This window comes from Triturus cristatus, chromosome 3_1 (assembly GCF_964204655.1).
Source record: "Triturus cristatus chromosome 3_1, aTriCri1.1, whole genome shotgun sequence".
Lineage (NCBI taxonomy): Eukaryota > Metazoa > Chordata > Amphibia > Caudata > Salamandridae > Triturus > Triturus cristatus.
In genome coordinates this window covers 1,136,737,601-1,136,809,689 of record NC_140583.1, presented here as the reverse complement: position 1 = coordinate 1,136,809,689, position 72,089 = coordinate 1,136,737,601, and positions in this window count along the sequence as shown.

Sequence of the window (72,089 nt, the reverse complement as noted above, 5' to 3'; positions counted from 1 at the left end):
CGAGGCGGCCATTCCAGATTCCCAAAGTTCTGGGAGGTTTGGTGCATCCTTTGAGTGCCTTGAGTTTGTCTCCTTGAAATTGGCTGTTTCTTTGCTGTTGATAATCAACAGTTCATGGTTAACAGTTTAACCATAATTATGGCACATATGCATTTTTTTGTATTAGGAATGACAGAATAAGAAGATTTTTGAGTGCTTGTGAGTACATTGTTTATAGTTGCATTGAGACGTTCAAATCATGAGTCTATTGTGGAGATGTGCTGGACTAATGTTTGAAGTAGAGAAATTTGGATGTCAAACTTATTAGACTGATATTCCATTACTTTAGCTGTGGTATATAACGTGTTGATTAGTTGCTGCAAAGTCCTAATATTTGGCACAGGGTCAGGTATGAAGTCTTGCATAGATGTCGTTACTATGGAGTCACCGATGGATATGTGCTCGTTTGTATCTGAAGCGTTGATAGTGATTATGACAGGCAAGGGGGTCGGCTGGATGCCCTGGTCCTGTTAATTTTCCACCATGATCTCTGTGCCACTGCCAATGCAGGGCAGGGCTAAATTAGTTCTTATGAGCTCCAAATCAGGGTGTTTGTCTTGTGGCAGTGGACTGATGTCACCGCTGCGTGCTTCAATGGGTGCTTCGTTAGGCGTGTTATGAAAAGTGAGATTAGTTAAGGATATAGACAAGTTCGACAATTGATCCTCTTCTGGTTTCATTGCCAGCACGTCCTCTAGGTGATACCGTTCAGGAGATGGAAATGGGATTGGATATAGCTCCATTTGCTCCATATGCTGATCAGAGGGTGAGGTTGCAGATATATCAGTAGAATTAAGTCTGAGAAGCTCAATGAGCAAGTTGCCCTTCTATTCTCCCAGTGCACCCACATGTCCTTCCCCCAGTGTGGCAGGAATAGGCATCTGGGGGGGCTGAAGTGATGGATATACTCTGTTTACCCCCTCCATGGTAGCTTTGAGAACTGCCCCTTCATCTTTCATGAATGCAAACCTTGACATATTTTTCCAGAGCCTCTGCCATGTGGAGAACATATTGTTCTGAGGAGTGGTTGGTGGTAAAGCTAATGGACCTGATGTGCCAGCTGTAGCCTGTAGGTGCTTTTGCATGACTCTGAGTGTTTTGAAACTCGGCTTCAAGCTCATGTTTATGTGCAGGTTCTGTGCTGGTTGTCTTTGAGCCCATTTTTCTGCGCTGTGCCACTGCAGGGATGCCCCTGGATTTTCCTGATCTTGTTATGCCAGCAGAAGTACTTCAATGCTTTCTGGTGCATGATAAAGCCCTCAGATGGTTCCTGGTGCTTATGGTGGAAGTACTGGTGATTGGTACTGGTTAGTGTGGGTTGGTGCTACTGCTAATTGAGTCAAAGGCTTGAGCTGGCCATAGTCTGCAGGTGTTTTGTCTCAAGTAAGTCTAAATTTGAGGAAAGTGGCAGCACTCTTTTTTGTATGCTAGGTGCCCTTTTTAGTGCCCTACTTGATGCACTATTCGCTCTCTTCCATCCTCCTGGAGCCTCCAGACCCCTCAACAAGTCCCACCTGTCCCCACTCCCCGTTCCTGTTCTCACTCCTCTCCTCTCTAACCACATGCCGTGGGGCACAGGGGCACAAAAGGGGGGTCCAGAAAGGCAAAAAATGGCTGGAGTGGGGTGCACTGGCCAGAACAGATCAGGGCAGAGGCCCTAGGCACAGCTGGAGTGTGGAAATAGTGCCAGCCTGTGACCCATGCATGAACCTAATGAGATTCACTCAGACCAGCCAGATCCGGTTCCAGTCACTTCTCAAACAAGCTGCACTGCTCCGCTTGCCTGCACTTTTGGTCATGTCAATTAATGGAAGGTGCTTCGGTGTGTGGGGTGGCATAGAAGTGATCAACAGTGGCAGCTTGTGGGTCTGTCAGGCCTGTTGGGGAACAGTGATGGAGGTTGGGTGAGGTTGCTGGGTTGTACAGCAAGGGGGATATTCTCAAGAACGTGCGATAATCATTGCCAAAATAGATTAACGCAATTTCACATATCGCCGTCTATCGTGGGAAAATAACTCAGTGTTAATATCGTAATCTCGACACAGAGGTAATATGCGATAGTATCCCGATAACGGGTCAAATGTCCACGATAAAAGTCCCGGGACGGGGATAAAAATCAAAACCCGAATGCAAAAAAAGTGGCGGTGGGCCCAACCGCGATGACAAAATCAGCGATAAGCTGTGCCAGGCTTGCAATTCACACAGGTCAGGTGGGAAAAATCACTATAAAAGCAGAAAAAAAACCACAAACAAAAACAAAACAACTGCGAAGCACAATGGAGGTAGCCGCAGGAACAGAGGACGACCAGAACCCCACAAGCCCCCCTGAGGACCAGGCCGGGACCTCAGGGTCAGGGAAGGGCAAGGACAAGAAGAAGAGGAAGTCACGGTTCAGTCTGCAGGTAAACAGGATCCTGATAACGGAAGTGATAAAATACCATCAACAACTGCTTGTCACCTCCAATGTGTCATTGGCGACAAAAAATGGAATATGGCTGTCCATCGTGGACAAGGTGAATGCAATCGGAGTGCTGAGGAGGATAATGGAAGAGGTCAAGAGGCGCTGGAATGATGTTAATCGCAAAAATCAGAAACTCGGCAACAACCAGAAGGCAGCAATGCAGACTCGTGGTGGAAGTCCAGGGCCACAGGAGGAGCATGACGAGATGGAGGAAATGGTGTCCACAGGCATCAGTGTGGAGACGGTGGCAGGAGTTGGTAGACCGGACACTGCTCCACAGGAGCCGACACAACAGCAACAGGATGAGTAACGACCAGGGACTGGAGGGACGGGGGGAGATGGACACAATGGCACACATGCACAATTAAGCATAGGACAGTGCACACCCACAATGACTCTGGAGCATGTCCCTGATCCCCTTGTCATACTACAGCACACCTTGAAACTGCAAGTAGGCCCCCGTCGACTATGTGCCCAGAGGGGGCCCATCCCACACATCACTAATCTCACAACCAACCCATGCGCCAAACCCAGAAAATCGGCGTGTCTGTGAGCCACACTGACAATGCAAGTGACACTGCATGATGAATAGCGTGGCTGCAGTCAACATATCATGACATCTTGCAAGCCACGTCACTGAGGTAGCTGAGTGTGGACCACATCCGTAAAGGAGCAGGTCACACTCTGACACATCAACGTGCACAAACAACCCCTGACGCCAACAACCCATCTGTGAGAAAAACGATGCCCCAGAGTCCCAACTCCCACAAAGAGCCCAATTTACCCAAATATGCAACATCTCAGCACTGTATAAGCACATCAGTAAATGGCACACCGCCTGAAAGGGATAAGGGGCAGCAAAATCAGAGCTGCAGGGGTGACTCTCCCAAAATGAAACACACACACATAACATTCAGAGCACATCAACATTGACAACAATGTGGTACAAACTGCAACACGTTCACAACAGAACAGAGGACACAACTGCTGCCGCTTCTATGGAGAACCTGGGCAACCACAGGTGGCATAGCAGGGAAATGTGAGATGGCAATTATCAAGTACAAATACACATCCGTGATGTTGTCGAAATGCCCACTGTCCCGCATCAAATAGGCAGCTCCTCCCAATCAGTTACAATGTACAGTGTCATGCAGTCTGTATGTAAACTTGTACAATGCGTCAACATACATGTGAACACAATGTTGAACTGCATCTCCCCTTCACATTGCAGAGGTAGAATCAATACCTCCTGCAGAGCAGACGAACATCTCTTCACTGATGACAAAGAGGACCTCCACACCATTGACCCCGACGCCCTACAAGAGTTCATGGACATCCTCGGCACCTCACCTCCAGGAGCAGGGCAGCCCAGCTGCATCAAGGAGACCTCACCCCCTGCATAGACCACACAGCAGGAGGCACCCACCACCACAGCTGTCTCCCAGGACCCCAACAAACAACACATGGCCTTCCAACGCCGTCTGTTAGGGTGCCAGGAGAAGATGACTGATCAGGTGCGGGTGGGGTTCGACCTCATGTGAGCTAAACTAGATGCCCTATGTGGGTGTCTAAATCCCATCAGGGACCACTTACAGTCCCTAAAGGACATCCACAGTCTGCTCCATGCTCTCAAACGATCCATGGATGACATCGCTGGAGTCCTGACTCTGAGACAAGGACAACTGTCTAGTCAGAGTGGCTCCAGTATGTCATCCGGGAGTTGGGACACATGCGGAGGACCATGGAGAACATGGAGCGGGTGCAGGCGGAAAGGATGGCTGTCACGGCTGCACACCAGCGTGATGTAGCTGGGATCTACCATGCCCTTCAGATCCTCATCATGGCATTGCTGCCAAAAGGCCTGGCGCAGATGAATGCTGCTGCTGCTTCAACACCCACATCTCCGTCCCTGATGTGTCATTCCCACCCAGTGCTGGTGACAGGACACCACCATCCACATGTGAGGCACGAAGATGCAGATGATTCTGCCTTAGTGGTAAGAAGGAAGCAGTAGCATTCATCTCCGCCATATGGCCTGTTTCTGCTTGGTTCTGCCCTTTGGATCATCACCTTCCACTGTCCCCCGATGCACTCTGCGACACTCACCTTGGACCTCAACATGGACTGCCATATTCTGTTTGGTCACCAATGACACAGCTATCAGACTGCGGACTGAACTCTTCCTCTTCCGATGTACTTGTCATTCCCTGAAGGACTCTGGCTGGCCCTCCACGGGCCAACAATGTAAAGCGGGGTTTGCATTGCCCTGTACTGCTCCAGCTACAACACTCCACTGAATGTGCATTAAACATTCAAATTCTCACAGATGTGTCATGTCTCTGATCATTCAAGTATGAAAGTATGGATGACTGTAGGGTCAGTGATTCCCCCTCACATCCATGTTGCTCATGTTGTCAGACTTGAATCACAGGGTACAACATTTTTGATTGCGGTCCGGATGGCGCCGACAATACAACAGAGACACACGCATTAGTCACTTCCTTGTCCAGCCCAGAACGGAACCCCAGCCAGAGCCCTGTGGTCATTGTTCACACCCCTATGCTGGACTGGCATGTGCCAGGCCAGCCCACTCTGCTTACGCTTACGGGGGGGGGACGACAACGCTACATGTCCCAGGTCTTCCCTGTAGTGATCTGCTGATCACAGGTCTAGTTCTCAGCACGCCACAGCCACTCCCTGAGGGCTGGTTTACACCCACACCACACCCATCCAGCACAGGCGTCACAGGACAAGTGATCCTGCCAATAAAATGGGCCAGGTGCATGTGCTCAAGGCCATTTCCACTATCTATCTGAATGTGTCTGTGTGGTCATTATTTATGCATGAGGACCTAGGGCCCTACCACATCACATTCCCCACTGCCGGAGGTGACATGATGGCATCCGCACCACAAGACTCAATTATAAAGGGCCCATGACTTGCGGTGCACAGAGTTGGTGGGCCTACCTCCACGAGACATTGACTTGTGATGCACAGAGTTGGTGGCAGCTGAGGCACTATGGCCGGCACAGGCCTACCGCTACGAGACGGTAACTTGCAGTGCACAGAGTTGGTGGCAGCCGAGGTACTTTGGCCGGCACAGGCCTATCGCCACGTGGCGAGGACTTGCAGTGCACTGAGTTAGTGACACCAGAGCTGAGCGGGTGTGCAGCCTGCGATGATACGTAGGCCTTGATACACCATCCTGCCAATCAAGATTCGATTTGAATTATGGGCCCTGCTGCACCGCATTGTACGCCAAAGGCAGCAGGCTGCACAGACATGACTCCGTGGCGCGGTGCAGCAGGGTGCGCTGAGGGCCTGCGGCGTGGAATCCAACGATTGGCTGAGGGGGTTGCACCGGCATGTGGTGGGCCCTCTCGGAGACACGCAGGTGGCAGCAGGTGAGCATTGAGGCCTGAGAGCACAGGGGCGGGCAGTCATCGCTGGGCGTCAGACCGGTATGGGGACCAGGGCTGGAATGCAGCAGGTGCACAGGATCGCGTAGGCACCACGGGTCACAGCGGCGTCCTCATGGTTGGGAGGGGGGAGTGAGGGTGCATGGGTATCAAGCTGATACAAACCATGATGCTTTCAGGTATGAGAACTCCTGCATCATGAGACCGTAACAGAAGTTTGTGTGACCGTAACCTTCATTTTCTTTCCTACGAAGGTTTCGACCACACGTACTTTTGTTACGGTCTTTTTGTGCAGGATTTGTCTTTCCTGTAAGCATTCCGGTTTGTCCAAGTGCTATACACTGTACCACATTAGATTTGTGACTATACGGACGCTTGACCCTTGTCACCATTTGTCCAACAGGTTCCTGGATACTGACTTCCGGAGTATGGATTTGTATTGGGGAGTTACCGCACCATATGCAGTTACTTAAATCCACACGTTGCCCTGATGAAGTTCTCCGTTGGGCGTTGGCTGTGCTTTTCATATTGTTTATTTGTGTGTTTGTAATAAAGAACTGTTTTTGCACTGCTGTTGACTACTGTACTTCATGACCGTGTGCACCCCCATTTCAGTTACTACAATCTTGGATCTGGGGCACAGAGGTGTCTGACAACGGTTGGCATTGGGATTGGTTGCGCAGGAACACTACGAATTGGAACTGTTGTGTGATGCGGATACAGGGGCCCGCTGTTGCTATTGTTGACATGCATCCAAGACATGTGTGAGGAAGTTTGATACGGCTAGCCCTGAGACTCCTCCGTCTCTGGCAGTTGTTGGCTGGGAGGTATCAGGGGCCAACAGGTACAGCACAGCCAGCAGCTTTGTCTGCAGAGGGATGTTGGTTGTCCGGTGTGTTGGTACGGTCAGCCTGTGGGCAATGTGGGTTGGGATGCGCAGGATGGTTGTCCTTTTGTGCCTGTAGTGGGCAATGACTTCCTCTGGCGTTGAGTCTCTGAGGCAGGTACATGTTAGGAACGTCCGCTGTCCTGTTCTGAGCTGCCTCGGTAGTTGTCTGGGGGTGTGGTCCGGGGGGGGGCATGGGGGTGGTGGCAGTGGGTGTTGTGGACCTCTTGGGTATCCGAGCTGCATGATCAGTGTCTCCATGACATGTGTTGGTCTTCAGATGTGGCTCTGGGCTGGGCTCCCTCTCATACTGCAGGTAGTCGTCCTGCTTTCCACCAGTGAAAGGCAGGTCTTAAATCCCTGCTGCTAACGTGTCTTATCGCCTGGTTTTGGATTACATCACAGGTCTGGCTGGTCGTTGAGAATATTGCGAAGTGGTGTTTTCATGTGTTTTTGCATGGGAAGGCCTACTATGCATATCATTAGAGTTAGTTTTCGCTCTCATCCATAGTGAAGTTTTTTGCGGAAGCCATTGCTGGAAAACTTGCGATATCGGCAGTTTGCACCAGCTTGAGAATGGGGTGATAATTCTTTTGTCACTTTTGCTGCTCTAAAGTGCCGATAACTCGTCGATAAGTCCTTGAGAATATGCCCCCAAGTGTGGTGATACAAGCGGGACTCGCCAGAAGGCTCTCAAGCCCCACCCGTCTGTAGCCGGGATGCTTCCACAGGTACCCTGAGGCATGCACTCAGTGGCGGCTGAGTAAAGCAGCCACACTCATGCAGACCGGAGCTCGCTGCTCAGTGCTTGGCAGATTTGGCGGATTCAAGCAGCTGTGGCTCGGATCCAGCTACCCTCTGCGCTGCACTTGACGGCATCACCGAAAATAGGAAAAGCTGGTAGTGGATGGCGGTAGCAGAAAGAATCGTAATGCCCTATGGCCACCTGCTTCAGGGTAAGCAAGTGAGGATGTGGAGCAGTGGGCCTTTAAAGAGACTATCCACCATTGGAGAAATATCTTTTCCCAGTCTGCACCTCTAACAATAAGTCACAATATGCGTTTCAGAATGTTGCTTTGTTTGATGATGTCTGCCTTGGTTTTGAGAGCTATAGTAACGCCATTCATTATATGGTCCTTAAAAATAATTTGAAACTGGGGACTTTTCGGTCTGAGGCAGATGTTTAAAAGATGCTTCATAACAGTATGGCGCAGCATGAAGTGATGTAAAAGTAGCACCTTTATAAAAAGACATGGTTAGCTGCATGGTATAGATTACACTTGAAACGTGTACATTGTTTCTACACTAACCTCATAATTGCTTTCATTTGTAAAATAAAGGAGAGCGTTCGTTTCTAAAACGCAAGCAAAGTGTTAGGATTTGTCGCGCTGCTGGAGCCTTCTGTTCGTTATAAATAACTTGCATTTTTTCTGCCTAGTCCATTCCCTTTCCGGCTTTCATTCCTATAGCCTGCTCCAGGTCACGGAAAATCACAGAGCAATTTTACTGAACTTGAATATTGGCGGTGTGCGGTTTTATTACAAAGAACCTTGCCTTCGTTTCAATCTCATTAGTCGTGCCTCCTCCGGATCGTCCAAGTGCGCCTTCGGCAAGTCAGTTCTGAAGACAATGGCCTCCTTGCAACCTGCATAGGTAATGCAATTATGTGTCGTGATTGCTGTCACATAGTATACCAGCAGGCCGAACCTGCTGATATTATCTGGGCAAAAATACTACTGCTGGTGATTCAAGAAGAAGCGTTTCACAAATAGGCCTGAGGAAGTATCTATTACATTCTGTGATCAATATTTGCAACATTATTGAAACGCACTCTGCTACTGATGTTTTAATAGCTTTCTAACCAGGTTGAGAGCACATTAGATCAAGTTTGTAAGTATGACCGCCTTTTGTTAGTGTAAGTTGTTTTTAGAATAGTGTAGTGACCTTCAGAGAATAAGAAAACAATGTATTTGTTTCACAGTTAACCAGTTTTACTGTGCCTCTATGCAGACCGAGGGGCATATTATCAAGCACGGCGTTAAAATTATCACCGCTTTAGCGGCAGAAAACTGCCGCTAAAGCGGCGATAATGGGCTTGATAATATGCCGCAGAGAATTCACATAGAAGCCCATGTTCTGGTGTTGGGCGATAATTTTAACGCCGTTTCTTGATAATATGCCCCTAAGTTGTTTAGGAATTGAAATAGTTTGGGGCTATGCTATTCACTAGCCAACCTGTTTGTTGCCATCTCGTGGCACGCTGGCCCAACACTTTCGGACTGTAATAAGTAGTCTATCACAATATCTGATCTGGTCATTAGTAGATTTTCTGATCATACATCGGCAACCGTTTCATAGTTTTTGTGTGGTCTTTTATCTCATTGGTTATATGGGCTGTTCGGCAGTCCAATTAACTGCTTAGATAACAGTCCACATGACTTGTAACATTAACTTACTACACACCTGTGGCGGAGTAATTTGCGGAACTAACACCATTTATGCCTGTCAAGAATCATTTGGTGGATTCCTGGCTGAAGCTGTTTCAGCTGCAAATATACTGCTATAACCGCAAAATGGCTTTTTAGGCCAGCCATAATGGACGCCACACTGGGGCTTCAGAGCAATCTTATTTAGAGATGTCTTAAAATAAGGAAGCATCATAGATATAATGATCTTGCCTACTAGCCTGGGGTGTAACAAGCAAATCACTGGTGGAAGGCTCTGAGCTTTCTGCAGTTTCTGATTAGCATATTGAAAGACTAATATTGCCTGTAATGTGAATTCCTTTTTGTTTATTAATTGCTATTTTAATTATATTTTGGATGCATTTTTCTTTTAAAATACTCCTCTGTGTAGAACTATTGACTAAGCCTATTTTATAGTTGGCGGAACCCTTTCAATGGTTCATGAGTGGATTGCCAGAATTTGCTACACAATATGTTCTTAATCAGGGCTTTTAGTGTCAGAAATCTCCTGCGCAGCAGGAAGTGGGCAAAGGCAGAGGCCCAAAATCTAAAGTTAAACATAGCGAAATGATCTAGGGATACCCTGGGACAGAGATAATTTTTCAAATGAAATCACAGCTATTTTTTTTTCACCCCATGATAATGTATTGTCAACAAAATACTGCACACCGCTTTTCTTGTGTTGTAGATCCAGGCTATATATGTTCCTGTCGTTTAAAAAAAGTGACAAAGACGAGCACATTTTCTGAAAAATTGTGTGTGCATTGCTTTCTGTGACATAATCTCTTGCCACACTCTGCCATTGTGGGTTTTGCTCGACCTCATGTATATTATTTGGTTAGATATCTACCGAAAATTAAAAAAAAGATCTTTAATGTTACAAAAGATTACGCTGAAAAGTTGCAGTTAGGAAGAGATTTTCCCTAAACATTAGTTACTGTACTCTTATTAGCGAATCTCTATCTCACAGTGTCTAGTTCAAAACCTGATAGTCTGTACTTAGTTTTCAAATTTCTGTGGCGTGTTATTTCTTTGCATATTTCTGGGCAACATAATAGACTGTATCATGAACAAGCTCACTTTCTCAGCGTAGAGGTGAGCAGGGCCTAAAGGTCTGACATATAGCCATACAATTCAGAGTTAATGAATTTAAGATAGCATAAATCCGAAACAAAGCGAGGCAGCATGTGCTCAATGTTTCCAGCTAGTGCTGTCTGCATTTCATGCTTTATCTCAGAGAAATTGTGAAATATACTATGAACCTTAGACTTCTCAGTTTCATAAAAAAAAAAAGGCGCTCAGCTTTGCAGTGAGGCAGCGAACACTTCATGATATGTCCCCAAGTACTGGTCATGTGGAAAATATTCCAATAATATTATGGCCCAGATTTACTATAGGCTTGCGTTGCCCTTGCGGTATTCACGGTGACCCAAGGGCAGCGCTAGCCCTTAAGTGAGATTTACTATGCCACGCAGAGCCACCTTGTATGGCTGTGCTTGGCATAGTGAATCAGATGTAACACAAGGCAGTGCAAGTTGTTATCTTGCATGACCTGCCCTGGGAGGGTGTTCCATGGGTGGAGCAAGGGTGTTCCCACATATTCACGCATGGTATTTGGTGCATTCCCAGATTAACTAACAATAGTAAACCTGTGAATCAAAATGCTACGCATTCCCAGGGGAGATGTAATGAGGAGAAATATATTTATTTATCCTCGTTTTTTACTCTTTCTACGTGTGCTGCAGCACACATGGAAAGATGACGAAGCCTCGGTGGATTGTTTTTGTTCAGGAAGCTGTCCCTTTGCAGAGAGAGAGCAGGAATATGCCATATTTAAGTAGCTATGCAGCATTCTTTTCCTCTCTATTTAACACAGCACAGCAAGGTGTCTTGCTATATTGAACTGCATCAAATGTTAGGCAATCTGTCCCTATGTGTTATGAAGAGATGCAATTAATTGACTTCGGTTTGTAAAAGGGTATATGTATGTCATATAACTGAAGAGTGAGCAGACTTTAATACCAAGTTCATGAACATAGATCATTTTGTGAACAAAATTAAGTTAGCCAAAAAGCACTAATATAAACCCCTACCTATGAGCAAATAGGCTAAATTCTACATATAATGAGTGTAAACATTATTTGCAGCAGCCCATCTGCAGAAGCTACATTGCTACTGCACAACGTCTTTATGGTAACCAGCTTGTGCTATATCACCTTTTATTTATTGTAACAGTCTTCCATAATGATCTAGCTTTTTTAATTGTTAACTACACTGCACTTATGCTGGTCACAGAAATCTATACTAAATTTACCACAGACATCTCTTAGTGGTAGGAGTGATTCAAGCAACACCTTCACCCCAAGCATATCCTACCATGATACAGGATATGACATATCAAGCTGACATCACATCTACAGTCTAAGACTCAGACTACACTAAAACATTTCCACTTAGGGAACAGCCCTTAAAAAGACCTGCAGCAGAACACCAGAATGCCACCAACTGAACACAGACAGCGACCATAAATACATAAAGCTGGGTACATGGAGGATTGGTTAAAGTTCAAGAATGGGCATTATAATAAAGTTTAGTACAGTAATGGCATCAAGGGTCTTCTATTTCAATGGATCTGCATAAAGGAGGGCCATGCAAGAAAGTAAGGGGTGAAGAGAAAAGGGGCCAGGGAGTACCCAACTGGAAGGAAATTAAAGATAAAATCAACAAAACAAATAGGAAAAATAGGAGAAATAGAAGCACAGAAAAAAGAAATGGCAGCAAACTTACAGGGATCCAAATACAAATATTTAAGTTGAAAAAGAACTAATAATTGAGAAGCATTACCATTCCCGCAAACAATTATGACCTTCATGCTCTTACTGCAAAGCGACAGTCACAATTATTAAATATATCAAGCATTTGGCAGCCACCCCCTACATATTGTTGGCACTCTGGTTGACAGAATGCCATGATACCCATATGGGAAACACACTATTAGTAAACTGTAAGTAAATACTATGATGAGACATTTTCAAGAATAGGCCAGAGCTAGGGTCAAAACATGAATATTAGGAAAGTCTATAATTTCCAACTATTACTCCAAGACAAGTGCATATGCCTCTAATGAATTGTTCAATAAAAAAAGTTGTTTTCATAGAGCTCTGTTTCCTTAAATATGATAGCGCTGTTCCACAAAGATTCAGGGTAATTTAAGCGCTATGCTTTGTGTACACTATGAAATAGTGCCAATGTAACACATAGGGACTAATTCACAAACTGCACTTTGTAGTATGCTTTGCAGTTCTACAAAACGTCCTACAAAATGTACAACAAAGTTTTAGCACGAAACATGTAGACCTAACCTCACTATCACCTGCACTTACACTCACGGATAAGAGAGCAGCAAGATAATACTCACTCCTCTACAATATTTTTTGAAAGAGGGCCTCCATATCCCTTGCTTTTAATCTTACTACCGGACCCCTGAATAAAGTTCAATTTCTGGGTACCGAGGGGGTAATTTTAACTCACTCACACAGCTTTTAGACCCACACACCCATTTACACAACTGCGGCATCACTCATGAAAAGATCTCCGACAAAGAGCACTCTTGCAGGGCCTGTGGGGGAAAGCAGTGCCACCCCAACGAGGAGCACACGCCCGATGATGAAGCATGACACCCGCATGGGTGTGTGAGGGCACTTTTTCCAAAAGGAGGAATTCCCCCACTTTCATCGGTATCCAACCTTCACTGTGAGTTACATCCACTCAGAAATCCTTTTTCAGCAACCAGACTACGCTGCTCACCTAAAATTTTACACACCCAAAACCATAGAAATTGTTCAGTTATACTTATCTCAAGAAACTATTGCTTGTGCCCTAAAGTAACTATAACTCACACCTTCACCATGCACACGTTTCTCATCAATTTTGTGTTGCAAATGCTGAGTGATATTATCAATGATGTCGTAGAAGATGTTGTGACTTTTGTAATATGTGGAGTAATTACCAGTGGTCGCTTGTGAAAGCTTCTGAAGATGATGTTGAGCCAGGGGACTCCGTTCTAGTCCCATCACCCTCCATGCCACTGAGTCCATTGATGGCCATCTGCTCCTGAAGATGCTGAAAAGAGATATACAGTAGTTTTTTGGTGTGTGCGTGAATATAACTCATCATGAAGTTATTTCTTAATTTGTTTTTCAAAATTTCATATTTCACCTGCTTCAAGGATTCCAAACTTTACATTTTATCTTTTTATCATGCTTGTAGGGAACATCTTCAGAAACCATTAGGTCACAGTTTTGTAATTTCGCATTATTGGTCCTATCTAGCCGCGGTCCGTGCAGGTAACAGCGGTGGGGCTGTGGGGCAAAGTAAAAGGGGGAATTTCGAGGGACGATGCTGAGGGGACATTAATTATCATTTAATTTTCCCTCTGCATAATCCCTTGAAATCCCCCCTTACCTGGCCCCACTGCCCCATCACTGTTATCTGCACGGACCGCAGCTGGTCCTATCTTATTTTTGATCATTTCTCTTAACCATTTCCAAGTTTCTCCAGGAAATGTTTAACATCTCTGAACGGTTCTGATTGATTGTTTTGAATAGTGAATTAATGTCACAAAGATCAAAATAAAGCGAAAACACTTTGTACATTGTGTGGACAAGGCAAAAAAAGCAAATTTATTTTTATTTTGATGAATGATAATGTGAATCAATGTGTGTTCATATTTACTGAAAAATGTGTTTAAACTGAAAGCCTGCTTCTTTTGTTCACATGTTTCACTAGGGTAATACTTACGTCAAGTAACATGTATTTTTCAAATGTTAAATAAAATTTTATAGATTCAGTACTTAAATTGCTTATTAAAGTATCACACCCTCTGTAGTTACTTATGTTGTTGAAGAATAGGAAAAATCATTTTATTGGTATTTTCAAATAACTTCTACAGCACTCCATAGGGCTTGATATATTTCTAATCCACTTTATTACAGAGCAAAAATAATTTTACATTTGACTCCTAAATATCTTGAGATATTTTCAGTTTGGTTTACCATTATGGATTTTTTTTTAAATATGCTCTCTTTCACCTAAGGCAAAACTTGTAACAACATCACATGAAATAATTAATACACTGATTCATATACAATATTTAAAATTAAAATTAAAATGCAAATCACAATATGCAACAGACTTAACCATGGGGCATTTCTAAAATTTCCTAAGTCATGAGTTGTGCCTGATTGCGCGTTTCCCCGAGGAGACACTCAAACAAATATGTGATGGAACATTCCATCTGCAACACTCCCTTTAAGTATACTAATGTTCTTCATTATTGATTTATCATCTGAACGTAATAAAGGACATTTTAAAAAAAATGGAATATGTGTTTCTCTGTCTCCTATGTGTTCACATTCCTGTCTGCTTTTTCAAAAAATTTTTGTCTATCAAAATCTTTTTTTTTTAAAGTTGTGGCTTAGATACACATTTGTGTCGGTGTAAGACACCATTCTAATTTGCTGCATTTATCATAAATTGATTGCAAATATGTTTTTACAAAAAAATGCAAATGTATTCTAATGCTTCAAATCAATTTGGCTCACATGCTCACTATTGTTAGTTTATAGATCCAACTCACCAACGTGAAGTTTGAAAAATCTAATCTATCATAAGTGCATTTTATGCTATGTCACCTGTAACAGGGCTAATGTAACATCCTTCACAATTATGAAGTAGCATCACACCTGACACAATTATAAATTGTTGCCTGTTTGGTACAACTCTCCCTTATAACATCAACCAACCTCATGTGTATTTGTTTTTTAGGCAAGCATGTGTCCCAAAAAATTCTTTTGGTAGTGATCAGAAATATAGTGGTATAATTTTCCAAAAATTAAAATACAAAACACTTCACCATGCACTGTGCAAAACTTAAACATTATACAACTCTTCTTGTGTCCTGGATGTGTGTCAACTTTTATGTAGATGCCATAATTTGTTTCTATAACCAAAAATGGTTATGTAACATGAAAAACTCAAACATTAACTTACCCTCTTGAGGCTGCTGTTGGGCTCTCAACTGCCTATCAAGCTGGTGATAGACCACAGCAAGTATGTGGACCATCGGGGGGGGGGGTCAGGTTGTGGTGCATACACTTCCGATGTTGGGAGGACTAGCCGAGCTGGACTTCAGCTGACTTTTGAGTACAGCATCATAGGTCCTCCCACCTCTCTCAGCAATAAATGCTGAGTCGCTTGAGGACCCCTATGGTCAGCATCTTTTTCTCTATAACCTTCCAGATGGACTTTTTTTCGATGGGTTTTTACCTGCATGGATATAAAAAAAGAAGAAAAAAATGTTTTGGACGCTTTGTTTGTTTGTATTGATGTAATATAATTTTGAGAAAACAAGCACATTTGTAAAATGTTACAACAGCTTATTTTTTTTATATTTTATTATTATAGAAACCCGTTGAGTACCCATATCCCATTTCATGTCCCTATTTTACTAATCCAGGCTAGTTACACCATCTACACTAGGAGTCTCCAACATTTTCTGGATTGATAGCTGCTTCGGATAAGTGAACATCATTGTGAACTATTCAAGGCTAAACAACCTGCAGATTGTTACCAGACACCTCCATGTCCAGCTGAATTGACTTTAAGCATAATGTTCTTAGAGCCAGGTACTATTGTTTGAACAAAATATTACGATTAAGGGCACTATGAAAGGGCTACCTGTGTGTCAGTGAGAGTGCAGTCTTTGGGGATGTATGAACATGTCTGCATATGAATGGGATGTATTTGTAAGGGTGACTGAGAGTCTGTGTCATATGTACTTGCAGCACAGAACATACCTTTCACCATATGTAGCACCTTTACATGAATAACACAAACACACAAGTTAATTTTTTTAAATGGAAGAAATTTAAATTGCAGAAAAATATTCTGCAACAATAGCCACATAATGGAATATGTTATTTTTCTGCACTTGAAATTTAACTCAGGTAAAAAAAAGGCTGTATTTTTCTGTTATAATGATGGCACAATGTTCAGTGGCCACAGGGATTAAGTGGCCTGCTGTTTATAAATGTTAAAGTAACATTCCATTTTAATTTTCGTCCATTTTAAAGTAAACAGAAACATCATTTTGTTAACAGCTCCAATACTGACTTCACAAGGACTTTAATTTAAGAGTTAAATACCTCAGTGCTTTAATCGAGGCATACATCTTATGGATCACTGCTCATCATCAGGCCCTGCTATCTGCAGCCTGGTAATAATGTAAAATGAACACAGCCTTCCCTCAACTTTGAAAGGAAAATATAATTTTGTACTTATTTAAAACTGGCAAAGGCTATGAGCTACTCTAAAGATGTCTGGGAGCTACTGGTAACTCATGATCAACTGGTTGAAGACACCTGATTTGTGTGATAATGCATATAGCAAAAAAAAGTTTTACTTTGTATGAAACAAATATATATATATGTTAATTTATATTGAAAATATTATGTATTTTCTACATTAAAATAACGTTAACTTTGTAGATTTCACATGAAGTTATTGATGCATCAAATAAAATATAGGGTATCGAATACACAACACATACTAATGTTTTGATGTTCTCTAATTATAAAGGTGCCGATTATGATCCTGGAAAAAAATTCCCCGTACGACTCGTATCCGGTCTTTTTACCGTACGAATCGTACAAGTGCCGTACAAACTGCCAACTACGATTCGCATAGGAAAAAGTCCATACGAATCGCATTGGGAATAATTCCCCACACGTCCTCGGGTCGGAAAATGTGTCTGACACGTCCCCGGACGATTTACCGTACAAATGTGAAAAGTGAAGTCCGACCGCGCAAGTACGATCCATCCTGTGCGTCCGATGTTACAACCGGATGGAAAAAACACAGTCCGCACCAAACTCCTATAGCAACCATGGAGACATGTGCCCGCATACGCGCCCAACACCCCCCCAGCCCCGTATGTACGCGCCCAACCACCCCCCCAGCCCTCGTATGTACGAGTCGAACCCCCACCCGTGTATGTACACCCGTGTACGTACGAGTCGAACCCCCACCCGTGTATGTACACCCGTGTATGTACGAGTCGAACCCCCACCCGTGTATGTACACCCGTGTACGTACGAGTCGAACCCCCACCCGTGTATGCACACCCGTGTATGTACGAGTCAAACCCCTACCCGTGTATGCACACCCATGTACGTACGAGTCGAACCCCCACCCGTGTATGCACACCCGTGTACGTACGAGTCGAACCCCCACCCGTGTATGTACACCCGTGTACGTACGAGTCGAACCCCCACCCGTGTATGCACACCCGTGTACGCACGAGTCAAACCCCCACCCCTGTATGTACACCCGTGTATGAATGGACCGCACCCACACCTGCGTATGTCTGGAGCGTACCCCCACCCCAACAGTGTATGTACGGACCGTACCCCCACCCATGTATGAATGGACCGTACCCACACCCGCGTATGTATGGAGCGTACCCCCACCCCAACAGTGTATGACCGGACCGTACCCCCACCCATGTATGAATGGACCGTACCCACACCCGCGTATGTATGGAGTGTACGCCCACCCCAACAGTGTATGTACGGCCCGTACCTTCACCCGCGTATGTATGGAGCGTACCCCCACCCCAACAGTGTATGTACGGACCGTACCCCAGGCCCCAACACCAGCACCCTCACCCAACATCGCGCATGTACGAGTCGTACAAAGCCAGAGACAAGGACAGCACTGTACAACAAAATGGCCGATGTACACACCGTACAGACGCTAAAAACACTCGTACACAACCAGGACAAAGTAAAACAACACAAGAAGACTCCATTTGAATCGCACAAACCCACAAAACATGTCCAACAAGCACAAATACAACCTATTCACTGACCTGCAACTGCCAAACTCCCAAACAGAGGCCCAAAACACAACCACTCCTTATAACACACCCACCCAAAGTTCAAACACAGCCACACCCACCAATGGACCAATAAAAAGGCCCAACACACACAAACCATGATCCTTTGCAACAGACCCACTGCTGCCAGACCACACCGAGAAACAACTGCACCATACTACAACCTCCACTACACCTTACACCTGCACACCTTCACAAAACACCTTCACAAACACCCCCTCATCACATTCACACACACACCTGCACAACCACACCCACACACCCACAACCATCCACACCCACACCCCCCACAACCATCCACACCCACACCCCCCACAACTATCCACACCCACACCCCTCACCATGCCCACTAACAAGAATCCAAAGTTCACTAGCCAAGAGTTGGAGGTCCTTGTCGACGAAATCCTCAGAGTCGAGCCACACCTCTTTGGAACATTGGTCAGACAGACCAGCATTTCCGAAAAAACAGCCATGTGGCAGACGATTGGCGATGCTGTGATTGCTGTTGCATCCACCAGAAGGACCAGGCATGAATGCCAAGCCAGGTGGTACGATCTGCAGAGGACGGTCCGCTGCAAAATGACCTACGACCAAAACCAGGCCAACATCACTGGAGGAGGGCCGCCCCGCAGACGCGTACAATACCATCCCTGGGAGGAGAAGGTGCTGGCCATACTGCCGGTGGTGGCAGTGGACAGAGTAGAAGGAGTCCGAGAGCGTGGTGAGTACACAAACAACTCACCTCACATGGGGGGAACGTCATCCACAACCAAACTCACAATCATGCACGCAACCACCCCAAGCTATCGCATGACTCAACAACACTCCATAAACACGCACATGCCACTAGCGCCACCATGCCCCATGCACCCAGCTGGACAATGCCAAGTCACAGGCCACAGAAAACACCAACACAAGACACGGTAACCCGGATGGCGGGAGTGTGGGCCTCAAAAATCACATAGTGCAACTCAGAAGCAGACAACAATGCCCTCTGCCCATATGGCATAGATCACAGCCAGACAAACAGTGTGTCCCCACACAGGAAAGACTTGCCTTCAAATGGCGGACGCCTTGCATGAAGACATGGGGGTGAAGGCACCTTTTTGCACATGACAGCAGCCAATGAACAGCCAACACTGTGAAAGAGTGGCAGCACACACCACCACAGCAGCAGCGCAGACACAGACACTACACCCAATGGGTGTCTGGAGATCAGAAACAAACTCACATGAACAAGACAAGGGCCATTCAAAGATCTGCAAAAAGTGTGTGCCTAGGAAGCTGGGCTGAGGTGACAGAGGGTGACACACAGAGGGAGGGAGAGGGGGAGAGAGAGGGAGGGAGACACAGGGAGACGGACAGAGGGAGGAGGCTGACACAGGGAGGGAGGGAGAGGGGGACAGAGAGGGAGTGAGAAAGGGATACACAGGGAGACCAATTCAGCCTTGGGTGGTGTGGGAATGTCTGCTCGTCAGCAGGTGGACTGCGTGCATGTAGACAAGGGTGGCCAGTGCCTGAATCCCCCTCTCTTCTCCATGGCAAAACACTGGGCCATGTCTCAACCTGTGCACGAGCACAACGACAGCTACCTGCATTATATAAGTGTGTGGAACAACTCCATGTGCCCACGTACAGTGCAACATGGAAGGCGCCAATGCATGGCTCGCCACACCTGCTCACTCCACTGCTGACTGCAGTCACAATTGACGCAGCAAGTAAGACTGTGTCACACATAGGTAAAGTCTCAAAAGCTGTGGCCAAGGGACATACCCATGCACAAGTGCACTGTGAGTGGAATGCAAGACATATCCAAATACCCAGAGGAAATGTGCCAACTTTGAAACTAATGAAACATGGATGTTGCATGGAACAAAAATAACATTGTCTCTCACACACACAGGTCAACGTTGTGGATCACCCCCCAACACTGGGGGGAAGACTCACAGGTCCCGGCTCTGCGGGATGACGATCCCACCGGCAGCGACAACTCTCACCACTCTGTGGACGACCCCGACCAACCTGGCCCCTCTGGTGTCCAACCACCTGCAGCACCTGCGTCAGGTACAACTGGGCCAACCACCACCCCCACTCCTGCCACATCCCAGGAGACACCCAGGATCCCTGCCCCACCACCACAACGCAGCCAGGCTGACCAGGAGGAACACGGTGTACCGGGCACCCAGGAGGAGACAGGCGACAACGCAAATGCCACCCCTCAGGGGTCCCGGAGACCCGATGTGCCGACAAGGGCAGGCCAGGTGCAAGTGGGCAGGGGTGGTGGGAGTGGAGGACGGTGGAGGCGCGAGCCTGACCAGTTGGCTGCGGAACCGGTATATTCCCATGTAAGAAACATCCTGGACACATACCGGCAGGACACCATGGGCATGAGCCAGGTTGTGTCCACCCTCAACGAGATGAATGGGACCCTCGAGGAGATCAAGACCCAGCAGGCCCAGCAACATGCGGAGCAACATGCCTGTCAACTGCGACACCAAGGGCGGATGGAGGATAGACAGGCTGAGCTCGTGACGGTGCTCACGGGAATTAACCGTTCACTCCGTCGGATAGCCGACAACATGGGCAACCCTCCCTGTGCCACCAGGCGAAGAACATCACCACCCACAGGGAGGGATCAGGAGGAGGAGGATACATCCAACGGAGCATCCCAAACATCGTCACGGCCTGCTTCTGAGGGTTCCCGCAGGAGGGCGGGTCGTCCACGGAAAAGACCGTGAGGGTCGGTGCAACAGCACCATCTCCCAGGACACCTGGCCTGGCACCTGGCCCACTGGACCAACAGCAGCACATCAGCAAATGACATTCTCTGCCACATGGACTTGCTGGTCACTGTCTGACCAATGTTGACAAAGACTGTGGCATGGACTCTGAGGATTTCCAATGGCAAGGACACCAACTCCCCCAGTGAACTTTGGATTCCACACACCCGGAAAGCCCCTCTTGTCATACCCCCCCCCCCAACACGTACCCCAACACAAATAAAAACTTACACGATAAAGAGATGATGCCTACATTTTGCATTATTACCTTACATGTGTCTTGTAAAGTCTAACCATGCCTGAGTTCTCATATGACTTCAACCATCCATACCCTGGGGCCTGAGTCGGGCACAGGACACACAGGGGTCACAATGTATTAGGCAAGACAGACATGGAGCGCCATACACACCCGTGATGGGCCCAACCAGCTGAGGGGGTGGCCGCACAATTGTGCCGACAGACATATTGAGTACAGCAACAGTCATGCGCAGAGGTCAGGGATCATGTGGAGTGTCCTGAGGGGCACCCAGGTAAGTGTAGACAGGTGGCAGAACCATGTCTTGCAAGCTTGAGTCAGGTGGATGCAGAGAATGTTGGCCTGGCCAACGTTGGATGCATGGGGATGGCACATGTCACAATACCCACACAGTCATGGACATCATGCACAATGCAGAGTCTAATCCCACACAAACAGTTTGCATCTTGCTACTCTATACATAGTCACATAGCCACTATCACTGAAAACCATGCCAGACATGCCGTATGCACCGTGGCAACACACCAGCATTGACTGAGAAGAGGCACCTTGGAGGCATAGGGACACCTTTATTAGTCATGTATTCCGGAATGCAGAGGCAACTCGGAGTACACATACACAGGTCATGTGGATTAACATGTGGGTCCAACACTGGCACCCCCCTTCTGCACCACAAATGCGTGATATCCATGGAACTGGCACACAAGTGTCGGGTAACAGCTAAGCACCCCCTGCTGCTCACAGAGAGGCTGCCATACACCATTGATCCTCTGATGTGGAAGTCCCACACCATGTCAAGCCAATGCAAACCGTATGTGTCCGAGGGCAGTGTTACACACATTAATGCCATCATCACAATCCACTATCCCATAACAGATGACTGTCAACAAGTCTGACCATCTATTCAGGTGTATCCAGCTACATGTAATGTGTCCCATGGTGATGCGACATGTCTGCAGAGGAACCAAACATCGACAGGGGCAGTGTGCACACATCGTAAACAACTGCCACACCCAATACACCCCTGATGCATCCCTTACCCTAAGGAGACTTCCAAACTTGTCCGTGCGTGTAACGCTGAGTCAGCACACGATGACGTGTCCATGAGGAATAGCAGTGCCACAACAATGCAACCAGCAGACGCCATGCGCAAGTACCTGGGGATGAGAGACACACAAGAAGTCAGCCACAAAAAGCACAGCCACTTGCATGTGCATGTACTCGAAACATGTAAGGATGACAACATGCAAGGTCACAATTATGACTGGGGAAATACACTCATCACTGGCACCATCACTCGAATGACACATCCACACACACCTCTGACTCACGTGGCATACATGTAGATGGACACACACATCGCAACACATGCCACACGGGGACCAATTGTTGCACACTCAGACACTGGTACTCACCACTAAGCAAAGAAGTCGCGTATGAGCCGACTCCGGATGTCCTCTTGCGGAACCACATCCTCCACATCACTAGCCCCATTGCCAAGCCCTTCGTCCTCCACGGGTGGATGGTCCTGATTATCTTGATCCAGGATGAGTGGCACAGCTTTCTCAACTGCCATGTTGTGCAGCATGCAGCAGACCATGAAGATTTTGCAGACCTTCAACGGGGCATATGGGAGGGCGCCGCCGGTCTTGTGTAGGCACCTGAATCGGCTCTTCAAGAGGCCAAATGTCCTCTCTATCACTCGCCTTGTCCGGCCATGGGCGGTGTTGTAGCGGAGCTGGGCCGGCGTGGCTGGGCTTGCGGAGAGGTGTGATCAGCCATGGCATGTTGGGATAGCCAGCGTCCCCTACATGGAAACCACATGGACATAAGTAGGACAGGAGAAGCGGTCGGGCTGGAAGTCTACGCAAAATACAGGACAGACAGAGTGTACCCACCAACAACACATGCTCGTTCGTTGCGCAGCTGCGTCATCATTTCAGGCACCCTGCTACGCCTCATGATGTAGGCATCGTGTGCTGATCCTGGAAAACGAGCACAGACATGTGAAATCACCATGTTGGACAGACACACCACAAGGGCATTGATGGAGTGGTAGTGCTTGCGATTCTTGTACGCTACCTCCTGTGCCTGTGGTGGTACCAAAGCCACATGTGTTCCATCTATGGACCCAATGACATGGGGCATCCCTCCCAGGGCATAGAATCCACGCTTGACAACAGTCAACTGTTCAGGAGTTGGGAAATGGATGAACTCATCCAGGTGAAGCAACATGGCCTCTAAAAAATCATGCAGAACACGGCTGAACATGCTCTGGGACATGCCACCAACATGAGCTATGGTATATTGAAAGGTACCCGTGGCAAGAAAATGGAGGGCTGCCATTACCTTCAGCTTGGGTGTCAGTGCCGTAGGATACCTGTGCAGCAGTTGCAGGTGTGGTGCCAGCCTTGCCGTCAACTCCTCAATCAACGGTTGGGGGAAGCAGTAGCAGCGTATACAGTCATTCTCCCGCATTTCAGCCAAGTCCGGAATTGGTCGGGGAAAATTGGTCGGGGAAGAGGCGGCGCTCTGCAGTAATTTGGAAGTGACAAGGAAGAGTGAGTGCACTACAACAACAATTTATATGTACTGAGCACATGTTAATCTGTCAATACACATATGCTACATAGGGAGTCAGGTATGTGCTACATGCCCTGGACACGTATGGCTGCGAGGTGACACTCCTACCAAGACCCAGCTACACACGGAGATTGTGAACCTCCACATCCCATGGCATGGGACTAGCTGTGTCCCAGTGTAAGTAAACAGCCAGACGCAATACAGGAGTGACATACATCAACATATCAGCAGAAGTAGGATGTTGATTGCAGAGACAGGTAGCGGAACACTAGAGCCACAGGTCACATGACATTACACTAGGACAGCCCACACACCTTGCCATGAAGGTGTACATGTCATGACTGACCACACATACATTGAGAGGATGCAGACAGGTCCTTGTTACGCTACTCCGTGTCCCATGCATTCATACACACCTTACATCCGATACCACATGTGGCCTGGTGTGCGTAACAGTGTGCCATGTCCATCTACACACAGACACATGTTGGTTGCAGCAACAGCAGATGCTTTTGAGGGAACACCAACATCAAGCTAATGTGAACACACCACACATACATGACATAGTCACATCGTGCACCGTGGGTAGTCACATGTCTGGTGTGGTAACCCCTGTAGCGGGCATCAGGGGACACTTGCGTGTGTTGTTGACTGTGCGATGCCAGTGACGCTCATCTCAAGTGTGCTGTACGACATGCACACATGTCAAAGGAGTGAAGGGCATGTCTGGCACATATAGCACCGTCACACATAACATCTGTACACATCTCATTATACATCTATTGCCTTCACAACTCAGGAGTAATGTGCCAGCTCACAGCCTTTCACACCTGTGCCCTACACATGTAGTACTGGCCAGACAATGCCTTGATGTCCATCCATGGACAAGTATGTCAGCTCTATTCCTTTCTGTGTGCTGCCTGTCACCACTGTTATGTGTGTAAGGCACCGTACATTCGCTCTGAGGGCGTGTGTACGTTCCCTATCACTATGGGAGTGCTGCCGTAGGCCTACCCATAGTGATAGTGAGCGTACGCACGTGTGTACGGTCCGTATCACTATGGGTACGCATACGCGAGCACACCCATAGTGATAGTGAGCGTACGCGCGTGTGTACGGTCCGTATCACTATGGGTACGCATACGTGAGCAAACCCATAGTGATAGTGAGCGTACACGCGTGTGTACGGGCCGTATCACTATGGGTACGCATACGCGAGCAAACCCATAGTGATACGGACCGTACACACGCCTGTACGCTCACTATCACTATGGGTGTGCTCGCGTATGCGTACCCATAGTGATACGGACCGTACACACGCCTGTACCCTCACTATCACTATGGGTACGCCTACGGCAGCACTCCCATAGTGATACAGACCGTACACACGCGTGTACGGGCCGTTGCCATGCATTTGGGGTGCCCTAGGGCCCCGGGACGCACCGTACCTGTGTGTGAATCTCCAAATTACATAGGGGACACATGAGGGACAAGTATAAAGCCCTGCATGCATGCTGGTTGTCATGGAGACCAAGTTTAAAGTTTGAATTTTTTTCAGCAGGTGCCCAGCAAAAGTCGGTTTGAATGAATCTACTTTGTTGCAATGTGGTTGTGGAGTTTACATCATGCTCAAGAAAAAAAATGAAATGAGCAAAGCCACTGACTGTGCTAGGTTTAAATGGATTGGAGGAAACATAGGATGCAAATGTGAGTGACCAATCACTCTGTACACCTGTGCATGAAACAGGCCAGCAAGGCAGATATAAGGCAGCCAGGTCCCATGAGAGAGCACTTGCCTGCACATCTTTTGATTCTACAAGACTGCTGCTGATCGTGATTCCCTGGCACCATGTCAAGGTCTGTGGAGAGGGCCCAGCCATTCACCCTGGAGGAGAATCTGGCATTGCTGGATGTGATCCTCCCACAGTACCCCATGCTGTATGGGCGACCAGGGTTTCAGTTGTGTGCAGAGTCCACTAGCACAGACTGTGTCCCTTTTTTGTGACTGGGACTTCTGGCATTGTGTCCAGGTGTGACACACATGCATTGTACTGTGGAGTGGGTCCCGGGGGGGGGGAATGCCTGATGTCTCCCAGACAGAGCATGCTGTGGTGCATGTCTGCCGTCCTCACTTGCATTGTGTTTACTGTGACAATCACTGCATGGTGCATGCCACATTATGCCTGTCTAAGCCTCCTGGGAATGTTGCTTCTACAGTCCTCATGTGATTATGTGGTCAGCCCAGTGTGACAGGTGACTGTACCCACAGATGTGTGTTAGTTCAGTGTACCAGTGCTGAGAGTGTCCACATGATGTGTTCGTACCCTGGACATCGGTGTGTGTGTGAGTCCCCTGTCATGTGGGTGGGTGCATATGTGGAGTGTAGCGCCCAAGCTGCATGAGGGATGGATATACCCTGGCCATCTGATGCGAGCAGGGAGCAGTGCTGTGTATCTGACGTGCAGAGCCAGCCCCACACCTGTGAGCCCCCCAGTCTAGTGGCACATGTGCAGAGTGAGGTTTGTAGCTGCATTTGGCAATGGCAGGTGAATGTCCTGTGCCTGTGTGTGTCTGTGTACTCTGCTGAGGTAGCGTCAGTGGCCTGTGGCATGTGACTGCTTTGAGGTGCTGCACATAATCATGGTGTACCTCGTGATGCACAGTGTGAGTCTGGATCCTGCAACCACAACACCTCCCCTTGCCCCTCCTGTCCCTGCGGTGCCTGGTCCTTCCCCCCAACATGATGCCCCCCCCTGTGGAAGACAAAGGAGTCTGACTGTGCAGGCAAGCTAGGGGACACACGTACCACTGTGTCCCCCATCCGGATTGGAGTCATGGACTGCCCTATGGGCCTTGTATATATTGACATTTATGTTGCTTTTTACTTACATCATGCTGAATAAAGCAATTTGTTTTTTCCTTTGAACACTACTGTTATCTGGTGTTGCTGTTGGTGGACCAGCTCCATGATTTTGGGTGGTGATAATGTGTTGGGTGTGTGGGAAATGTAGTCTTGTGCTGGTCATAGGGTGGACCCTGGTATCTGTGTGCCATCACAAGCTGTTGGCTAAATTACTTTGTTCATGTAAGCAGTTACTGCATGGTGACATCGTCCCAAGGTGTGTTCCTTCCTCTGTGTAACCTGACATCTTCCCTGCAGGGTGTTTCCACTATGTGGTGCTGAGCTGTGTCTACATCAGCTGGGGGTGTGACGGACTCCTTCAACTTTGCACATGCATGCTATGCGATGTTTCCACCTGCATCATTTGTGGCATCCTTGGTGGTCACTGTACTTGTGTGTGTAGACTGTTGATAAGACTTCATGTGGACATGTTCTCTTTTAGGCGCTATGCATGTGTGTACTCCCAGCCTCGCACACATGTGGTACATGTACTGCAGGGTCTTTGTGCACCTGACTGACATTTGTGGGCATTGTTTCTGGCGGTACTCCACCCTTTGCGTTCCATGGCCACTGCTGGGAGGACTCTACACCCACCCCTCCTGTGTCTGGGCACTGCTGGGAGGACTCTGCACACACCCCTCTTGTGTCTGGGCACTGCTGGTAGTGATAGGCACCCACCCCGCCTGTGTCTGGGCACTGCTGGGGGGACTCTACACCCACCCCTCCTGTGTCTGGGCACTGCTGGGAGGACTCTGCACACACCCCTCCTGTGTCTGGGCACTGCTGGTAGTGATAGGCACCCACCCCTCCTGTGTCTGGGCACTGCTGGGGGGACTCTACACCCACCCCTCCTGTGTCTGGGCACTGCTGGGAGGACTCTGCACACACCCCTCCTGCATCTGGGCACTGCTGGGAGGTCTCTGAACACACCCCTCCTGTGTCTGGGAACTGCTGGTAGTGATAGGCACCCACCCCTCCTGTGTCTGGGCACTGCTGGGGGGACTCTACACCCACCCCTCCTGCGTCTGGGCACTGCTGGGGGGACTCTGCACACACCCCTCCTGTGTCTGGGCACTGCTGGGGGTACTCTGCACACACCCCTCCTGTGTCTGGGCACTGCTGGTAGTGATAGGCACCCACCCCTCCTGTGTCTGGGCACTGCTGGGGGGACTCTGCACCCACCCCTCCTGCGTCTGGGCACTGCTGGGGGGACTCTGCTCACACCCCTCCTGCGTCTGGGCACTGCTGGGAGGACTCTGCACCCACCCCTCCTGCGTCTGGGCACTGCTGGGAGGAATCTGCACCCACCCCTCCTGCGTGTGGCCATGTGCGCTCCATACATACACTGTTGGGGTGGGGGTACGCTCCATACATACGCCGGTGTGGGTACGGTCCATTCATACACGGGTGTGGGTACGGTCCATTCATACAAGGGTGGGGGTACGGTCCGTACATACACTGTTGGGGTGGGGGTACGCTCCATACATACGCGGGTGTGGGTACGGTCCATTCATACACGAGTGTGGGTACGGTCCATTCATACACGGGTGGGGGTACGGTCCGTACATACACTGTTGGGGTGGGGGTACGCTCCATACATACGCGGGTGTGGGTACGGTCCATTCATACACGGGTGTGGGTACGGTCCATTCATACACGGGTGTGGGTACGGTCCATTCATACAAGGGTGGGGGTACGGTCCGTACATACACTGTTGGGGTGGGGGTACGCTCCATACATACGCGGGTGTGGGTACAGTCCATTCATACACGGGTGTGGGTACGGTCCATTCATACACGGGTGGGGGTACGGTCCGTACATACACTGTTGGGGTGGGGGTACGCTCCATACATACGCGGGTGTGGGTACGGTCCATTCATACACGGGTGGGGGTACGGTCCGTACATACACTGTTGGGGTGGGGTTACACTCCATACATACGCGGGTGTGGGTACAGTCCATTCATACACGGGTGTGGTTACGGTCCATTCATACACGGGTGGGGGTACGGTCCGTACATACACTGTTGGGATGGGGGTATGCTCCATACATACGCGGGTGTGGGTACGGTCCATTCATACACGGGTGTGGGTACGGTCCATTCATACACGGGTGGGGGTACGCTCCGTACATACGTGGGTGTGGGTACGGTCCATTCATACACGGGTGTGGGTACGGTCCATTCATACACGGGTGGGGGTACTGTCCGTACATACACTGTTGGGGTGGGGGTACGCTCCATATATACGCGGGTGAGGGTACGGGCCGTAAATACACTGTTGGGGTGGGGGTACGCTCCATACATACGCGGGTGTGGGTACGGTCCATTCATACACGGGTGGGGGTACGGTCCATTCATACACGGGTGGGGGTACGGTCCGTACATACACTGTTGGGGTGGGGGTACGCTCCATACATACGCGGGTGGGGGTACGGTCCGTACATACACGGGTGGGGGTACGGTCCGTACATACACTGTTGGGGTGGGGGTACACTCCATACATACGCGAGTGTGGGTACGGTCCATTCATACACGGGTGTGGGTACGGTCCATTCATACACGGGTGGGGGTATGCTCCATACATATGCGGGTGAGGGTACGGGCCGTACATACACTGTTGGGGTGGGGGTACGCTCCATACATACGCGGGTGTGGGTACGGTCCGTACATACACTGTTGGGTGGGGGTACGCTCCATACATACGCGGGTGAGGGTATGGGCCGTACATACACTGTTGGGGTGGGGGTACGCTCCATACATACGCGGGTGTGGGTACGGTCCGTACATACACGGGTGGGGGTACGGTCCGTACATACACTGTTGGGGTGGGGGTACGCTCCATACATACGCGGGTGTGGGTACGGTCCATTCATACACGGGTGTGGGTACGGTCCATTCATACATGGGTGGGGGTACGCTCCATACATATGCGGGTGAGGGTACGGGCCATACATACACTGTTAGGGTGGGGGTACGCTCCATACATACGCGGGTGTGGGTACGGTCCATTCATACACGGGTGGGGGTTCGCTCCATACATACGCGGGTGTGGGTACGGTCCATACATACACGGGTGGGGATACAGTCCGTACATACACTGTTGGGGTGGGGGTTCGCTCCATACATACGCGGGTGGGGGTACGGTCCGTACGTACCCGTGCCCACGCTGTGGAGTGCTTGTGCGGCCCGTACCCAGGCCTTTGGCACATGGGTATGGGCCGTACCGCCATTGTTGGGGTGACGTGGGTGTGGGCGTGGTACGACTCGTACCCACGCTCTTAAGGCGTGGGTACGGTACGTACCTGTATTGTTGTGTTGCCGGTTCGTGTCGTCGCCCACTTCCGTTGTGGCGGACGCTGGCGTTGCTGGACACGCCCCCACCCCCTCGAAGTGACCAGGGCCTGGAGGTCAGGTATGTCCAGGGCATGTGTGCTGTGTGACTTGGGTGGGGGTTTTGTGTCCTGCCCCTGCCCCCCCCCCCTTTGCCCCTGGGTGTTGTTCTGACCTTCTGCGGCGTCTGCGTCGGTACCTGTAGAGGAGGTCGACTGCTATGAGGGCCGGGATGACACATAGGTTCGGGTCCATGTCTGTCCGTCGCGTACAGGTGCTCCTTCTGCGCGTCGTCCTGATTTCCCGGCAGTTTTTGGCTGCCGAAAAATATTCTCCGCGCGGGATGACGTCGGTGCGAATCGTACTTCCTGGTTCGTGACACGCAGGCTGCATGCGTCCCGACGTCACGTCGGCGCTTTTCCTGATGTCATTTGTGTGTATATTTACCTCGGTTGGTGTTTTGTACGATTCGTTGGAAATAGTGTTTCCGTGCGAATCGTACTTTCATGTTTGTAAAGTTTTGCAGCCGGGTACGAGTCGGACGGAGAATATGCTCCGACCGACGGTTCGTACCCGGTTTCTCCAGGATCGTAATCGGCACCAAAGTGTTTAAAAATGCACACCACAATCGTTCTATATGATTTAAAAAGAACTGAAACTACTACAGTTCTCTCAGGAAATAAAAGGGGACCCTTTAGCCTGTGTTTTAAAAAATAAATAAAGGCAAAATAACATTTTTTATTTAAGATATGTACCTGTTCCTCTGGTGAGCCACACAGCTGGCTGTACAGGGTCAGGACCTCTATAACCATCAACTCCAGCTTCTCTGGGGAGAAGACTGGGGTCCTGTCACTTATTCTTCCAGGCATCGTGGCTTCAAGAGGCTGGAAACAGCAGCAACGTTTGAGGTGTTCCTGCCTGCAGTGTTAGGAGGCAAGTGAACTATTTCTGAAGCACCATGTACATGTACATGCCATATGCGATTGTCAATGGAGATGGACGCATCCAATGGGTTTCACACATTGCTTTCACACACATTATATGGATGTGTCTGTCATGGAGTTTTACACCCACTACCAAGTCAACTTCCGCTGGCGGCCGTCTGATTGTAAATGTCCTAACTTTGAGGCTAGGCAGCCACCAATTTACATGTTGAAATACTGTGTTTTTAAATGTTATTGCAGTCAAAATGGTGGCTAATTGTTTGTAAATACAAATTTCTAATGTGACACATTTTTTAAACAAAAGCTGTATTATGTAGTGCATTAATATGGTTAAATTAGATATGTGTGTGGTTTTGTTAATACTTGAGCTGACGGAAGTTTTGATGATAAAATAAATTTAAAAAAAAGTGTAAATGATACATTCAAAATGTATTATTTACACATTTCTTTAAAAAAATTACTGGACGTGTCACACTTTTTATTTTTAAATAAAAAATAACAATAATACATGTTCTGTAAAATTATGTTAAGAAATCAAATGTATTTTTACAAATACATGACTTTTGGGTTATATATCATAAAAACGTTTGTAAATGTTATGAAAAAAAATATTTTTGAATACAGACACATGAACCCAGGGAGTGTGAGGATACAACAGCCTCAAGTTTTTGATCATTTGCAGACCTTGCCACCATGGAAGAACAGGATATAATCAAAAAATTCTGATTGAATAGGAAAACAATTATTTTTTTATGTCATCAGTTGGAGCCGGATCTTCTGCCTCAGATTCTGAATCACACAGCAATAACCCAAATACTCATGGCAATACCTCATTTTGTGGCCACAAGACCATTCAAATACTGTGGCAGAATCTGGTGGAATGTCACAACCAACTTTCAGCAGTGTGTTACTGTAAGTTCTTTCTTTAATGATGAAACACATCAAAAACTTCATCCAGTTTCCAAAATTCAGGATTTTGCCAATGTGAAGGGATATTATTATGCTTTACGACACCAACCACATTTGGTTGGAGCAACTGATGGTACACATATTGCCTAAGTACCACCATAACCCAGAGAACAAGTCTACTGTAATCAAAAGAAGTTCCATTCAATCAATGAGCAAGTTGCTGCTTACCAGATTCATACATCACAAGCATGTGTGCACGTTTTTGAGAATCCACCCAAGATTCCTTTGTTCTACATAACAGCACTATACACCTGCAAATGTCACAACCTGAACCTGAGAGGGCCTGTCTTGTTCAGTCATTATATTGTTTGGTTAATTTCATGTTGAATGATCTAAAATAGTGTTACATATTATGGCTCATTTACTTTTTTTCAATATAGGGGAGTCAGCTTATCCTACCCAACCATGGCTGGCACATTGAATCCAACAATGCCAGGGGAAGTTTGCTTCAAAGGATGAACATGGAGGAGAGTGGAGCGGGCTGTTGGGCTCTTGAAAACCAGATTTTGATGTATGGATACGACTGATGGAGCCTTCCTCTACTCACCCGATAAAGTGTGCAAAATCATCATAGCATGCTGCATGTTACACTACATAGCCCTGCAATGGAACATCCTGTACATTGCAGAGGAATAGGACCATGATAAGGCATTGAGTGAGTATGTTGAAATACCAAATGAAGATGACAGTGGTGAAGCAGAAGGAATTGACAACTTATCCACAAGTGTTAGTGTATATACACATATTATTACAATACATTTTAAATCAACTTTTAATCTAATGAGAATAAAACTAAATCCTGTCCTAAACATTTTTTAGAAAGGGCAAGTTAAGGTAAATCCAGGGCAAAGATGTTTGTTGATCTAAGTTTTGACTCATGGACTAGTGTGTTTATTTACTTTGTTTATCTTCGATTGGTTTTAGAATATGTGTCCTCAAAATGTGTCAATTGTAATGTGTCTATTTTGTAATGTCATACAAAACATATTTTTTTTGTTTTAATCTTTTTTTAAAATAATATGTTTATTACATTTGTTAAAAACATAATCAAAGTAAACACAAATAAACAGAGGAGTACGTCGACATCTGGCAGGAAAAATGTCAATGAGTTACATATTTGCGGTGCGGTGCACCAAGGGACATATCCTTACTCCTATTCAAAGACAAACTCATAAATTACAACATCAGGGGAGCATGTCAAAACAGTTTTATAGTGCAGAGGATGGTGTATCAGCAGGGTAATATCAACATATACATTCACAGTAAGTCAATAGGGGTTATCACAAGGCCAATAGCAGATACATGTCCAGCATCTGGTCATTACATTAGTCAGCACAGGCAAACAAGAATACTTCACTCCAGCCCATGCCTGGTTCTGTCCCTCATTTCATCAATAGGATAAAGTAGCAAGAAATCTTTGAGCGGTTGCCAAATATCACAAGGACGGGAGGTGACAGGTAGTAACGTTGCATAAGTGTCACTAGTTGTATTACAATAGATTAAGTCATGGACCCAGTCTTTTATAGCAGGCATTTGTGTTCTGCCCCAATGCAAGGAAATTTGTTGTTTTGCCAGGAGAAGGGCAAGTGCCGAGAACCTCCTGATACTTCTCTTAAGGGGCTTAGCATATCCCAGCAATGCCATGAGTGGTGAGGGCTACAGTTTATGGTCGACCATGAGGGACAGCTGGTGAAAAATGTCCTCCCAGTATGTCCTAACGGGTGGGCAACTCAAAGCAAGACACATGAAATCTGCATCCAGTGTTGCGCATCTGGAGCAGACACTAGATCCAGCTCCCACACTCCCCTGGCCCAGAACCCCACAGAGGGGCGCCTGGACTGGGAGAGACAATATAGTCGGGAGACAAGGAGCGTACTATCTGTGGAGGTGATCAACAACATGAGAGGTGGGAAGTCTTCCAATTCTGAGGCCACTGTAGGCAGAATGTCCAATAGGGCACTGGGCACTCTATGTAAGAGGAACCTGTCCATATAAGAAGCAGAGCCGCATGCCGCCATTTCAGTAACCGTGCCAGGCCGGGAGGCTGGAAATAGGTCTCCCACCGTGCAGAGTCTTAGTTTGCCCAGTGTCCTTTTGGTGAGTGTTTCAGTAGCGGGGGTATCCACAGATTGTCAGGCAAAGGTATATGGGCAGAGTAAAGGGTTTCATGTTGCAGGTTGCGTCGTCATTTAGTCCATGCCCAACAAGTTGTAGCTAATGTCTGTATTTCAGTGTGACAGCGTGGGAGCCCCTGCAATAGAAGTGACAATAGTGGGTATGAATGCACCTGGGATCTTTCAAGTTTAAGATATTGAATATGGGCATCCTGATGGTACCAGTAGTACGTGAAATGTACCTGAGCAACCAGGTAATAGAGGTAGAGGTCTGGAACTCCAAACCCACCCCACTCGTACGGCATGAAAAGCGTATTCCAGCTAATTCGGGGTTGCATGCCCGCCCATATCAGTCACGTCAATATAGATCATGAGGTAGCGAAGAAAGCTGAGGTCAATGCATTTGGGATATTTAAAAATAATATAGCAGCCGAGGCAAAAAGAAATCTTAATGATGGTGATTCGGCCCGCTATAGAAAGAGGGAGTATAACCCAGGTATCGACTTGGGATTTGAGGCGATCCATTACTGGCCCGTAGTTAAGTCGGATGGCCTCTGCAGCGTCGCAATGTAGGTAAATACCAAGGTGTTTAGGGGGGAGCGATACTCCAGCTTAAAGGAAACTCCACATCCACCTGGGTAGTGGCAGGGGTAATTGGAAAAATCTCAGATTTTGCCCAGTTTACGACCGGCCCCGAGTGCACTCCGAAGTGAAAAATTTCCCTCAACAATGGGGGGAGGTTCGCTTTTACTACTACTCAGGATTATGATCAGATAGCAAAAGATCTGGCTGTTCAATAAATTAGGGTCTATCAAAACTTCGTTACCAAGTTAGCAGCCCAAGTTGCGGTTCACCGTTCAGACTTATATGAGGTGTGAGAAAATTTGGGTCGCCTACTTGCTAAAACACTAAGGCAGAAGGAGGTTGCTAGGAGGGTGGATTCAATTCGGGATGAACTCGGGCAAATCCATTCAGAACCCTCTAAAGTCTTGGAGATCTTTAATAATTTTTATACTCAGCTGTACCTAAATGAAGATGTTACTGATATAGAAGGCAAATTTGTAGGGTTCTGGGAAGATAATGAGATCCTAAAACTAACTCCAGAACAAAAAGAAGAGCTAGAGGCCGATATTTCTATTGAGAAAATGGAGGCAGCAATGTTATCCCTTGCGGTAGGTAAGGCGGTGGGCCCAGATGGGATCCCCCTGGAATTCTTTAGAACCATCTTCTCGGCTCTAAAAGACGAATTGCTGGCAACGTTTTTAAGTACTCAAAAGGAATTACCCCCTCCGTCTTGGCAGAAATCAATAATTACAGTTTTTCTTAAAAAAGACAAACCTCCTGTGTTACCTTCCTCGTACAGACCTATTTCATTAATCAATGCTGACAGCAAAATGTACTCCAAAGTTCTAGCTGTTCGTCTGTCGAGTATTATTTCCACCCTCGTTTCACCACTTCAGCATGGGTTCATCCCTGGCCGCGACACAACCGATCACGTTCGTTGTGTGATAGCATTGATGGTCTGGGCAGAAGTTACAAAGACCCCTATCGGAATCATCCTGTTGGATGCCGAGAAGGCATTCAACAGGGTGTCGTTGTCAGGACCAGCTCTTCTCTTTTCGCTGGCGATTGACACAGGAGTAGAACGACGTAAGCTCCCAATTCCTCCTCAGAACTCCCCAGCCACGTACAATCTTAAATGCGTAGCCAGAAGAGCCTCAATGGGGAAAGGGGAATTGGACAGAGAAGAGAATGCACACACGTGTTGTCTTCCTTTCTTCTTCTTGCTATGTTGTCTATTTTTCTTCTGCTCTACTGTTCTAGTATGATGAAAAATAAAATTACATGTAAATCACTCTCTGACTCCTCTTCTCTTTCTAACCTTGTTCTCCTAAATTCGCTCTAAACCTACCCAGGAGCTGTGTGCCTTTGCTTCTCTTCTTATGCTACTTGTTCTTCTGTTCTTAGTATCATTCAATGTAATGTAATGGACTTGTGTTATTTGTTATTCTTTCTCTTATTTCTAACTTCTAATTTCTCTCCAAAGGTGCTCACTTACTGGACAGAGAACTGCAGCCTTGGTAAGTTTCCTTTTCTTCTTCACCTATATATATATATATCTTATTATCTAACTACAGTTGCTTTACTGTTGTTATTTTTCGTCACTGAGGTTAGACGCTATTTCTATTCTCTTAACCTTTTCTGTGTCATATGGATTCTGACCTTATGCGTGTTTTCACTCTCTAATTTGTATGAGAGACTATTAGGAAACGGCATTCACTTCAAACGAAAATGCCGCCACCCTCAGAACTCTCGTCGAGTACCTTGAACTATTTAATATTCACGACTTGTGCTGACTCTAGACTCGTACAAGATGACTTATTTAGAAATACTGCGCACTCGCTCTAAGGAAACGGAGCTTCTGGCGAGCATACGCAGTTACAAGGTTTACGGACCCTTTCTCAAGCAAAATTGGAACTGTCTTACTTAGAATAGCTGGCTGTACACGAACTCAAATATTTCCTCAAGATTCTCGCGACGCGTAGCTTCTTTTCCCTAAACTAACGCGACGCGTTGAAGACACCTCCTACTCCTCCTACTGTTCAGATGAAGTGCGCAGCTCTCTGCGCGCCTCACCTGTAACACTCCAATCTGGGAATCTTCTGTGAAATTCTGCTATTAGTCGTGGAGCATTTACTTCAGACTCTGGCTCCCAAGATCTCTCCTCAGGACCATAACCTTTCCAGTCTAGTAAGTAATATAACTTTCCTTTTTGCAGTTTAGAGTCTAGGATCTGTTGAACTACAAACTCCTCTCCTTTCTCAGTTTGAATTGGCTTTGGGGTCTTACTTAATCTAACTTATGGTACTGCCTTTTTTAGTAAAGAAACATGAAAGACTGGGTGTATACGTAATCTCTTGGGTAATTTTAACTGATAATTTAATGTGCTTAGCTTTTTTTTATTGGATAAGGTCCAATAAATCGTGGTTGAAACTTTCTAACCCCTTTTAGTCTGAGATTTTTTGTATTTAACCAAACCTTGTCTCCCACTACCAACTCAGGTTCTTTTCTTCTCTTTCTGTCTGCGTAGTGTTTGTAATTTGCCTTTGCTACAGTTAAATTTTGGATAGCTCTACTATGAACTTGTGTCAGTTGTTCTACCAAATCAGATACTGCGGGAACATCAACTTCTTGGAAGTTTAGGGAATGTTGTGGATGTCTACCAGTATTCAAAAAGAACGGAGTGTAACCAGTAGCAGCATTTGTAGTGTTATTATGTGCAAATTCTGCTGCCCATAGATAATCTGGCCAGTCTCCTTCCTGTTCTAGTAGACACATTCTTAGATACTGTTCCAGTTCCTGATTGGTGCGTTCTGTTTGTCCATCAGACTCTGGGTGGAAACTAGTGGAGTATCTGTTCTCTATGTTCAAACGCCTTGTGAATGCCTTCCAGAAATGAGACAGAAACTGAGAGCCCCTATCTGACACTAAAACCTTAGGTATGCGATGTGCGCGAACTACATGCTGGCTGAAAGCATCCGCTAAAACCTTGGCAGATGGCACCCCCTTTAAAGGCACAAAATGCACCATCTTTGTAAAGGCATCCACACAAACTAAAATGGTATCATAACCATGGCTGGAGGGTAAATCTACTACGAGATCTAAGGTTACAGTGTGCCAAGGAAAAGGAGGGGTGGGTAAAGGCTGTAACCGACCTTGTGGACGTCTTCTTTCTGATTTTCCTTTTGCGCAAGTCTCACAAGTTGCCACATACTGTATGTCCTTGATCATGTTTGGCCACCAGAACCGTCTGCGCACCAATTCCTTAGTCTTGTTGATGCCCTTGTGCCCTGCTAAGATACTATCATGACATTCTTTTAAAGCCTTTAATTGCATCTCTGCAGTGGGCAAGTATAATGCTCCATTGTGATAGGGTAGACCTTCTCGAATTTCTCTCCTGGAATCTTCCTTTAACCAACTCCTCATTTCTTCACAACTCAAGGTATTAGATTTCTCTCGATTCTCAACTGCTTCTTGTAATACGGCACTGATTACCTTTTCCGCTGGAATAATTGCCTGATCTAGAACCTTTTCCATAACTCCTTCCGTCTCTAATCTGGATAGGGCATCCGCCTTTCCATTCTGGGTTCCGGGTCGATAAGTAATGACAAAATCATATTCAGAGAAATACAAGGACCAGCGTAGCTGTCTGGGAGTCAAAGTTCTGGCTGATTTTAAAAATTTCAAATTTCGGTGATCAGTATTGTCAAGACCCCATTGTTCTGTTTTAACTTAAATTCCAAAAGAGCTGACTCCCTCTCTGATAGACTGTGCTTGACCAAATATCCCCGTTGGTTAAGATTGGCTCCGACCTGGAGAACGTCTCTCAAGTCCATCCTCAATGGCCTGAGAGAATCTGTTTTCCGCGGTTTGTAACGAGTTTTCACTTTTTAAGAAGGTCTGCGGTCTAGTCGTTCTGATCGCGAGACACTTCTTTGTTTTCAACGCGCCTGCGCGATATTCGCGCGGCGCACTTCAACTGAAAGAATCCCAGCAACGGTCGTGTTTGTGCTCCTGTGTGCCCGTGTTTCCTGAGGAGAAAACACACGTTGAAATAATTCAGCGCTCGACTTCCAATGTTCAGGGAAGTTATTCAGTACACATTTCAAATGGGTTTTTGAGTGTTCTTACGTTACCCTTTTGAAATTCACAGAGTTTTCTCAGCAAGAGTTAGAAGGCGGTGTGAGCAGTGGAGTATTTGAATCCTGGAGAAGCGTTTCAGTCAAGAGAAACCTTCTCTCCACAGAAGTAAGAGTATTTAATACTTTTTCAATTGTCAAGTGAAGGCTGAAAAGAAAAAGCATTGGAGGAACCCTGACAAATGTATGAGCAGAACTTTCATATTAACGCTTGCAACTAAAACTCAAGCAGCAAGTATTTCAACTGCAATTTGTACTTGTTATAGACTTCTTGAGGTAGATTACAAGTTCTAAAAAGAAAAGAGACACTAATGGTCAGAAGTTCCCAAAGGAGTCTACAATTTATTTTTGAAAAGATAAAAGACTGAACTGTCGCACAAGACTGTACAATCTATACCTTTGGTTGGAGAAGTATCTCCATTTGCCAAGAACTGCAAAATAGAGAATACAGAATTTCTGAAGACTGATCAATAAAACAATAGGCAAAACTAATTAGATAGAGAGTGGCTAGTTCTCTGGTATTAAAAGGTAATTGTAAAAGTCAATAGATCAATAATCTAGAGTAGAGTAGGTAGGGAAGATATTAAACAAGTGTGTTTGTCATTTCAGGTATCTTCATAGGAAGCTCAGTGAAGAACCGTATCCAGAGGCAGTCTCTCTCTTGTTTTGTCATCCACTTCCCCTTTCCCCCTTGGCTGAATGCAGAGGCAATAGTTAATCTCTTGTCACTGGGTTTGGCAGGAGGGATTTGAGGACTAGTCATCTGTTCCTGAGGAGATCGCGACTCTAGATCTGACAAGTATACACTGTTACTACATGCCGAGCTCCCATCAGATAATGCCTCCATTCCTTGAAAGCATCTTTAATGGCCAGTAATTCTTTTTCTGTGATAGTATAATTGATTTCTGGGGGTGTTAATTTTCGAGAGCGGAAGGCCACTGGATGGAGTTGGCCCGTAGTTTTGTGTCTCTGTGATAACACTCCTCCCAAGGCCAGATTCGATGCATCCGTTTCAACAAAGAATGGTTCCACAGGATCTGGATGCAACAAAATAGGCGCTGTGGTGAAATCCTTTTTTAACCGCACAAATGCTGCCTCAGCTTCCGCATTCAACTGGAAAGGAACTCCCTTCTTCAATAAACGTGTGATTGGAATTAACTTTTTTGAGAAGTCCTGGATAAACCTCCTATAAAAGTTGGCAAATCCTATGAAACTTTGGATTTCCTTAACTGATGTAGGGGATTTCCACTCAATCACAGCCTTTATCTTGTGTTCATCCATGGTGATTCCTCCAGGAGCAAGTACAAATCCCAAAAACTCGACTGAGGTTACATCAAAGGCGCATTTGTCCAGTTTGACAAATAACCCATTCTCACAAAGTCTTTGTAGCACTTTTTTGACATGTTCTTCATGTGTCTCTACTTCTGTCGAGTAAATCAGTATATCATCGATATATACAATCACTATCTGATCTATGCAATCCTTCAAAACATCATTTAAAAAATGTTGAAATGCTGCTGGTGCATTGCATAGCCCATACGGCATCACCTGGTATTCAAATAAACCTTGCTTAGTTCTAAATGCCGTCTTCCACTCATTTCCTTCTCTGTATCGGACCAGGTGGTAAGCTCCTCGCAAATCAAGTTTTGTATAGATTTTAGCTTCTTTCACCTGGTCCAGAAGAGTGGAAATCAGAGGTAAAGGGTAGCGGTTCTTGATTGTTATCCGGTTTATTGCCCTGTAGTCTATGCACGAGCGTAATTATCCACTTTTTTTTGGAATAAAAAACAAGGGGGAAGAAACTGGAGACTGCGAAGGCCGAATGAAACCATTCTCTAGATATTCTGCCAGATAATTCTTTAAGTGTTTATCTTCTTGTTCGGTCAAAGCATAGATTCTACTGCAGGGTAAATTCACTCCAGGTTCCAAATCTATCTTACAATCATACTCCCTGTGAGGAGGTAATTTCTTTGCTTCGACTTCATTAAAGACATCCTGGTATTCTTGATACTTTTCAGGTAAGGTCACCGTGTCTATCAGACAGACCGAATTTTCATTTTCACTTAAATGATAAGCAGGAGATTTATCTGTTCTGAGTTCATAGTCTTTGAGACAATTTTCCTTGCAGTAATTTGAGTTCAAGGCTATCGTTCTTGCTGCCCAATCTATGGTGGGGTTATGCTCGGTGAGCCAAGGTAACCCTAAGATCAATTGAAATTGGGGGCATCAATTAAATTGAATTGTAAAATTTTGCGATGTCCTTCTGTAGTTTCTAGTTGCACTGGTTCTGTGTGGCTCACGATAGCGCCTGATGACAGATTGGTACCGTCTAAGGCTCTGACTGGTTCACTCTTCTCTTTCCGGATTGCTTGTAATCCAATTCTCTCTGCAAACTGTAAATCTCAAAAATTACCCGTTGCTCCAGAGTCTATCATCACAGCAATCTGTTCCCATCTATTTTCTCGATAGCTCAGAGTTACAGATATCACCAAATGAGGAGCGGCTGATTGCAATGTACTTGCCAAAGCATGATTCTTTGGAGCTGAATTTGTTTCTGCAACCACCAGTCCAACTCCATCTACTGGTGGCGCGTGGCGTTTTCCGCGGACTGTGTCTTGGGCTTTTTGGGGCAATCCCGAACAAAATGCCCGCTTCCTCCACAATAGAGACACAATTTATTGTTCCGCCTCTTTTCCTTCTCCTCCTTTGTAAGAGGTCCACGGATAGTTCCTATCTGCATGGGCTCAATTCCGCCATTTGAATCATGTTCCTTGTGAGGTTCGTATCTGGCCCTATCAAAACGCGGTACACTGGGTCGATAATCTCGTTTCTTCTCGCCCCTTCTCTCGCTCTGGCGAAAATCAATCTCCAATACTAGGTCCACCAAAGCGGAGATGTCAGTAGGACGATTGGGAACTTGCGCTAAAGCATCCTTTAATTCATCCTTTAGCCCCCGATAAAATACTGCTGCTCGTTTGTTCTCTGGCCATTCCGTCTCTAACACCAACTTGTTGAATTGTGCCAAGTATGCCACTAATTCTCTGTTTCCTTGTCGGATCTCCAAAAGTTCATCATCTGTAGCTTGAGACACCTTTCAACGATCAAAAATTCGCATGAACTCTTTCTTGAAGTCATCTAAATTAAATAGCACAGGGTCGTTTCTGGTGACCAAGGGCATTGACCAAGCTGCGGCATCCCCACTTAAGTAAGATAGGATAAATGCCACACGAGACTGCGCATCAGGAAACAGTGCAGGTCTGCACATAAAGTGCAAGGAACATTGTGTTAAGAAGACTTGAGCCTTCTGGGGGTCTCCACTAAAGTGTTCAGGGGGTGCTAGGGGAATCACCGGAGATAAGGAATGTATTACTTGTGTGTTTACCTTTGACTGGGATGAAGCGGATTCCCCAAATGAACCCAAAACTAGGGAAGATATCTTAAACCCATCTCCTGAAACTAAACTCCCTATTCTTTGTGCCAATTCTGTGGTATCCTTTTTGAGTTCTCTATTTTCTTCTCTAACTGTAATCAATTCTCTTTGTATCTCATCCAAAATGTCCCCCAGCTTCTTTAAATCTTAACCTTACGCCATTCTGCTCAGGTGCCTATACCTCGTGGGCACTTCACTCTGTCAGGACCAGCTCTTCTCTTTTCACTGGCGAGTGACACAGGAGCAGAATGACGTAAGCTCCCAATTCCTCCTCAGAACTCCCCAGCCACGTACAATCTTAAATGCGTAGCCAGAAGAGCCCCAATGGGGAAAGGGGAATTGGACAGAGAAGAGAATGCACACACGTGTTGTCTTCCTTTCTTCTTCTTCTTATGTTGTCTATTTTTCTTCTGCTCTACTGTTCTAGTATGCTGAAAAATAAAATTACATGTAAATCACTCTCTGACTCCTCTTCTCTTTCTAACCTTGTTCTCCTAAATTCGCTATAAACCTACCCAGGAGCTGTGTGCCTTTGCTTCTCTTCTTATGCTACTTGTTCTTCTGTTCTTAGTATCGTTCACTGTAATGTAATGGACTTGTGTTATTTGTTATTCTTTCTCTTATTTCCAACTTCTAATTTCTCTCCAAAGGTGCTCACTTACTGGACAGAGAACTGCAGCCTTGGTAAGTTTCCTTTTCTTCTTCACCTATATATATATATATCTTATTATCTAACTACAGTTGCTTTACTGTTGTTATTTTTCGTCACTGAGGTTAGACGCTATTTCTATTCTCTTAACCTTTTCTGTGTCATATGGATTCTGACCTCATGCGCGTTTTCACTCTCTAATTTGTATGAGAGACTATTAGGAAATGGCATTCACTTCAAACGAAAATGCCGCCACCTCTCAGAACTCTCGTCGAGTACCTTGTACTATTTAATATTCAAGACTTGTGCTGACTCTAGACTCGTACAAGATGACTTATTCAGAAATACTGCGCACTCGCTCTAAGGAAACGGAGCTTCTGGCGAGCATACGCAGTTACAAGGTTTACGGACCCTTTCTCAAGCAAAATTGGAACTGTCTTACTTAGAATAGCTGGCTGCACATGAACTCAAATATTTCCTCAGGATTCTCGCAACGTGTAGCTTCTTTTCCCTAAACTAACGCGACGCAGTTGAAGACACCTCCTACTCCTCCTACTGTTCAGGTGAAGTGTGCAGCTCTCTGCGCACCTCACCTGTAACACTCCAATCTGCCAATCTGACTAGAGCGCTGACCCGTTTCCTATTAAGGAACAAACTGCCGCCATGTTGCAATCGACCTTGCACCCAATGCTGTTTACACAATTTAGACAACACGGCAACCATCATTCCTTTCTTCTTATACTGGATACCTTTCTTGATATGGGACCCTTTAGTTGGGGACCTGACAGTCGTGGCCTTTTCTTTGGGAGGTACTGCGTTTGAAGGGATTTGGTCCGGGTATACTTCAAGCTATCAAGTCACTTTATCAATTACCCACGGCGTGTATACGCTTGTCGGGTAGAGAGTAAGAATCTTTCATAATTAGCCGCGGAACGAGGCAAGGCTGTCCCAGCTCTCCTTTATTATTTGCGTTATATATTGATTTCTTTTTGTCTTAATGAAATCAGTCCAACGACATTAAACCTGTGGAAGTGGGTGACTTTAAGCATAGAGCGTTGGCATATGCAGACGATATTGTTATTCTCACTACTGATATTCCTTCTGCACTATCAACAACTGAACACCTTGCCTTGCAGTATGGGTTAATGTCTGGCTATAAACTAAACCTAACTAAAACTCAGATTTTATGTGTGGGGGGTAACCCTCCGGATGGCATTTTCACCCTCTCGGAAGCTACCTACTTGAGGATCAAGTTGTGTTCACCCGTCAATAAAATTCCTGAAATTAACTTGAACAGAGTATTAGATAGAGTTAAGGCTACGTTAGAGAGAATAAACAATCTTCATCTGTCACTGCATGGGAGGTCAAATGTTTTAAAGATGCTGGTGCTGCCCAAACTTTTATACCTGTTCCACTTGAATTTCCAGCTATATACTTTAAAAGGCTTGAGAACATTAGATCTAGTTTTTTTTGGGCATAGAAGGGCATACAAAAAGATGGTGCTCCCTAGAACTGTGTGGAGGCTGGGGGATTCCGTATTTTTTGTTTTATTACTGGGCGGCAGCGTTGAAATTTATGTCTCCTCTGGTTGTTGGAGAAAGGGCTAAGCTGCTGCCCTGCCACGCTCCATCAATCTACGAATTTGGATTGGGTGAAAAGGCATTTGCTGCTTGGTAAAATTTGCTGAGCCCAGCTATTATAAAAAAAACAAGTTTAAAATTTATCAGGCTGCCTTTGCTTTCTGGAGGCGAGTTAAGGGGCATCTAGGTCTTCCGAAAATAAATGCCTATATCCCTTTTGAGGCTGTAGGTGTACTTCCTCCAATCTTTCGAGACTATACTATTACTAGGTGGACGCAGAAGGGGATCTCCCGGTTAGGAGATCTCTGTCCAGATGGCCAATTTTTATCTTTTACAGAGCTAAAACTACAATATGGCTTATCAAAATATGATTTCTTTAAATACTTGCAAATTCGTAGCTTTTTTAATACATTAGCTCCAGGTGGTATGCACCAATTTAGAAAAATTCCCTTAATAGAACAGTTGGGGAAAAGTATGCCTATTGGCTTCTTCTATTCTAGTTTGATAAAGTTATTGCCAGACGACTTACAGTATTGTCAGGAAAGGTGGGAAAGGAAGTTAAATAGAGAGAGAATTGCATTAAATACTTCTATTGCCTTGGCAAATGAAATATTAATGACTGGTAGGATGCGTGCACAACTTTATATGGCTATTTATGATTTATATTATACACCGGGTAAGATCGCTAAATGGGGTACAGGAGCTGGAACTAAATGCAATAGGTGTGTTACTCCAGCTGCAGATGCTGTCCACATGTTCTACTGTAGTGATCAAGTCCACTCAGTTGAGATGTTTCAAAGAGATTTATTTCAAGTTGGTAAAAGATCACAGGTAGATTATAAGTAGATCAAATTAAGACCAAGTCTAGATCAGATAAAGACCCCACCAGGAGCAGCCTCAGCCCCAGTCAACTGACATTACTCACTGGAGATTCCCAACATTCTGACTGCATCATCACATGAACATTCCACTGGTGGTAGACTGGCATTGCATCAACATTAGCAGGATATAACATCTACTCATGCTCAAAATTGGTGGCTCTCCTATCTGCAATTCAATCCTTTTTGGCAGTAGTAGTGGGATCAACAGTTTGCATTACTGGGGAGATGGTATTGATAGGAATTAAAACAGAAGCTGAAGTGGAAATAAGATCGAAGTCTATAACTTCCTTTCTGTTTATCTGTATGGCGATCCTGCGCGCTTGTATTACGAAAGACTGGATCTCCTCTGACCCTCCGTCATTTTTTGTTTGGAGGGCCAGACTTCTGGCGACCTTTAATATGGAATCTGCAATCTATAAGGCAAAGAGATTTAGAAAGAGAGGAAAGGGGATAAAAATGTGGGCGCCAATTGCCGAATGGATTGAAGAGTCTGTAAGATAGGGTATATTGTGTGTCATAATCCTCTTTGATTAATACTCATTACTGGGGTCTGCTCTATTGTTATCTCTATTTGGGTTCCTAGAGCCTGCGGCTCCTGTTCTTCCTTTTTTGTTTTTCTGTTTTTGTAGAACGCTGCCCTGTCAATTCACCTTATCGGATTTATGTGCTGGTTCTGGTCGCCACGTATACAATGTTGTGGATTTTGAAATGTGATTTTTCCTTGCAGATGGCGCTCCTGCAGGTGGCTGATAAGGGGGTCCATAGCAATAATGAACAAGAGGGGGCCTGTAAACAGGGGGAGCTGTGTTGTCATTATCCCATTCACTTTCAGTTGGGCGACCGGACTGAAGTATAAAAGGTGAATCAGATTTTAAAAAACGATTGGTATTCCTAACTTTTGCATTACGGCATATATGAAGGTCCATTCCAATGAATCAAATGCCTTCTCGGCATCCAGCAATACGGCCGCGGCTAGGTGGGATGGCTCCATTCGATTCATTACTGAGAATATTGTACGTAAATTTATCTTCGTGTTTTGGCCAGGTATAAAACCTGCTTGATAAGGGCATAACACGGTGTCAACTAATAGCTATAGGCGGGTGGCAAGAAGTTTGTTGAGGATTTTATAGTCAGGATTCAGGAGCGACAATGGCCTGTACGACTGGCACTGGGTGGGTGCCTTACCAGGCTTCAGTAATAGGGTCACTATGGCTTCGCGCATAGTCAGGGCGAGGGAGCCATTTTCAAGGACTTCGGCATAGACTCCAACAAGACGTGGCGCAAGAATATCCTGATAACCTTTGTACAAGTCTGCCGTGAGGCCATCAGATCCTGGGGCATGTCTACTAGCTAAGTCTTTGATTGCTTGCTTGACTTCATCAACATCGATTTGGGATGCCGACAATTTGCGCTGTCCGTCCTCGAGCCAGACCATGGCAATTTCCTGCAAGTAGTCACGCAGGGCCTACTCTCCGGTGGGATTGCACATCTCGTACAGCCTTGTGTAGTAGGTCAACAGGGCCTCAGAGATATCAGTAGTGGTTATTAAAGGCTCCTCACTATCCGAGTCTAATTGCGGAGCAGACAAGCCAATGTTCTACCCGGCCGCTCCCCCTCTCCATAGACTCTGGCCGCAGCATATTTGCCCAGGTATTTGATTTCCTGGTGGCTGCATTGTTAAACTCCATCATCAATGCGGACCAGGCTGGCGAGGGGTCAGTGAGAGAAACCATGTCAGTCGCTCTCAGTTTCTGTTTGAGTTTGCTAAGTTCCCCACGAATAGCACGGAGCACTCCTGCATGCTTGGAAATACAGATCATGTGCATCACCGCTTTAAAGGTGTCCCATAGTATCAATTGGGACTCTACAGTACCATCATTAAGGTCAAAATATTCCTGAATGGCTTCTCCCATTTCACTATGGAACACAGGGTCGAGTAAGGCAGATGAAGGGAACCTCCACAATGGTTGTTGCCTAGGGAGCAGTGAGAGCTCCAAAACAAGGCAGACTGGGGAATGATCCGATATAGTGCGAGGTAGATAGTCAATTTTGCGCACGTCTAATAGTAGCTGTGGTGTGAGATGCCAATGGTCTACGAAGGACCAGGTCCCGTGGGGAGCAGAGTAAAAGGAGTATGTACGGGTCGTCGGGTGGTGAGTGCGCCAGGGATCAGAAAGCAGTGAGGTTGCAACGGCGTCGACAGCCCAAGAGCAGAGTGGGGTTTCGTAATTCATCCCAGGCCACTGGAGTCCATCACAGGGTCAAGCGTAAGATTAAAGTTGCCTCCCATCAGGATGGTATCGGTCCCCAGTCTGTCAATACTTGCTGAGAGAGTGGAAAAGAAGTCAGTGGAATCAATATTCGGTGCATACACATCAACGAGTAAAATAACTTCCCCCCAGCATCCCTTTCACCAGGAAATATCGGCCCTCGGGGTCGGCAACCACCGCAACGGTCCTGAAGGGAAGAGAGTGATGTACCAATATGCATACCCCTCTTGAATATGAGCTGTAACAGGCAAAGAAACGGGACTCCCCCAAATTGAAGGCAAAACAGTGTGTAGGTTGGGCGCATAATGGGTCCCCTGGAGGAAAGCTATTTGGATAGAGTGCCTGGCCAGATAGGTCAACACTTGTCTGCCTTGTTTTGGGATTGGCCAAACCACAAACATTCCAAGATAAACATTGGAGGTGTAGATCAGAGCTGGTGCCACCATTAGCATTCAGTGGGTCACCCGCAATAATGGTTGTATAACCCAAATGCCAGCATAGCAGGCATCCTGTACTGCAAATAAGGACACCACTCCACAAGAATCCGCAAACAAACTAAACAACATCATAAACCTATACAATTGAATAGAGGGTAGAGGCTATAGAGGTCCTCACCTGACAAGTGAAAAGTGTCTCTATGTATTGTGGTAGTGTAAAGAACCAAGAGCACTCCCCTCTATGCTCCTTAACTAGGAATGAAATCCTATACCAACATTACATAGAAAAGGGTTCAGTACTATTCAACAATTGTAACAACCAATATCGGTATTAAAGAGGCAGTAAGCACATAATGAGAACGCCAATTGCAATTTTCCTCCTTGTTTGATTCTTGTAAATGTGACAATTTTTAGACATTACATTAATCACGTCTCACGTTTTTGTCTATTGATAGATATGAGCAACTTAAAATGTTACCTATATTTGTATGCATGCAGATTCAATGGACAGAAACAGCCATGGTTTTACAATATATATATTACCTACTGGCGGTCGCCAGTAGGTAGTTATAGTTAGGACCACGTTTCCATAGGAAAACCTCAACATTCTATTTTGAATAACTTTGGCGCCGGTCGACGAATCCTCGCGAATTTCTCAAAATAGGTGGGGCGCTACGCTCCGCTCCTACCCTGAAAGTCTCGGGGGGATTCGTCAAGCGGGGGCTGAGTTAAAGGGGGGGTCCCAAAACGCGTTTTTCCCATGCATTTTTCCATAGGACCTTTAGAACGAGCTACAGCCCGAACGGCTGAACAGAATTACTAGAAATTTGGCAGAGAGGTAGTCCCTAGGTCAAGGAAGTGCCTTTTGTAGGTTTGGTGTAAATCTGTTCAGTAGATTCTGAGAAAATAGCCTTTAAATCAATATATATATCTGAGCCAGCTTACGGTACGCTTACGGTACGCTTACCGTAAGCGTACGGTGGCGTGCGCGAGCGCGATTCTGATTGGCTGTTAGATCTTAGTAAACATTCGAATCGGCCGAAACCAGGAAGCGGCGGCCGCCATTTTGTGTATTTCACTCTGAAAAAAAAGAGTGAAAACAAGGAAAGGGGGCAAGGAGGAGAGTTACAGACCCCCTAACAATTGTAAGGGGGTCAAAGAAGGACAGAAAAGTACAATAAAAACATTTATTGATTTTAAAAAAAATCACGGGGTACGCGTACGGTAAGCTCAACGTACGCGTACGGTAGAAAAAAAAGAAAAAAAAAGAAATGAAATGCAGATTTAAGAGTTTAGATATTAGGGGGCTCTAAAAAGAGCCGTTGTGTTTATGAAGTGATTTGATTTTTTAGTGGTACCTACAAGTAAGTACCGATGCAGAGTCTAAGGTTCAAGAGGAAGACTCTGTTCCCTTCATCATTGAAGTGCACACCATCTCCTCTATAAATGTCTTGCATGTCATAACGCAAGTTGTTGTGGTAAATGGCACCCATACCATAGTCACGGAGGAAAGCAGAAACAGATTTGTTGACGTGCTTTCTTGCTTTGTCAATCTGTGGACAGAAATGATTGGACCAGTTCCATTTTTGCCTTTGGCATATGTTGGAAAACACAAAGGCAGTTTTAGGGAAAAGTGTAAACAGTTGTGCAAAGGTGTCCTTCATAAGCATTTCCAGACCTACCCCAGTCAAAGTGCCTAGGTCATTGCCACCACAGTGCACTATTATGAGGTCAGGGTGTTGGATTTGAATGAAGGATTTTACCAATGGCATCAATTGGTGCCACTTTAACCCTCTCTGACCAATCCATTTAATGTCTACATTTGGCAAAGCAAGGTCTCTCACCATATCTGTTTTCTCTGCAAACTTTTCACTCCAGAAGACATAGCTGTGCCCTACAATCCACACTGTGAACATCTTCAAAGGAGAACTGGATGCACTCAGGAGGTGTCTTTCAGTAGAATGGCAATAAGAAAAGAAAGACAGTTTGGAAATGGAGGCATACATATTTTTTACAAAACAAAAAGAACTGATTGGCTGTTTCATACCATTCCAGAATAAAAACTAGGCTGTATGTGAAAATTAATAGAAGCATGTTTTGTATTGGTACAAAAAAATGTGTAACCAAAGAACAGTACTATGGATTTGCTGTTAGGTTTGAAAAGTCAAGCACTCTTGCTCTGTGGAATTGAAACATTGTGTGTCGAACTTCTGACCTAACTGCACACAGCAGTGTTCCATGAGCTGTTGCTATGGTAGCAGGCAGAAGTCAAGTTGGGGGAAGGGTACTAGGCAGAAGTCAAGTTGGGGGAAGGGTACTTTTGGAAAAGGGTTGGTTTTCAACCAATAGAAATGTGTGATTACATTTGAAAAAAAGGGGGAAGCACTGAGATTTGAAACTTACATGTATATGTGTGGAAAAATAGAGGGAAAGTTTGCCATTATCTGGTTCTGCTGAGAGGAGACAGGTGAACACAACAGAGATCCTGGCTCTGATAATCTGCTGTTTGAGTGTCACATTTCTTTCAGAACTAACTAATTTTAAAGGTGAGTTTACAGTTTGAGAGGGTATGTATGTGGTAACTTAAGAAATGAATAATAGAAATGGGAATTGTTTTTGTTGTAGTTACACATGGTGGTTTCATAATGTGTCAGTGTGTAAAAGTGATTTACACTTGCCCCTGAAAAAATAAAAGAGCAGTAAGTGTGCTTTGAAATTGGCAAAGAAATTTCGTTTTGGCACTAATGTGAAAACATGACTCTGTGTGCATAGAAGAATTATAGACAGAGATTTATTGCGTCTTGCTCTGGTGATTTCACAGTTGCATTAGATGGAAAGGGGGAGCGAATTTTTTGGGGAAGAAGCAGAGGCTTAGCACACACCCATGTCCTTGCCGTGTATAGTCATGCACAGTATGTACAAGCCAGTGGGGTTTTCAGGTTTAAGTCTGTAATGCAAATACATTCAGCATCACTAAGGCTGGTTGCCCTTGCTGGAGTGTAGGCAGTCACAGAGAATGCACATGGTGGTGGTCTGAAAAAAAAACAGGTTGGACACGTGCAATTAAATAAAGCAAAAATAGTGGTTTCATAATGTGTCAGTCTGTAAAAGTGATTTCAAATTGTAAAAAGAGATTTACACTTGCCCCTGAATAAATAAAAGAGCGGTAAGTGTGCTTTGAAATTGGCAAAGAAATTTCGTTTTGGCACTAATGTGAAAACATGACTCTGTGTGCATAGAAGAATTATAGACAGAGATTTATTGCGTCTTGCTCTGGTGATTTCACAGTTGCATTAGATGGAAAGGGGGAGCGAATTTTTGGGGGAAGAAGCAGAGGCTTAGCACACACCCATGTCCTTGCCGTGTATAGTCATGCACAGTATGTACAAGCCAGTGGGGTTTTCAGGTTTAAGTCTGTAATGCAAATACATTCAGCATCACTAAGGCTGGTTGCCCTTGCTGGAGTGTAGGCAGTCACAGAGAATGCACATGGTGGTGGTCTGAAAAAAAAACAGCTTGGACACGTGCAATTAAATAAAGCAAAAATAGTGGTTTCATAATGTGTCAGTCTGTAAAAGTGATTTCAAATTGTAAAAAGAGATTTACACTTGCCCCTGAAAAAATAAAAGAGCAGTAAGTGTGCTTTGAAATTGGCAAAGAAATTTCGTTTTGGCACTAATGTGAAAACATGACTCTGTGTGCATAGAAGAATTATAGACAGAGATTTATTGCGTCTTGCTCTGGTGATTTCACAGTTGCATTAGATGGAAAGGGGGAGCGAATTTTTGGGGGAAGAAGCAGAGGCTTAGCACACACCCATGTCCTTGCCGTGTATAGTCATGCACAGTATGTACAAGCCAGTGGGGCTTTCAGGTTTAAGTCTGTAATGCAAATACATTCAGCATCACTAAGGCTGGTTGCCCTTGCTGGAGTGTAGGCAGTCACAGAGAATGCACATGGTGGTGGTCTGAAAAAAAAACAGCTTGGACACGTGCAATTAAAAAAAGCAAAAATAGTGATTTTATAATGTGTCAGTCTGTAAAAGTGATTTCATATTGTAAAAAGAGATTTTCACTTGGCCCGAAAAAAAAAGAGCAGTAAGTGTGCTTTGAAATTGGCAAAGAAATTTCGTTTTGGCACTAATGTGAAAACATGACTCTGTGTGCATAGAAGAATTATAGACAGAGATTTATTGCGTCTTGCTCTGGTGATTTCACAGTTGCATTAGATGGAAAGGGGGAGCGAATTTTTGGGGGAAGAAGCAGAGGCTTAGCACACACCCATGTCCTTGCCGTGTATAGTCATGCACAGTATGTACAAGCCAGTGGGGTTTTCAGGTTTAAGTCTGTAATGCAAATACATTCAGCATCACTAAGGCTGGTTGCCCTTGCTGGAGTGTAGGCAGTCACAGAGAATGCACATGGTGGTGGTCTGAAAAAAAAACAGCTTGGACACGTGCAATTAAAAAAAGCAAAAATAGTGGTTTTATAATGTGTCAGTCTGTAAAAGTGATTTCATATTGTAAAAAGAGATTTTCACTTGGCCCGAAAAAAAAAGAGCAGTAAGTGTGCTTTGAAATTGGCAAAGAAATTTCGTTTTGGCACTAATGTGAAAACATGACTCTGTGTGCATAGAAGAATTATAGACAGAGATTTATTGCGTCTTGCTCTGGTGATTTTACAGTTGCATTAGATGGAAAGGGGGAGCGAATTTTTGGGGGAAGAAGCAGAGGCTTAGCACACACCCATGTCCTTGCCGTGTATAGTCATGCACAGTATGTACAAGCCAGTGGGGTTTTCAGGTTTAAGTCTGTAATGCAAATACATTCAGCATCACTAAGGCTGGTTGCCCTTGCTGGAGTGTAGGCAGTCACAGAGAATGCACATGGTGGTGGTCTGAAAAAAAAACAGCTTGGACACGTGCAATTAAAAAAAGCAAAAATAGTGGTTTTATAATGTGTCAGTCTGTAAAAGTGATTTCATATTGTAAAAAGAGATTTACACTTGCCCCTGAAAAAATAAAAGAGCAGTAAGTGTGCTTTGAAATTGGCAAAGAAATTTCGTTTTGGCACTAATGTGAAAACATGACTCTGTGTGCATAGAAGAATTATTGGCACAGATTTATTGCGTCTTGCTCTGGTGATTTCACAGTTGCATTAGATGGAAAGGGGGAGCGAATTTTTGGGGGAAGAAGCAGAGGCTTAGCACACACCCATGTCCTTGCCGTGTATAGTCATGCACAGTATGTACAAGCCAGTGGGGTTTTCAGGTTTAAGTCTGTAATGCAAATACATTCAGCATCACTAAGGCTGGTTGCCCTTGCTGGAGTGTAGGCAGTCACAGAGAATGCACATGGTGGTGGTCTGAAAAAAAAACAGCTTGGACACGTGCAATTAAATAAAGCAAAAATAGTGGTTTCATAATGTGTCAGTCTGTAAAAGTGATTTCAAATTGTAAAAAGAGATTTACACTTGCCCCTGAAAAAATAAAAGAGCAGTAAGTGTGCTTTGAAATTGGCAAAGAAATTTCGTTTTGGCACTAATGTGAAAACATGACTCTGTGTGCATAGAAGAATTATAGACAGAGATTTATTGCGTCTTGCTCTGGTGATTTCACAGTTGCATTAGATGGAAAGGGGGAGCGAATTTTTGGGGGAAGAAGCAGAGGCTTGGCACACACCCATGTCCTTGCCGTGTATAGTCATGCACAGTATGTACAAGCCAGTGGGGTTTTCAGGTTTAAGTCTGTAATGCAAATACATTCAGCATCACTAAGGCTGGTTGCCCTTGCTGGAGTGTAGCACTGTGGACATGGGCTTTTTAAAAAATCTGAAAAGTGGTTTCATAATGTGACAGTTTGTAAAAGAGATTTTCACTTGCCCAAAAAAAAGAGCAGTTTGTGTGCATTCAAATTGGCAAAGAAATTTCGTTTTGTGACTATTGTGAAAAGAAATGTAGTAATATATTTAAATACAATAACAGATTTTTTTTTTAGTTTTTTTCAGGTATTGCTGAAGAACAGTGAACAAAATTTAAGATGCCTACAAAATCTCGAGTTCAAAAAACGCTAAAAAAAAAACTATATTTGAAGACAACTGGAGGACCAAAGTTAGTAGAAGATGCTGATGTTGGGAAAAAGAAAAAATCTTCTGGTAAGCAAAAAAAACAATTTCTAAACAAAATATTCAAAACAAAGAAAAATGTACAAAATGTCTGTTCTCGGAAAAATGTAACAAAATATAGAGAACAGGAAAAAATTGAGAATTTAGTTAATGCAAATATACCTTCTGCAATTGAAAAGTTTAACATAAACAGAAAAACAGCATTTAAAGAGATACGTAGAAAAATGTTTCAGAGAAGAGTTATGTCCAATTTGATAAAGGATATAAAGAAATATAAGCAAAAGGCAAAATATTACAAGAGAAAAAAAGAAATTGAAGCCATTGCAGCAAAAGCATTAGAATTAAAAAGGAAACTATTCATATTAATTTTGAATAGGATGCGTACATTAGATAAAATGGTTAATGTACTGAAATCACAAAGCAAAAGCAAAAGAGTAGTGAACAGAACAAACTTTTGTAAAGTGTTTTTAGGAAAGTGGATGCATAGTTCAAGTAGTGAACCTTTTTTTAATGAAGAGAGCTATTTTCAAAGTAATAGTTTGCTGCATGCAGTTGACACCAGAGGTCGTTCATACGAAGTAAAAAATGGTTGCATAATGGAGAAGGAGATAATGGTTCCAAGAGATGAGGTACAAGTGATGGCAGATGAGGCAATGGGGAGACGTCCTAAAGCCCCAGTGTACACTTGGAATTGTAGTAGTATTTGCACTGTGCGTCAGGAATCTATTGACAGATTTCGAGAGTTTCTAAGAGAATATAGTAAAAAAAGTGTAAAACAAAAGATTAAGGTGCTTCAAAGTCTGGATCCATGCAGAGTGAGAGAGAATACTGGTTTGCAGGGTCATTCTCTTGCTTGTCTATCTAGAAAAGTGTGCAATAGTGTTTTCCATCATTTTAGGATGCTGGCTGTTCATCATACTGAAATGAGAAAGTTTGTGAGACGGTTGTATTTTGCCAAAAGTCCAGCAATAAAGTTAAATGAATTGAATAGGGCTCTGTTCCGAGGAACGGTATCAGATGTAGAGAAGGTTGTTGATGAAATTCAGTTTTGTTACTTTGGTCCTGAACAAAACAGTGCAGAGAAGGACACAGTAAATGAGGCAGAAGTGGAAGACAATGTAGAACCCTCTGTAAGTAACACATTTAATGATCACATAACAAAATTTGCAATAGTCTCTAATGAAAGACCAAATGTTACTTGTATTTGTTGCCGCAGAACTCATTATAGAAAACAAACTAGGAATGTTGATCTCTACAGAAAGAGTGAAAATGAAGATAATTATAAGTGGATGGATTTTGCCACATATATATTTCTTGAAAATTGTTTTGAATTGGGTGAAGATCAGCGTATTTGTAAATACTGTTACAACAAGTTAGAGGAAAATAGAATGCCGACCAGAGCTGTACATAATAATTTAGAATTGGATGCTATTCCTGCTGAACTTTCTGAATTGAATACATATGAGTCTATACTCATTCAATGTGTTCATCCGTTCCAGACCATAGTACGTATGGAGCCCAAAACTGGTAAATTACCTCCTTCAGATTTACTGAGAGGTTTAAAAGGTAGAGTGGTGTATTTGCCCTTGGATTTGAAAAAAAATATGGAAACTATTGATGCGGATACTTTGGAAACTGAACCATTAATTATTCTGGTTAATGGTGTACCTACAAAGAATAAGAAGATTTGGCAGGAGCTGGTAGATGTGCGGAAAGTACAAAGAGCAAATTTGTATTTGAAAAAAAATAACAAATGGTATGAATCAATTTATATAGAAGAAGAAGAAGAAGAAGAAGATTTACAAGGAGACACAGAAACACCAACTGGACAAATTGAAAAAGTGGACAAGTCAAAGGAAGAAGAAATTTATGAACATTTTAGCATACATCCTCTCCATTCGAAAGAAGTTATGGGAGACAATATTGATCTCTTTCAGATGAAGAAAGCAAAAGGAAATCCCGTGAGTGTATGGGAGGAGAGCTTGGAAGCTCGATGTTTTCCCCAGCTGTTTCCTAAAGGAAAAGGAGGACGATACGATGAACGTCCAGAACAGATTCCAGCTTCAGAGTATCGGACTACAAGACTATATGCTGAAGATCCCAGATTTCGACAAAGTATTCCTTATTTGTTCCATCTTTTATTTGAAAGCGACTTGTCTGCACTGTCTTATGCAGTAAACCACATTTTAAAAAGTGGAGTACATTTACAAAATGTGTCTGCTAAGGATTTTATGGAGAAAGTGCAGCACCGAGATGATCATTTGGAAACACAACTGATCAATCTGATGGCTTGTCAGCGTGGGACAAATGAATATTGGTACCGACGCCATGGTGAACTAAAATGCATGTTACGCAATTTAGGAACACCAACATGGTTCCTTACCCTAAGCTGTGCCGAGTACGCTTGGGATGATTTACTGGATTTTCTACGAGAGGCCAATTCAAACATTAAAAACATCGAATACAAGACAGCAGGAGAACTGTGCTCATTGGATCCGGTTAATGTTTGCAGATATTTCAATCATAGATTTGAGGCTATGATGTCCTTCATCTGCAATAAAAAAAATCCACCCCTTGGAGAAGTAGTGGATTTCTTTTGGAGAAAAGAGTACCAGGCAAGAGGTGCTCCTCATATTCATATGCTGCTGTGGATCAAGGATGCCCCAAAGTTTGGAACAGATACTGATGAAGCAGTGTTATCTTACATTGAAGAATATGCAACATGTGCTATACCTAAAAGCACAGAAGAGAAAAAGTTAAAGGAGCAAGTTCTACGTTTCCAAAGTCATCGGTGTGGAAAATACTGTCGACGGAAATACAAGAGCAAAGAAAAATACTACACTAAATGTCGATTTGGATTTCCTAGACCTGTTCTTTCAAATGGAAGAGTCAACAGTTTTATGTCAGCTGTGAGACATACTATCACAAGAAAATCACCTAAGAATACCTACAACCTTAAAAGAAAAGAAGAATCAAAAAATATAAATGACTACAACCCAGTCATTTTATCCATGTGGAACGCTAACATGGATATACAGTATGTTGCTGACAATTCCATTGCTGTTGCTCGATATGTAACGTCTTACATTACGAAATCAGAAAAAACAGAATTGAAGGAAATGTGGGAAGAGATTTCTCACGAGAAGACTGTCAGTAAGAAACTGTACAGTTTCAGTTTGAAGATGTTATCGCATCGAGAAATTGGATCCTACGAATGTTCAGATAGGTTATCTTCTGCAAGTCTCTACTCGAAGTCAAGAAGAATAATTTGGGCAAGTTTAGGCCTTGCAGCAATGAGAAATCGGGTACTGAAATCTGTTGGAGAAATTGAATATTTGGCTGAGAATGACCCAGAAAGTACAGATATATTGAAAACAAACATGTTGGACACATATTATCCCAAGAGAAGTCATCATCTGGAGAACATGTGTCTCTATGAAGTGTTACAGAACTACATTTATTCAAGGAAAGCTGCAGAAGACATCAACAGTGGAAAATATAAAGTTGTTGGTGAAGAAGGATGTTTGGTGAAGCAAACCAAAGGAAGTTTGATAAATCACCGGAAGCTGAGTTGTGACACTACCGACAAGAAAGAATTTTACTACTTGGCTCTTTTACAGTTGTTTAAACCATGGCGTTCAGAGGATGAACTACTGGGAGAATTCCAGAGCTATGAAGATTCTTTTAATGCTTGCAAAGACAGCATACAATGCAGTACATTCTCAACTTATCTGCAAATGTTAAATGAAGAAATTGAACAGGAAACTACAATTGCAGCAGAAATAGCTAGAGACAGTTCTCAGGACAGCCAAAGTTCAGGAACATACAGTCAAGATCCCCTAGGACAACCAATCGTTGAAAATGAAGCATCAATAGCCATGAATGAAGTGGAAACGGCTATGAATCAAGCTCAAGAAGAATTTATAGACTTAGAAAATTTGGAAAGACAACTGAATCAAGAGCAGCAACAAATTTATGAAGAGATCAAAAACAAAATTGATCACGGATTTCTACATATCAAAAAAGAGTGCTCATGCACATCATTTCATCCAATCAGGATGTATGTAAGCGGACAAGCTGGCACTGGAAAAAGTTTCCTAATTAAAGTCATCAGAAGCTACCTAAAGCAAAAAACGGATTCTACTTTGTCTTGTGTGGTTACTGCTCCAACTGGGTTAGCAGCATATAACATAAAAGGAATCACCTTACATCGTTTGCTAATGTTACCAGTGGAGCATGAGAACAAAATACAATTCAACAAGCTAACTGGAGAAGCATCCTTGGAAGTTTCAAGAGTATTGAAGAAGATGCAAGTTCTCATTATTGATGAGGTGAGCATGGTATCAAACTTAATGCTTGCCTTTGTGCATTTAAGAATGCAGCAAATTTTGAAGACAGACTATGACGTGTTATTTGGTGGAAAACACGTCATAGTTTTTGGGGATCTTTTGCAACTTACTCCAGTTAAAGGACAACCAGTGTTTAATACTGTGACACATGAAGACACGAAGAAGTCATTGGGAAGCATTGGAAATAGAAATATTTGGTCCTTCTTTGAGTACAAGGAACTTACAACTAATATGAGGCAAGCAAACAATGAAGAATATGGAAGTATTCTGAAAGATATCAGGATTGGACTACTCACAGAAGTTGGGAAAAAAGCATTACAGAGTCGGCTGCTACATAATTTATTTCCAAAGGAAGAAATAGTTGCAGAGAAGATATACAAGAATATTGCAGAAAACAAAAGTGTCATCTGCTTAATGCCAACTCTACGTGAATGCTCAATATTCAATGAGGAGCTTTTGAAATTGGAAAAGGAAGAGATCAGGAAATTGGAAGCAGTGGACAAAATTGAGGATGGAAGAATTACTGTCACAGTAACAGGCAAAATGAAAAATAAATTGGACTCACTAGAGAAGAACATCTCCAAAACAGCTGGATTAGAAAAAAATCTATATGTTTGCATGAACTGTAGAGTGTTTTTAAGGAGAAATTTGGATGTAGAGAAAGGCTTAGTGAATGGAGCGATGGGAACAGTTGTGGGTTTTATTAATTATCAGAAAAAAGAAGGAATTGAATGTTTAAAGATAAAATTTGATCAGATAGATGAAGTTAAAGATATTTGTCGTTGTACAGTTCGTTTCATGCTTGTGAAAGACTTATATGTACGTAGGAAGCAGTTTCCGTTTTCACTAGCATATGCTGTAACTATCCACAAGTCTCAAGGATTGACTGTAGATTGTGCATTTGTGAACATTGGTTCAACTGTGTTCAAAGAAGGTATGGCATATGTAGCTTTGTCACGAGTCAAAACATTATCAGGTTTATTCATGATAGACTTTGATGACTCAAAAGTTAGTGCTGATACAAACTGTGTAAAGGAATATAATAGATTAAGAAGAAGCTATGCTCCTCATTTAGGTCAGTATCCTGTGTTGGAGAAACGTGTAGTTTCTCGTAAAAGGAGAAATGAGAATATCTGTAATGAAGATGTAGAGAGGAGGAAAAAAAAGAGGAGTGATGTAATTGCAAGCAAAAAGAAAAAGGAAAATGAAGAAGAGGTTGTAGGATGTCATTTTGAAAATAGCTCTGGTGTCAACTGCTACGCTAATGTAGTGCTGAATGTTGCATTTTATCTGGAAAGTTTGCAAGAGCAGATAATAGTAAATCAGGGAAAAAGATTCTGTTCAGAGCTGAGTCTCCTTTTTCAAAAGCTGAGTAAAGATAAAACTCAAATAGAAAGTGCTACTGATATTAGAAAACTTTTAGATGTATGTTCAGGACGAACACAGTTTTCTCAAAATGAACAGCAAGATGCACACGAATTTTTGATGTATTTTCTTCAGGTAGTGGAAGAAGAAGGAGTTCCCATTGACATTTTTTTTGGTCTCTCTTATAAATGGGAACATAGTTGTGAAAATTGTTATAATATATGTAGCTCTATTGTTGATAATGAAAGGTTTATTTATTTGACATTGCCAGAGACTAAAACAGTCACTTTTGCAAAATTAGTTAAAGATGCTAATCATAGCATAAAATGTGGTGAGTGTAATTCTGACATGTTTTCAACATTAATTTTAAGGGAATACGGACAGTATGTAATTTTAATGATGCAACGATGTAGAGCTGATGGTTCAAAATTGGATACTTTAATAAAGAAGTTTACAGGACAGCAATTATCAATTTCAGGAAAAACTTTTGTAACTGTTGCAATAATTTTCCATGATGGACCTACTGTTACTTCTGGACATTACACAGTTTATCTAAAATGTGAAAAAGGCTGGACACTGTGTAATGATTCCCAATTGATTTTCAAACAACGTTTGCCTTTTGATTTAGCAAATTCCTATCTAATCTTCCTGAAACCTAAATTTTAGAGAGACTTGGCAAGATCTGGACAAAATAATTTTACCATTTTACTGGATTACCATTGCAATTTTGTAGAAAAAATATTTTTTTAAATTATCATTTGGCCTAAAGGAAAGATAACCAATTGTAATGTGGACTTTTTAAATTTTTAATGCAATTTTGAAAAACCAATAATTTAGAGATAATCGGTAACTTCTGCACATTTTAAATTTTGGAATGCTATTGGACTGCCATTGGAAATTTTTACAAAAATGATTTAAAAAATTACTATTTGGCCATGTGGAAAAGTAAGCAATTCTATTGTGGACTAAATAAATTATTCAAAAAATTTTCGTGAACCAAAATGTTACAGAGAATCGGTGAGATCTGGACAGATTAAACTTTAGAATTTTAATGGATTTCCCTTGGAAATTTATTCCAGAAAAAAAAAAAAATACTATTTGGCCTAAAGGAAATGAAATCAGATGTATTTTGAAGTTATTTGAGATACAATATTGTGATTATACTTCTGAAACAAACATATCAGATGGTATTTTAAAGAAAAAAGTATTGTTTTTAGATAATTTTTTTTTAGAATAATATGCATTTCTGTAATGATAAGTTTAAGTGAAAAGAGATTCTGGGCTTTTTTAATACAATCTTTGAGATTGTTAATTTTTTTTGCCCGCTGTAAAATGATGAATGCAATTGCTTTCACAATTTATAGTGAAATGCAATATATTCTGAAAACAGCAAAAATAAGGCAAAAATATTTTTTGGAAAAAAATGTAAATATGTGTACTGTATTATAAATTGTTATAAAAATATTAAGACTTTTTTCTTTTTTTTCAGATCGATATAGAAAATTTTCGAAAACTACAACCATTTTAAAAACTATTTTTTAAAAAAACAAATGAATAAATATTTTTTTGAGTGAGTATGGTAAGTCAATGTAATGTGATAAATGATTTTTAGTGTTTTTTTTAAAAAATAAAAAAAAGGTACGCTTACCGTACGCGTACGGTAAAAAAAAAATAAAAAAAAGTTTTTAAAAACATATGTAAAAAAAAGATGAAAGATAAGGTTGGCTCTTAAAAGAGCCGTTGTGTTCATGCAGGGACAGAGGAAAGAAAGATTGGGAATATTAGACGGTACGACAAGTGTGCTGATCTATTTTATTGTTCACTAGGGAAATACTGGTCTCCCTATAAGTAATTAGATCATGACAAGTGGCGCACCGTACTTCAACCCTCGGAAACCGAGGGTTCATTTCCAGAGGGCCAGCAAAAGGAGATTCTCCCCCCACAGATGAAGGGCTCACCTGACCTGCAGAGGAAGGAGTCAGCCCTGCAGATGATGGTCCAGGCTGAGCTGCTGTGGATGTACTGGCTCGTCTTTCTGAAGAGTTACCTCCAAAAAGATGACCATGTGTCCTTTTGTGTACATCCTTGAGGTGTCTGATCATGGTATGATTCCCAAAGGAATACTTCCTGTCAGGATTACCTCTAGAAAGTACACGCTGACACAGCCTGCAAGTAACTAAGGGTGCATTCACCTTTTGCTGGCCTTCAGGAAAAGTAAAATAATCCCATACATAAGAGGGCTTTACTTTCCTCGCTCTCTGCCTCAAGACAGTGCTGCTGGTGCTAGCCTCACTCTCAGAAGAGCTCTGCTGTTCTGCCATCGTATCCCAAAGACAAACCAGCTCCTTCTCCCAAGGGATCACAAGCAGAAATGAGGGGAATGGGTGTGGTGTAGGAGAGTTCTAGAACTGAAAGTAGTTTCAACCAATCAAAAGTTGTGTTTCAAGATCACATGACCTACCGTACGCTTACGTTACACTTACGGTACGCTTACGGCAAAAAGTACGCATGCGCGTAAAAAAGACACTCGGTTCCGCGCATGCGCATAACAGTCACTCCCCGGCACTTCCGCGTAACGTGCGCGTATGGCGTAAGCGCGCACGCGTCCCGCGCGCAGTACGTGCGGTTACGCAAAGTACGTAACTATACGCAAGCAGCGTAGATAGATTACGGACGTTGCGTAAACCGTACGCTCACCGTGAGCTTACGGTACGCGTACTATAAAAAAAAAAAAAAAAATCTCGAAATAAATTTTACATGTTTATTTTAAAAAATATATTATAAAAAAAATATTTAATGATTTTAAAAATTTAAGCACAGTCTTTATAAAAGGTAAGAAAATAAAAATAAAAATATGTTTGAAAAAAATGAAGAATAAAAAAAAAAATTAGCATTTAAAAAACCTTGCAAATTCACTGAAAAAACCATGGGTTTCACACACGTTATAGTTAGGAATTAGCATTTAAAAAACCTTGCAAATTCACTGAAAAAACCATGGGTTTCACACACGTTATAGTTAGGAATTAGCATTTAAAAAACCTTAGAAATTCACTGAAAAAACCATAGGTTTCACACACGTTATAGTTAGGAATTAGCATTTAAAAAACCTTAGAAATTCAGTGAAAAAACCATAGGTTTCACACATGTTATAGTTAGCTGGACATTTTACTCGTAAAAAACCAGTGAAATTGCCCCGTTATAGTTAGTTCAGCTAACTATAACTCGCGCGCCCGCAATGCACTGCTGATGACGTCACATATTACATCACTCATGACATGGTCAGTGACATCACTCATGACATCACTGATGACATCTCAAATGACATCACTGATGACATCACTGATGACATCATCCTTGTGATAAAGTGGCAGACCTCCTCTCACCCTAATATAACCTTTGACACACACATTCAAAAATAGAGACTAAAATTTTCAAAAAAAAAGGACATACCAATAACAGTTACAACAACCTCTTCAGTAATTCTAAGATCCACATACACATCCACTCATTCACCAACAGTCCAATACAGTCACTCATACATGTACTCACTCATCATATGTACTCATACACCTATACATCCTGTTACATTATGCCACTCATCCATAGAGTTACTCACACACATAGTCACTCATGCTAATAAAGAATCAAACATACATTCACCTGCATATACAGTTATACACACACCACCACACTTACTTCTACGGAAACTTACACATACTTAGTCTTTTAAACAATCACTTATAGAAACACATACTTATTCATACAGGAACTCTTTCAATCTCTCCCTCTCACATATACTCACATATATACACCAATAGTCACATATACTAGTTTAAAACATATGTAGTTACTCATAAAGACACTATTGAGACAGTCATTCACTCACTAACACACCCATACACACACTCATCCACCCATACAGTCCTGCACACATACTGTGTTCAACACATACAAACAGTGAGTCACTCATTCATGCACCTATGCACTACGTAATACCCCCCACCGAACCATGCAGACCCTCAGACTGATACTCAAAAAACCAACTAATAACCTATATAGACACCCATGTAGCTACTCACCAACCCATGCAGCCACTTATACACAAAGTGAGAGACTGATACAGATATTTACATATTTAAACATTACTCACTAAGCCATGTATTCACTATGATACACTTAATCAGTCAGTTACACAATCAATTTTTCAAAAACAAATCATCCATTTAGACACTTATATACCCATTTATTCTTCCATCGACCTTGAGATATACATATATAAAACATATTTAATTTTCAGAATAACACACATTCACTGGATGATGTCATCAGTGATGTCATCAGTGATGTCATTTGAGATGTCATCAGTGATGTCATGAGTGATGTCACTGACCATGTCATGAGTGATGTAATATGTGACGTCATCAGCAGTGCATTGCGGGCGCGCGAGTTATAGTTAGCTGAACTAACTATAACGGGGCAATTTCACTGGTTTTTTACGAGTAAAATGTCCAGCTAACTATAACATGTGTGAAACCTATGGTTTTTTCACTGAATTTCTAAGGTTTTTTAAATGCTAATTCCTAACTATAACGTGTGTGAAACCTATGGTTTTTTCAGTGAATTTCTAAGGTTTTTTAAATGCTAATTCCTAACTATAACGTGTGTGAAACCCATGGTTTTTTCAGTGAATATATATATATATATTACCTACTGGCGGTCGCCAGTAGGTAGTTATAGTTAGGACCCTGTTTCCATAGGAAATCCGCAACATTCTATTTTGAATAACTTTGGCGCCGGTTGACGAATCCTCGCGAATGTCTCAAAATAGGTGGGGCGCTACGCTCCGCTCCTACCCTGAAAGTCTCGGGGGGATTCGTCAAGCGGGGGCTGAGATAAAAGGGGGGTCCCAAAACACGTTTTTCCCATGCATTTTTCCATAGAACCTTTAGACAGGGCTACAGCCCGAACGGCTGAACAGAATTACTAGAAATTTGGCAGAGAGGTAGTCCTCAGGTCAAGGAAGTGCCTTTTGTAGGTTTGGTGTAAATCTGTTCAGTAGATTCTGAGAAAATAGCCTTTAAATCAATATATATATCTGAGCCAACTTACGGTGCGCTTATGCTACGCTTACCGTACGCGTACGGTGGCGTGCGCGAGCGCGATTCTGATTGGCTCTTAGATCTTAGTAAACATTCGAATCGGCCGAAACCAGGAAGTGGCGGCCGCCATTTTCTCTCTCGCACTGAGAGTGATTTAAAGCCCACAAACATGTAAAGGGGCTGTTTCGACAGCTCCCACACACATAGGCATGGTGAGGGAGTCCCCAAAGATCCCCCAAGGCCAAAAACGGAATTTTTATTTTTTCGGTAATTTCGCCGATTACGCTTACCGTACGCATACGGTAAAAAATTTACAAAAAAAAAAAATCATCCACACTCTCTCCACCCCGTGTGCAATTGGTGGACGAAGGCCACCTATTGTGCTTGGCTTATCAGAGGTGAGAAAAACTAAAATATTAAAAAAAAAAAAAAAAAAAAAAAAAATATCCACACTCTCTCCACCCCGTGTGCAAATGGTGCCCGAAGGGCACCATTTGAGCATGGCTTATGAAATATACGAAAAATGAAAATATTACCTTTCAAAACGAAGTACATCATATGTCCTCCATGTGCGCACGGTGCGCGAAGCGCATCGTGCGTACATGGCCCATCTAGCGTAACGTGGGCACGCGGTGCGCGTAGCGCTCCGCGTGCCCACCGTGCGTGCATGGCACTAACTGCGTAAAGTGGGCGCGCGGTGCGCGAAGCGCACCGCGTGTTCACTGTGCGCGCACGGTGCGCGAAGCGCACCGTGCGCGCACAGAACGAACTGCGTTAAGTGGGCGCGCACGCCACGAATGGCGTAAAGTAACTTAGCATTTAAAAAACCGTACAAATTCACTGAAAAAACCATAGGTTTCACACACGTTATAGTTGGGAATTAGCATTTAAAAAACCTTGCAAATTCACTGAAAAAACCATAGGTTTCACACATGTTATAGTTAGCGGAAATTTTACTGATAAAAAACCAATGAAATTCCCCCGTTATAGTTACTGCAGGCAACTATAACTCACGCGACCGCAATCTTCTGCTGATGACATATGTGTCTTTATGAAAAAAAAATATTTGTAATATATGTATAGCTAAAAATGTATGGAAGAAGACATGGGCAAATAAGTGTCTAAATACAGTATTAGCATCAGCAGAGGATTGCGGTCGCGTGAGTTATAGTTGCCTGCAGTAACTATAACGGGGGAATTTCATTGGTTTTTATCAGTAAAATTTCCGCTAACTATAACATGTGTGAAACCTATGTTTTTTTCAGTGAATTTGCAAGGTTTTTTAAATGCTAATTCCTAACTATAACGTGTGTGAAACCTATGGTTTTTTCAGTGAATATATATATATATATGGATTTAGATACTGCTGACTACATAAAAGTCTTCGAAACTTGGACTCTCTGACAATTGGTTGAAACCTACAACGTCTTTTGAATGCATTTTCTTGCAATTTCATAAAGGTATGCTATCTACAATTATCATTCTCCAACTAATAATGCTGTTTTCAGCTCAACGTATGCACTTCTATAATATGGTGTGAAGTGAATTTTGTTGATGATAAATAAAACTGTTCCCGTTGTGATAATAACTGTACATAGGCCTAGTCATAGATTCAAGTGATGTTAAAATAATAATCTTTATTACAATAAGGATGATATATTCCATTAACAAATGTATATATATGTGTTTCTTTTAAATGTAGAAGTGTGCTCTTGTGTAGAAGGTCCTCATCCTGGGCTCCTCACCCTCCGCCTGGGACGACTCCTGGTGGCCTCCCGCCCTGGGCACCGCACCCAAACCGACAGACCATGCACGCAACCTGGGCTTCATCCTGGACTCCTCCCTCTCCATGACCAGGCAAGTCAACAACATCTCCTCGGCGTGCTTCAACATCCTACGCATGCTACGGAAGATCTTCTGGTGGATCCCCACCGAGACCAGGAAGACCGTCACCCAGGCCCTCGTCACTAGCCGACTGGACTACGGCAACGCCCTCTACGCCGGTACCACCGCCAAGCTCCAGAAGAGACTCCAGCGGATCCAGAACGCCTCAGCCAGACTCATCCTCGACATCCCACGAACCAGCCACATCTCCGGACATCTGAGAGACCCTCACTGGCTCCCCGTCAACAAAAGAATCACCTTCCGCCTCCTCACCCACGCACACAAAGCCCTACACGACCAAGGCCCGAGCTACCTCAACAGCCGAATCAACTTCTACGCTCCCAAACGCCAACTCCGATCAGCCAACCACGCCCTCGCCGCCGTCCCCCGCATCCGAAGAGCGACTACAGGAGGAAGGTCCTTCTCCTACCTGGCCGCCAAGACCTGGAACTCCCTCCCGACCGACCTGCGCCTGACCCAAGACCACCTCTCCTTCAGGAAGAAGCTGAAGACCTGGCTGTTCGAGCAGTAGCGGCACCCCCCCACCCCCAGCGCCTTGAGACCCTACGGGTATGTAGTGCGCTCTATAAATGTCATTGATTGATTGATTGATTGATTGTATGTAAGAAAACATGCTTTAAAATTGTACCTGTAGGTTTTTTCAATAGCCCTGAAGAAGTCTCTTCGTGAGACAAAACGCGTCGGCTATGGTCTTCTGATTTTTTAATGAACTCAATAAAGAAAAATCCTTTTAGGAAATCAACATCTGGGATTTGGACATCTTCTTATGTGCTCACTGACTCTTTAATACAGATATTGGTTGTTACAATTGTTGAATAGAGCTGAACCCTTTTGTATGTAACATCATAAACCTACAAAACCATTCTGCCCCCCCACCTCCCCCACCCCCATCGGATACACAAAAACAAGGCACCCGGTGAATACCAACTCAGTTAACACCATTAGGGAAAAGGGGAAAACTAGCGAGAAATGAAGGAAAAAGCGAGTGGAATCATCCTGTGGGGGATGGCAACGCTCCAGTGAACCAAGGGGATGTAGAAATATTGAAAATTAGTGCTCGTCACCGTTCCGTTAACAATATAAGTTTGCCATCGAGCTGTTCAGTTACAGTTGAAAAAAAGCCAATGCGATCAATCTGTGAATAGTAGTGACAGTCTCTAGGAAACAGCACAGATATGCAGTGTTCCATGTCAGAGCAGAAGGTCATGTCCCATCCATCAAAATCTAAGCAATGGGTATTTGCCAGCAGGTGCGCTCAGAGGCTCGGCCCATGACCAGCATCGACTTCTGGTTTTTTTTGCGCCATAGAGGGTTTGTGCTGCTTACAAAATGTTACCACCTTGTCTGGAGAGTAAAAGATGTGAGCCTTCCCCCCAGTTGGAACCGTAGCCTGGCCGGGTAAAGCATAGCATATTTTATGTTTGCTTTTTAAAGAGTTCTCTTCACAGATGCATTTTTATGCCTGGCCTCTGGCACCAGTGGTGTACAATAGGGAAAGAGGGAAATGGTAGTATTCTGGTATATGAGTGTCCCACGTTCTCTGGCTGGGTAGGGGTAAAGCTACGTCGCGATCATTATAGTTGAGAACTTTAGCGATAATCATCCCTGGAGGGTAGCCGTGTATAGGTGGGGGACCCAAGGTACGATGGGCTTGTTTAATCTCAAATGACGCTGAGAAAGCTTCCCTACCAAAGAGGTCCACGAGAAAAGCCTCCACAAATTTTGCCATGCAGCCAGTGTTTGTGGATTCCGCAACTCCCGAGATGGGAATGTTGCTTCTGCGAGAGCGTGCCTCCAGGTCTTTGGCTTTAGTGGCCAGCTGCTTAAGGAGTGACACCGTGCATTCAAGTCGCCGCTGCAAGGAAGCCTGCGCATCCTCCAAGTCCAAAATACGCTGTTCTGCACCACCCAGCCGTGTATCCTGTGCCTCCAGTCACTCATGAATGCCATCCAGATGGCTAGTTAGCATGTCTAGGCGTGTGTCAATGGAGCGGAAGCCCGCCTGGAGCTCAGCCATGATTGCCGCTGCCGTCCAACTGGACCTCTTCCGCCCGTAGCGCTGTCAGTGTCCTTTCCTTGGGGTCTTCCCCGCCTCAAAGTTCAACTGGCATTGTTTTGGGTCTGACCGGCCCATGTTTACAGCAAATATAGAGGGGGTCTGTATAATATGATGCAGAGTAGTGGGGGCACAGTGGATTGCCTGCAGGAAGGCGCAGCCCATCTGCAAGCACTATCCGAGCAGACCACAGCATGTTGGGGGCGCCGGGCCAGGGCCCACAGGCCCTCGCATTGCCCAGAGGTGTCTAACAGCAGCTCGGGATGGTTTCGAAATGGCGGCCTGGGGCGTCTTAGCAGCTTTAGGGATTCGTTAATGTAGAGCACAGCGGGTGGTAAAATGGCACAGATCAAAAGCCAGTTGGGAGGCGTGCCAGGTGCAGCACTCCCATACTCACAGGTCTGATGACCGATGGTCTCACAGTGAGAGGGTATCTGTGCAACCCGCAACAGCCCTCAGCCGCCCGCCGCCATCAGCAGCAGACCGGTGAACCGCTTCCTACTCCGCGGTCTCAGCAGGACTAGAGCACGCCTCCCATGGTAGATGGACTCAGCGCAGAGGTCTCTGGTCCACAGAGAGTCAAGGTGGCCCCTCTGGGGGTCCGCAGCCGCAATGATCGCAGCAGCAACTGAACAGGAGCAGCCACCACAGTGGCCGTGCCTTGGGACCCACCTCCAGGGTCACCTGAGTCCCCTGTCGACTCGGTGATTCCGGAGGTCGCATCAGGCCCAGACGCACTGTGGAGCAGCTTGCGGAGTGGATGACAGCATGGACACTCCAAACCCACACATCAGACGCACCGGGGCCCGAGAGGTTGGAGCAATGCATCCGGGGCGGAGGAGCTGCAGTGATGCGCGGAATGGTGGCAGCGTTTTCCCTGCGGGCTCAGGAGCTCCAGAGTCAAGCGGCCATCATGGTCGCTGGCTCGGCCACGCCCCCCTGTTTTAATCTTTTTTAGGTTCCTTCACCATGTCATCTTCATTTCGATATTTCAACGTTGTGACATTTTCAGTTATACGCTGGTGTTGCGTAGTACAAAGAGCACATGGGCTGATCTTTTGAAAGACAGACATTTTGGATGTACAGATCTTGTACAAAGACAACTTGCACAATGATTGAATTGTATTTGAAAAGATTGCATTAGACTTGTTTTCTGTTGATTGTTGCCACCAAGGCAATATGTGCTGTGTAATTTGCTCTGATCACATGTGGTAGCCCACCGAAAGCCTACAAGTCTCCCACCACATAGACAGAATCCACAATCGTGTCAAATGTATGTAGCTCTTGATGTACCTCATCATTGAATGAAGAAATTCTTGTTGCACTCTACTTACAGTTAGTTGTGACATTCCACCAGATACTGCAACAGTGTATTGGAATGATCCTATGGCACCCAAAAAGAGTGAAGCCATTATTTTCGCTATCGATGTTATAGATGTGTGCTTCCTATTGTGAAGCATAAGCTCTGGCTCCAGCTGATGACATCCATCAATATTTAATCTGAGTTTTTGGATTATCTACCATTCTTCCATGGTTGTAAGATCTAGAACTGTCAATGATAATATTGCATGATAAATTTGGAATATGCATGGGTTATAATGTATTAATGGCACAACAGTACATTTCTTTATTCCAATGAATAAATATGCTAGTTTGTCATTTATGGTTTTTATAAATTTTAGTCATCTTTTCAAAAATTTGAAACACATTTACTACATGGAAATATTAAACAATCTTTTTAAATGTAACTTTTTAAAATGTATGGTGGAACTACAAATTGAAAAAACAACTACAACTCCAGTCTTTTTTCGTTTTTTTAAATTTGTTTATCCAATCAAACCAAATGAACTAAAACAGAATGTTAGCAAAAAAAATAATGTCAATCATGGTGAATGAAACTAATATTGAAGAGCCTAAATTGCCTGAAGTCCAACGTCCAAAATACAACTGGCATGAAAAAGGTAAATGTGTCCAGAAAATAGTCCACAGAGTGAATTGTATTCTCGCAGTTGGGAAAATTAGGTTCTGCATCTCTTACTGGTGACAGTGAAAGTCTTGCCATTCTCTGGTGCAAGGGGTTCTGACGGATCTATAATTGCAAGGACTGTGGAGGGTGCAGCTGTCTCCTCTTGTGGCAGGGCCTCCTTTTCTGTGGCTGAGGCAGATGTAGTTGACCCAGTTGTTGTTTGACCACATAAAGGGGATGATGTTGCTGGGAAAGCCATCCTCACATTGATAAAAATATTAAACAGCACCATAGTCAGTGAGCCCAAATTGGAGTTTAGATTCTCCATCTGTACATTGTGCTCCCTCTGCAACTCCCTAAACTCCTGGAGCTCTGTCTATCCATCATATCTTGAGACTGATGGATGGATCCCAAGACTTGCTCCTTGGTCGATGGTGGTCTGGGTGACAGTAAAGCCAGTGGTCTCAATTTGCTGGCCCACAGATTACCTCCAATGACCCCTATCCCCACTACACTGTGCCCTTGACCCATTGGGCCCCATCCCATTGCTTCCTGGCTGAACTGGAGGTGGAGGTGGTGTTGGATCGACAGCAGCCATGACTGGGGGGCACATGATTGGGGTGATGTTGGTTTGGACACAGGAAGTGGCGTTATCCATAGGCTGAAGTGTGATAACAGCTGGGGTGTGAGTTGTAGGTGTGGGCCGAGTGAGACTCACTGATGCGGTCTGTACAGGCAGACCAGATGGACCAGGCAGCTCCTTGTCATACAGGATTACTGGAGTGTAGTCCTCACTGAAGTCTTGTTCCTGGTCTGAAGTAGAGGTATCCTTAGTGACAGATGGTTGTGCACGTATTCTGGGTGTTGGACCTTTTATGAATTCTAAAAAATGCTTATTGTTAAAGTGTGGATCATACAACAAATGAGTTTGAAGCTAAACATTAAACTACCTAAAAGGAAAAAGAAAGTGGATAAGATGATTCTACCTTTCAGTTGTATCAAAATAAATCACACAAACTGTTTACATTTCACACAAAACTACTTCAAAAAAGCAGGTAAAAAGATATCCTGAAATGGATACAAAATTTAGAAAGTATACATAAACTATATTAAAGATTCAACACAGCAAAGTAGAGAGGAGAATTATGAAAGAAGCCATTGCAAGGCCTAGCGGGCT